Genomic DNA, 72,089 nt, shown 5'->3' with positions numbered 1-72,089 from the left:
AATAAATGGAGATCATGTCCACACACACAACATAAAATGGAAATTGAGATAATTCAGCTAATTGTGATCATTCTTGCTTCCACCATTCTTCTGTGAGAAGATCCAGATAACTGAGGGAAAAGCACGGCCTCCTGTTCTGGATCATTGCCTCAATTAATTGTTTCAGTTTTCACATGAGGGTTAAGAACGAAGTCAGTTAACAGCATACCTTTCAGGCCTTCACCTATTCTTTCTATATCCTTAAAGTATATCACAATGTCCACGTCTAGATTAAGTATTAACTTAGAGAGGGCAATGTTCTGTAAGAGCCCACTGCCCCTGCATAATAAATTCCTATTAAATGCAACCTATGGTTTTTAGTGGTACAATGCTGGAATAGTCTGGAAAAAGATTATATTTTACAAAATCTCGTAACAAGCTTCTGTATCAAGAAGTACAAATATGAGGGGTACCTGGGTGGTGCAGGTGGTTAAGCGTCCAACTCTTGGTTTCACCTCAGGTCATGATTTCAGGGTCGTGAGATTGAGCTGCACATCAGGCTTCCTGCTCGGTGGGGAGTCTGCTTGGGATTCTCTCTCCCTCTCCCTCTGCCCTTTCTGCTTGCTCTCTCTCTCTCTCAAATAAGTAAATAAATCTAAAAAAAAAAGTACAAATATGGTCTTGCCATTGCAATTTGTCACTCTCCTGTGTGATTCATAGTTAGTTGAAGTCAATTCTTCTCAGAACATGAGTGGCACTAAAGAAAAGACAACTTGCCTTAATAAAAAAATCAAGGAGTAGAAATGGGATTGCAATTCCCATAATTTTTGCAGTATAATCATCACATCAATACCAAAATAATTATAGTTCATTATTACATCTATAGCCCACATTGCATTATATATTGTTTTAAACATTAAAAGGCAAGAGAATTAAATGAAAACCTAAGTACATAAACATTTATTTAATGCTAACTATCCTCAAATTGAGTACTTAAATATAGCATTAACGATTAGGATATGGACCCTGATTTGTCGAGCTCATAGACAGGTGAAGAAGGCAGATACAGATGCGGCTAATGATCGTATGAGGCAAATCGTAAGGAGTGCCAAGCTCAAACCAGTGGCAGCCAGCTTTGGGGTGTAGATGAAAGATCAATCATCCAAATGGGGAATCATGGCTGGTAGTGCAGAAGAGGAGACATTGGAATTGGGTCTCACAGTATGGACATGAAACATAACTGAGTCATAATCTTTAATTGCTAGTGTCAGAAATACAAAAGTAGGGGTGCGTCTGGGTGGCTCAGTTGGTTACACGTCTGCCTTCAGCTCAGGTCATGATCTCAGGATCCTGGGATCGAGTCCCACATCAGGCTCCCTGCTCAACTGTGAGTCTGCTTCTCCCTCTCCCTCTGCAGCTGCACCTGTGCTCTCTCTCTTTTTCTCTCTCTCTCAAATAAATAAATAAATAAATAAAAGCTTTTAAAAAATACAGAATTAATTTTGGTAGGAAAACACAAATTTTTCACTTTGCAAATTTGGAATTTAAAGGGTGAATCTGGAGATTAATATTAAAGTGGAACTTTTTTTTTTTAAGATTTTATTTATTATTAGAGAGAGGGTGAGCAAGTGAGAGAGAACACAAGCAAGGGAGAGGGGCAGAGGGAGAAGCAGACTCCCTGCTGAGCAGGGAGCCCCATGTGGGGCTCGATCCCAGGACCCTGGGATCATGATCTGAGCTGAAGGCAGACACTTAACCAACTGAGCCACCCAGGTGCTCCTAAAGTGGGAGCTTAAACCCATTATGGATCTCTTTCCACTGCTCATTTTGCTTTTAATTGTGTATCAGTTTCATTCCACCAAAACACCTTCTCCTTGGGGTTGCAACCCAGCCAAGAACTGCTTAAACTCACAGTTACCACCTTAGGACTAGAGAAGAAAGTGGCTTCTCTATCCTTATTCCATTTTGAAAAATCTACCTTAACGCTCTTCCTGGCCCCACTTGCATCACCTGCCTAACTTTTAGACCAATTACCAGGGCAGGGTAGGAAGGGTTTTAGGAAAAACAAAGATAATAGTTTTCAACCACAAAGAATTTACAGAAAATGGGAACTAGATTGGTTAAAAACATTTATGGTATAAGTCTGTAGATGAAAAGGAAGAAAAACTGAAGGAAGTAATACAATGACAATACAATGACCCTGCAAAGCTATTTGGGGGGCAGGTTATATGGCACACTATGATTCATAATGCTTAAATATTTTTCTATAGGGCACAAGGAAACATAAAATGTCCGAGGACATGATTACTACTGTCATAGACTGTAGATTTGGGGGGGTCACAAAAAGAAGGGAAGATTGGGTAAAGAGAAGGAAGTCAGGGAGAATATCAGACCAAGGTCAAGAGAAATAGTTTCCAGTCCTGATCTGTCAAGATTCAGCTACAGGACTTTTGGCAAGTCACCTCTCTTGGCATCAGGCTCCACATTTATAAGAATGGAAATCAGAACATCTCTTCTATCTGTCCATTAATGTTACTAAGAAAGAAAGAATGAGCACGATTACTCTTGAATAAGTTAGAAGTACAAAATAAATGCACAGCGTTATTATTTGTAATACCCCTGACATTCAAAATTTCATTTCATTAAAGGATTCAAGATCTGGTTCTAAATTTGTCAGCATGGATCATCACTACTTGTCTAAATTTCAGACTCATCCAGGAAGTGCATGAAATGGAGGAAAATAAAGTCTCACTGCAAATTAAGCAAATCAATAATGTCAGATATTGATATCTCATTCTAATTGCTTAAGAAAACGAGCCATGAACAAGAAAAACAGTCAATATGATGTAATGGGAAGATCTTGGGCTTTGGCAAGAAACTTGCGTGGCATTTAGTACCTACTCTACACAACACCTGTAATTCCTTGGGAAATAATTTGATCTCTCTGAGCCAAAACAAATGGAAAATAAATGTATTTCCTTGGGTAATAAATTAACCTTTAAGCTTCATCTGCATAATAGCAATATCTCTCCAGGATTAAAAGTAACAGAAGTCTTAAGAAAGCATCTGTCATTCAATAAACATTAGGTCCTTCATACCCTTAGTTTATTACATTGACCTCAGTTTTGCTGTCCTAGTTCCTCGCCACAAATATTAATCAAATATAGTAAATAAAATCAGTATTGTACATAAAAGCTATCCATTAAATTGAGAGCCCTCCGAAGATCTCTCTACACCCTTTGAAGCAAATATTTATAATACACTACTATGCGAAGAGTGTTGTTCTCATTGATCTGGATATGCGTATCAATCGGATGTTAACAAACAAGTAGTAGTCATTTCAGGGGATAAGATAAATAAATATAACAATTTAAAGAAAAATATTTGGGGGGAACTCACTTATTCTTGCTTTCTTCTGGAAATAAAAAAGTTGCTTTATTTGAGGAAATTGTATAATTTTGAAGCTATAAGTAAAGGTTAGGGTTTGACTTAAACGTGTATTTTTCTTTCAAAAGAAAAATTGTTATTACAAGTCATTAAAATCTGATCATTTTGTTTTCAGGCATACATGAAATCTAAGGCACACTAATTTATTAGATGGTCTTAGATTGCGATGATAGGAAAGCTAAAAGCTGGGCAAGAAAGTCTGACCTTTTTCTTTCCACCTTTTAACTTCTTGATTCTCGCTTACCATTACATAGAAAATGATTTAAATTATAATATTTTCCATTGTGTAGGGCGCACTTAAATGCTTGTATAGATAGTACTTATCACAAACTCTATTGAACTTTTGAACTGTTTTTGTTGCCTGATCAAAGTTTGGTGATATTACAGTTTTCTGCTTTTGAGAAGAGCCAAAAGCTCTTAACCGACTGAGCCACCCAGGCACCCCTGATGCTGCTATTTTTATTTGGTATATAGCAAGATAAGGAAGAGGGAGAAAATATAAGGATAATTATTCCAGATTAACTTTTAATATACTTACATTGATGATGCTCTTTAATCATTCCATCTGATGTTGGGAAGATAGTATCATGGGCAAGGAAAAGAAAGTAAACAAAAAAATAGAAAAGAAAAAAAAAATAAGAGAAAAAGTAGAAATGGGTAGCCTCCCAGAAACATATCATGTGGTCTTCAGAAATTCAGTTGAAACTACTGAAGGAAGAAAAGAGACTTGACTCTTTGTCTCTAAGCTCCAAGTCTTAAATTTTGGTCACCCTTTAAATAATAAAAAGCCTTCGAACAGGTTAATTTGGGTGGAGGGCAGAGGAGAGACTCTAATACATGCTCTTTATCCCGAGAATCAATAAGAAGGGGGGAAAAAGTAACTTCACATGATCCTCAGTGTGCCAGAATACTGTGAAGCTCTTTGAACTCGTCATGCGTAAAGTGGGGCTACAAAAGGATATGAACTAGTAGAGTTTCTGGATGATCTATTAAGCAGTTGTGCTGAGATGGTCTGTGAGCAAATGCTGTTCTACTAGGTCTAAGATCTGCGTATTCTCACTTAGAACAAACATCTTTGAGGCTTGTCAATTAATAGCACAGTAGCTTAGTAGCTTGATGGAAAAGGCAAACTTCTGGGTGCAAGGCAGACATGGGTTCCAATTAATTGCCACCAATTATTACTCATTTAACATTTTGCAAATTATTAAAATTATCTGGATATGTTTCGCTATTGGCTAAATTGGGAGAAAAGTACTTACCTCACGTTTGGAGTATGAAGTAAGATAATGTGTATAAAGCAATAGTCGTGTAATAGGCTTTCAGTAATTATTCATGTAATTATTCTACCTCTGTTTTCCCACTCTTTTGGGTTGTACTCTACCTACCTGAGAGCCAGCAACAGCCTCTACAGGGATTATCTGAGTTCAAATCCTGACTCCACTTCGTTTACTCATCTTGAAAATGGGGACAATAAGAGTACTTTCTCCATAGAGACATCAGGAGAAATAAATTAGCTGATATGTGTAAAGCATTCAGAAGAGGGCCTGGGGCAGGGAAAAAAGCAGGACGTAAATGTTTGCTATTACAATTATTTAGTTGGGTTATTGGTACTCTGTTAATCCCCAAATATTGTCAGAACAGTGTGGCTCTGTGTTCCTTTCTTTCTTACTGAAATTTGAATCACTCTTATTTTTGTTTTTATTCACAGATATGGGTCTGTTTTCACATGCTTCCTTTTGTAGTTAATCTGTTTTTTGGAAAATGTTGTAGCAAAGGAAGAGCCATCCCACGAACAAAGAAGTATCCAGTAACACACTCTTCTGGATTGACAAATTCTGGGAAGGCCAGACCTGGTACCTGTTTTCTAAAGTGGCGCAGGTGCTAAAATAATGTGTGCATGTGATAGGAATCAAACTGAAAGTCAGAATGCTGGTATCTCTTTTCTTCAACTATTAGCCAAGGACAAGAACCAATCTCACGGTGTTGTTATTTTTAAAAAAAGAAATAAAAATTATTTTTTTTGTTAAATAAATGTAGTGTATTCAGCCTCTGTGTTCTGCTTAATATACAGATGTATTATTTATTATATATTATTTATATTATATGACATTATATGTTATATATCATATATCATATTTACTATGATAATTAATAATTCATGATTACTATAATTTAATTTAAGGAATTAACTTGTGGGGTTGGCAAGTCCAAAGTCTGTAACCTGGAACTCAGGCAGGAGTTAATACTATAAACTTGAGGCCGAATTTCTTCTTCTCTAGGAAACCTCAGTATTTACTCTTAAGGCCTTCATATGAATGGATGAGGTCACCCACATTATCAGGGGTAATCTTCACTCAAAGTCAACTGATTGTAAATGTTAACCACATCCACAAAACACCTTCACAGCAACACCTAAGGTAATGTTCGCTTGTATAATTAGGTACTATAGCCCAACCAAGTGATACATAAACTAACCATCGCAAGTACATCACAATGGACTCTTGCTAAATAATAATAATAATAATAATAATAATAATAATAATAATTTTCCAGGACAACTATGACTCATTTCCTTATATAATGTCCATTGCTACATATGAAAGGCATCATTATATGGTGATAAAGGCACGGCCCTGGGGCTGCACTGACTATCTAAATCCTAGCTTTACCACTTGTGGTGTGACCTTGGACAAGTTACTTAACTTCTCTGTGTCTCAGTTTCCCTCATCTGTAAAACAGGAGTTAATTGGAGTACCTACTGCATTACATTGTGAGTGTTAAATTAGCTAATACTTGAAAAGAACTTTGATTAGTGTCTGCCATATAATACTAAAGGCCCCTATAAAAATTGTGAAATAGTGCCTAGACTTTGAGGGCTCTGGGCCTCTAGAAACAAAACAATGACCAGTTGTAATACAAGTGCTGTAACACAGATGCCACTTCTATGGGATTAGAGGGAAAAACTATTAATTCTGCCTTGATACTAGTGATGGGGATTTTACCTATGAAAGTTTGATATGCATGCAAACAGAAGGAAGTATAGACATGGGAGACGGGGATAAAACTTGTATTTTGAGATTCTTAGGGGATTTCTAAAACTGAAGAAGCTTTCGAATATTTTGGAAAGATAGATACATGGACATAGTTAAAATGTTCTACCTATTAGAGCATATTAAAAGCAAAAATTAAGAGTTACTACTCTCAGGGGCGCCTGGGTGGCTCAGTTGGTTAAGCGTCTGCCTTCAGCTCAGGTCATGATCCCGGGGTCCTGGGATCCAGGCCTGCATCGGGCTCCCCGCTCAGTGGGGAGTCTGCTTCTTCCTCTGCCCCTCCTCCTGGCTCATGCACTCTCTCTCTCAAAAATAAAAAATAAAATCTTAAAAAAAGAAGAGTTATTACTCTCAGATCATATATTGATTAAAAATGATGATGCTCACATCTATTTACATAAAATATAACTTCATTCATGTTATACTAGGAAACAAACAATAGAGCAGTCCTGCCATCAATCATATGAGAGGGAATATCGGTGGGTTACATATGCACCCATGCCTGAGTACAGTAGCTCCCCCTTATCCACAGGGGATACGTTCCCAGACCCCTGGTGGATGCCTGAAACCACAGATAGTACTGAACCCCTGTATATATATATATATATATATATATATATATATATATATATATACTGTGTTTTTTTCCTATACATACATACATATGATAAAGTTTACTTTATAAATTAGACACAGCAAAGACGTTAAAAACAATAACTAATAATAAATCTAACACACTATAATGAAAGTTAAGTGAATATGGTCTTTCTCACAGTATCTTATGTGTACTATACTCACCCCTTCTTGAGATAATATGAGATGAAGGCTTACGTGATGAGATGAAGTGAGGTGGATGGCACAGGCATCGTGACGTAGCCTTAGGCTACTTTGACCTTCTGACGATAGGTCATAAGGAGGATCATCGGCTCCTGGATTGAGGTTGACAGTGGGTAACTGAAACCGCAGAAAGTAAAACCATGGATAAAGGGGGGACTGTTATATTGGAATTCCTAGATGGCCCAAGTTACTTAAGCCAGAGTTTCAAATCAAGCAAAGCAAACACCGGCCCTCAGGCACACATTCCCCTCACCCACTGAACTCACCAAAGTGGTCATGAGGTTGGTCTTAAAACTGCCTGTCACTTTTGCACATTGTCTTTGTCTATATGCACCACCAATTCAAAGAATCTATTTGTTGATTCATTAGTTTATTGTCATTTTTCCCTAGTCTATTGAAAACTCCATGATAACAGTGTCAATCTGAGTGTTGTGTGCTGAAATTTATCCACTTCTGTTATAGACTGGTGTTTCTCAGATTCAGGGAATGTATGAGCCACTTCTAGTGGGATAAATTATCTTGAATTTGTAAGATGATCTCTGCTAGATGCAGGAGGTTCAAAAATGGCCAGTTTAAATCCAAAGTCTTAGAGTAAGCAAATATCTTTCATTTTATTGTTTTGGCAAAACAGATATTTTCTGTTGATAACTACTTAAAAGTGTGTGTGTGTGTGTGAGAGTGTGTGCTTAAATTCTCGTAAGAATGAAAATACAACATTTAGAAAGTTTCATGGGCTGCCCAAGAATGCGTCCTTGGACTCCTGATGGCTGGGACATCGGTCTGGGGAACAGTAGTGTAGACATTTGTAAGTCCTTACCGGAAATGGTGCGAGGGGAGAACTATTTTATTCATATTCTGAAGCAGCAATGATAGGACCCAGAGTTAATCCAACTTTCTAATATTTTCCATAGTGACTGAGAGAAAGGAGTAAAGTGACTCTTCCTAAAGTTAGGTGGATTATATGATTTAAATAACTTGAGAAAAATGTGTTCAGTGAACAAGCTGTCATCATCTCCACATTATTATTATTTCATAAACATTATGGGAAAGCACATTTGACCAAATCATCACTGGTCCTTAAAAAATGCTTCCATTTCACTGATAGGAAATTTAACTTGATAGTTGCAATTCCATGTAGCAGAGAAACAACAAAAATTGGCCAATGCAACAAAGCAAAACAGAACAGGAAAACCTCTTAGATGAAGTTGAAACATAATTTCAGTAACTTCTAAAAGACCTGAGGAAAGCACTTTGATAATGACAAAATATACACCGAACTACAATTATGTATCTTAATTTTAAAGAATTTAAAGTTGCCTAATACCTTTTTTGTATTTGTAGATATATAAAAGACCTTGAAATAAATTTATATTTATATAAATTCAAAAACTTACTTCTTTAGACCAGAAACACAACGTATGAATGAAAAGGCAGAGGGGACAAGGTATCTGGATACTTCAAAAAAATAGCCTCTATTAGAATTAATAAATACAGAAAAGATACTTCTTCTTTAAAAATTTAACAAACCAAATAACCTTCATATTGTTTTTACTGCTATTATGCATTCAAAAAAGCTTAAAATATCCTGTTTTACAGAATATAAAAATTTTATAGGAAGAGGAAATGCATAGAAATAAAGCAAAAACATAATAGCAGTAATAATTAAGAGAATTAAACCTTTATATTTGTTTAAGTGCTCTGTGAAGAGCCTAACTACTCCTTATAAGACACCAAGAACATAGAGAGGAAGGCTGGGATCCAGAGTGGTTTCTTAGCCTGTTATATTATTCATTCAAATATCTGTTGATTGTTTAACAAGACACTAGGAGGTGATTTGAGGTTATAAAGATGGATAAGATACCATGTACGCCTTTTGGAGGGGGTGGAAAAATCACTCATATTAAAAACAAATACAAGGGAAAAGTGATATGTGACAGTATACAGATAAAACTAAAATTCCAGGAAATTCTGAGGCACAGGCTCTGGAAAACAGAGAAGGCTTCAGGGAGTAAGAACACATGACCTTTGCCTTGAAGGATGAGTCCAATCTGGCCTTTGGGAAGAGCTTTTCAGGCACAAAGCTAAGGAAATGAGGACAGTATATGAAGATTATAGAGTTTAGTATGGCTAGAATATTCGTTTTACATCAGAAGCTTAATGCTATTAAAACAAAAACTTTACCCTTATGTTTCTTAATTCAGTACCTCTTCAGTCTACCATGCTGAAATAGTTATCTAATATTGCATTAAAAAAACCACCTCCAAACATCCTGGGTTATAAGAATCACCATTTCTTTAGCTCACTATTCTGGAGATCGGCAATATAGGTTTAGATCAGAGGTGTGGTTCTTCTGGTTTGAATCAGACTCCAGTGATTTTGTCTGGGCTTGCTCAGGAATTTGTAATCAGTCAGCAAAGTCAACTAGAGGCTGGGTATTCTAGGAAGGTCCCATTGAGATAATTCATCTCTGTCCAATGTGTCTCTCATCCTTCAGTTGACTAGCCCAGGCTGTTCACATGGCAGCTGGGAGGGGTTCAAGAGAGCCAGTAGAAACCTAGGCAGACTATCACTTCCATCACATTCTATCAGCCAAAGTTCAGTCCTGAGTCCAGCCCTGATCCAAGAGGTGGGAAAATAGAATTAACCACTGATGGGAGGAGATGCGAAGTCACATCACAAAGGCTGTGGATACAGAAAAGGATGAAGAACTGGGGCCATTAGTAATCAATCTATCACACATGAAGTAAAAAAAGAAAAGTTATTCTAAAATATTTAGAAACAGTCCATTTTCTGAAGCTAAATACTAGATTTTAATCTTCAGCAAGTATATGCACTCATAAACATGTAAATGCAAACACAACCAGTCTTATGCCTAGAAAATTGGGCAGTGTTTCTGTTTGCTTTATTTTATAGCTATTTTTTTTCCAGTCACCGGCAGAAGCTGTTAAAGGACTGGTCAAAGCATTTTATTTTCCTTCTTCAATTCAGTGCCTTTTAACTTATCAACTGCCGTTACAATAAAGGAACATCAATTAATGCTAAATTACAAAGGGATTCTTGTGGGATTGCCTATTACAGCTGCCCTGATGCCAAAACCATTCAAAGTGATAAATGTTTTACACTGAATACCAAATACACTCATAATTATTTTGCCATTTACTAAAAGTGTTGCCAATCTACCTTTGATTCTAAAGAAACTGCACATCTTTATCCACTCAAATATAAAATCTTGTGCTCATGAGATCTACACAAAGACCCTTTTATTTGGGTCAAAAGGATGCTTCCCCCATGCCCATTTAATATGTTTTCTCTGAAGTTCTCGATGCTGCCCTTAGGGCCATCCACATACTGATGATAAGCATGTAACTTGCATAGCAAACTCCCTCCCTCCCCACCTCACATCACAATATCCAGAGTTCAGTATGTCCCATAATAAAATGATATATTTTTGTATGCCCTACACATACTGCTAAGGTATTGCTTTGTGAATAGAGCCCTACAATATAGATACAGTTTACCGGGAACTTAGCATTTAAACGACTTTCATCTTGACAATGACTGACATGCCTCGCTGAGAATATTATATATTTAGAAGATACTTTTTTTGAAGGCTCCGTACTTAAGAATCATGTCTCATCATATTCAGTGAACTTCTGAACTAAGTCTTAAATGTTTAAAGAAGGGTCACAAAGCCACTCTGCTACAAAAGTCTGCAACTTGCACCCAACTCATATCACAGAAGAAATTCATGCATAGAATAATTTTTCCTAAGTTTTCTTTCCATTTAAAGAAAAAAAAAAGCTCTTCTACTTTTAGCTTTGAATATTTATCACTGAGATGAGAACTTGAGCTGGAGTCAAACGAACTAAAAGACAAACTCTAGGGGGGAAAGTACATCACATTCTTCATAAACTTTGTAAGAATTTCTCCAACACATGCTTCTCCATTTATACAACAGATCAAGGAAGGCTAGAATCCAATTTCAAATCAAATAACCCCCATATCGATGTGCAGGATAGTTGACAGTGCACTCTCATCAACGCTGTGCTTTCTGGTGGGTAATGTGCACAGTGTAACTTAGAGTAGCCATTTGGCAGAAAACAGCTCTAGTCAAATTGAAATAGCCTTTGGAGCCTTGGTTAGAATGGAGACCATAATGTATGCTTGTCATTTGATGAAAAATAGTGCGTTTAAATTAAGTGGGGGGAAAGAATCCTGTCGTCCAGATCCGAGCTTGTACAATGACACAAATGTCAAGATCTTATTTAAAAGTGTTAAGGTACAGTACGGCTCGGCAGCACAATTTGTAAGGAAACACGGGATCATGTGCCGGGGACTGAAGATTTGCTGCCTGATACCAGCCATAGGGAGTGATAAAATATGTTTCTTCCAGATAATTACTTGCTGCTCAAGGAAAGTGGCATTTCTAAATTGATATTTCAGTGCAGCATAAACAGATTACGCTGCACAGGTAGACATGGGCTAGTTTTTGTCACGCGATTGGACTTGGAATCACTCAATGCCACATAAAACTAATTCTGTTTATGCTTACAAAGCAATACAACTTCTCCAGAGTTAAGAAAATGTCCACTTAGGTGAATATAATGAAAGATTTAAACCTCAGATGGCAAAAGAAAAAAGTTGTGGGTTTTTTTTTTTTTTTTTGACTGTTTAAAAGGATTCTAAGAATATTCATGCTAGAAAAAGCTCTATCAACATCTGGAAATGAAGCAATTCCATGGTATTTAGAATGTCTCAGTTTGATTAAGGAATAATTTATCTTCCAGGTACCATGCTAAGGGATTTATATGCATGTTGCTGAATTCTTAAAGCAGTCCTATGAATCGGGTAATAGTATTAGTCTCATCTTAGAAGTGAAATAACTAAGGTGAAAGAGGTTAAGTGACTTGTCTAAGGTCTCACGGTCATGAGGCCAGACACCAAACTCAGATGTCCGACTTGAAAACCTGTGTGATCTAATATTATATACTGCATATGTTCACAAAAAGAGTTATTAAGAAATAATCTTGTAAGCCTGTTAGCTGTGCATATAAGCAAACATGCTATAAGCAAAGAATACTAGAGAAGATAACAGCTTTTCCCACTCTCATCCTAATACCTTTGTGAAGTAAAAACTCACTACAGAACTGTGAGAAGTACTTTAAATTCCTAGTTCACAAACAGCCTGGGCCTTCACATTCTTGGACAACTGCTTGAATTTTTTCTTCTAATAAGTCGGTAAACGTTAGAAAGGTAGAGTAATATATATTGCAGCTTTACCAGCCTGGGGTACAAAGTCCGTATTCAAAGGAATACAATTCTGAGCCTTCGGCCATTCCTCTTTCCACAGGAGCGTCTTTTCTGAAGTCTCCATTAATGTAAGCTCCTTAGGATACAGGTACAATGTGAGGAGGAACTCCAGCAGCTGCCACAGACCAGGTTCCATCCTTTCAGTCTACTCCCCCCAAGCCCCAAACACACATAAGAGCAGACTCCACGACCCAGACGATGCACCCATCAGAGTCCATTGGACTTAATTACACAGAGCAACCTACACCCCATTCTGAATAGCTTCCTCGTGAAGTCTGCATTGGTTTGCTCAGGCTGACATAACAAAATGCCAGAAACTAGGTAGCTGAAACAACAGAAATTTATGTTTTCACAGTTCTAGAGGCTGGAAGTCCAAGATCAAGGTCTGGTTTCTTCTGAGGCCTCTCCTTGGCTTGTAGCTGGCCACCTTCTCACCACGTCCTCACATGGTCTTCTCCCCTGTGTGTGCACTTTGCTGCCATTTCTGTGTCCAAATTTTCTCTTTTTAAGGACAGCAGTCATATTGGATTAGGGCCCATCCTAATGGCTTCATTTTAACATAACTCTCTCTTTAATGGCCCCATCTCCAAATACAATAATGTTCTGAGGTACTGGGGGCTTTAACATATGAATTTTGTGGGGGGAAACAACTCAATGCATGACAAAGTCGATTTCTACCTTCTTTCGAGACTCGGTTTGACTCAGAGTAAGCCCATTTTAATTACCACACTTATCATCTGTAGTATCTACAAGATGATTTAAAATGATCACATTCTAAATGCATATTTGACTTATATGTGTGCAAATAATTTGTCTTGATGTAGTTCCTGAAACAAAGATAGTATGTCCAAATATAAGCATAGGTTATCTTTAGGTCGTCCAACAACCAACCACTTTCCATTTTCATTCTCTTGAGTGGAAATAGGATCCAGCTTCAGGTAGTACCATACTAAATGGATGAAATTCAGTTATGTGAGTTTGCCAGCTCCTGAGTGTTTTGTATACAATTTTACGCTGCTATAAATGAGTGAACTTGAACATATCGCTTAATGACTTGAGGTCTCAGTTTCCTCATCAAGGACCTAAACGTTTTGGATTATGATAAGACAGTTTCTAACTATAGAATTCTGTGGTTTGGGGCATGGCGCAAGTGATTTCTATCTCATTGTATGTATTTTCGAGGGTGAAGCTCAGTTGGCTTTCTGAATTGCTCCTCCAAATATAACCTGAAAAAATAAGCTTAGACATGAAGCTAACAATTCACAGAGATACAGAATTCCCCCCAAAATTAATAGTGACCATTATTTTGGCTAATTTTTAATTATTCTGTTAGTAAAAATAGGTTCCTCTCTAAGAAACGAGTAATTATTCTTATACTAGTTAATTCGTTCTCAAAAATTCCCAACTGCTTGTTTTCAGTTATGTATATATACCTTAGTGGAATTGATGCCTTTTTTCCTTTGATTATAAGAATCAAAACAGTGATAAGAATTCACAGAAAAAATGTTCTTAGCCAAATGCCCTACTCCTTACCTCTCTGCCAATCATTTCTGCTTCTCAGAGGCAAACATTTTCAGCAATCTTTGCTATTTACCTCAATATCTCATTTAGGAATGTTTAATACTTCTATTAATCTTATGTTTTTGTTAGATAAATTTTCAAGTGAAAAACTAGAGAGGAGTGTAATGAAGATACTTACACTTACCTACAGATTTAACTATTATAACACTTATCTTTTTTTTTTAAGATCTTATTTATTTATTTTTGTGAAAGAGAGAGCACAAGCGGAGGAAGCAGCAGAGGGAGAAGCAGGCTCCCCGCTGAGCAAGGGGCCCGACGCAGGACTCGATCCCAAGACCCCGGGATCACGAACTGAGCGGAAAGTAGATGCTTAACCAACTGAACCACCCAGGCGTCCTTCTAACACTTTTCAATTATGCTTCATTTTTTTTCCTGGTTTTTAAAAAATTATTTTGTCATTGCTTGATTTTTAAAAATGCCGACTTTCTACTTTAGATGATTTTAGCTCTAGTATATTCTCCACTGTGCCTACAATTATTAATTGGCTTATTTTTCCATTTGTTTATTTTTATATATCCCAATCACTCTTTCATCCCTAAATTCTCTAACAGAACTCAAAATATTGTTTTTGTATATTCAAACATATCAGATAATATATCAGTTTAATTATAACTTCAGTCTGGACTGGTTCTCTAGGACGTCAACATGGCTATTGACCTAGCACTTGCCAGTATTATTATTCTGGAAATATTTCTCTCTTTTTTTTCCTGGTGTTTAATTTATGCCTTTCTCTCTCTTTTTTTCTTTTTCCTGTTATTTTGGTGAAGCATGCAATTTGGAAACTTTCTAGAAAAATGGTACATAGGAGGTAAATATTTTGAAATTGTGCATGATTAATTAATGATAAAATGATTTTATAGTTGATTGATAATTTGGGTAGGTATAGAATCTTGGGACGGAAATAGTTTTCCCTTAGAATTTTAAAGGATTTGATCCATTGGTTTTAGCTTCTGGCAAGGCTGTTGACAAGTTTGATGCTATTCTGATTTCTCATCATTTGCATAGGTCTGTTTTATATTCTGTTAGCTTCTGTTAGGATCTTATCTTAATTGCTGGCATAGTGAAATATCACAATAATGTGCTTTGGTGTATCTCTTTTATCATTCATTATACTGAGTCTGTTTTATCTGTTTTTAACAGTTAAAATCTGTTTTTAACTGTTTTAACACTCTTGTCCTTTTAGTCTGGAAATTTGTCCCTGACTTTTTTATTGATAATTTTCTCCTTTCTGCATCTTTTGTTCTCTCCTGTTGAAGTTTCCATTATTCATAGGTTAGATCCTATGATCTGTTTCTCTCTTTTTGTTTTTCTCTGTCTGTCTCTGAGTTTTCCTTGACTTCAATTTTTAAACCTACATTAAAATATCTACTAACGTATTTTGAATTCCCAAGTTCTCCTTTTGCTGGAGGCTTTTTGCTCATCAGTATCTCAGATCTTTTATTCTAGATTACAAATTTTTTGACCTCTGACATTGGGTGAAGTGGGTGGAGGGTTGGAGTATGCTCAATATTGTCAATGTCCTTAGAGCCAAGCAGAGTAAGGAGGGTAGTGATCTCAACCATTCAATATATGTGGACAATAAATACCTTTTTTTGTTGTTTTTTTGTTAACCTTCTTGATTTCAGTTGTTTGCTTAGTCTCGCAAATCCAAGTTCAGCATGACCTGGGAGGAGTACTCACCTGGCTGAATGGGTAGAAGAGAATTGGGAGGTCACGTGTTGCTTGTAGACTTCATAAAACCCTCCTGTTTTCTTTAATTCTTATCTTCTGAGGTCCCTAGGATCTTCAGTTCCTCATCATATCCTGGGTTCTGCTTTGTAAATTTGCTTGCTTTTTGGCTTCTTGTTCTGCAAGCAGTTTTCACTTTTTTAAGCTGCCAAGTCCATAACAAGTAATTCACCACCATTCTCTTTTCCAAAGTTTGTCCATTATAGACAATAGAATATTCCATTGTCTTCTTACCAATTTTTAGCCTGATGGATTTTTTTCTTAATTTTTTTAAAAATGAGCAAGTAACCAAACTTTCCTGACATTTTAGTGAAGTTTTGGGGGGAGCAGTGGTAAAAAAATTCAATAAGTGATACTTAATATTAAGTATATACTTTTTTCCCTAAGGATTTCCTGGAAATGATATCAAAGATAATCTGTCATAGACAAAGATACCAAAATAAGAAAAAAGTTATGTATTTAACTTGAATCCACCCTTTGGCTATTAATGTCTCATTTAATGAGATACTAAATTGTTAATAAGACAGATTCTTTATTAACCTTTTCTAAATATTTAGAAATGTCTCTTCTTCCTCATATCTTACTTTGATCCCACTCCTTCAAAAGGTAGTTGATGCTCAGTGTCTAGCTGTCCTTTTGGTCATTAAAACCTGAAGTCAATCTCATATAATTTTTTTAAGCACTCGCCAATTGAAACTGCTCAAGCCACAAGCCTATTTTGAGCCATTATTTTATGCCTCCTCTGAAATATTTTTTTCCTCTGAACATTTGATACCTTTCTCCTCTGACTCTTCAGAAGTTATCTTCTTTCTTGCTTTCTGTGACATTCTAGTCCTAGTTCTCCTGACTGCCTTTCCTTTCCTCAAAGCTCTGTTATTTGCATTTATTTTTCCCCTGGAACAAACTAAGTGGAGGTCTTTGTTAGGGTTCTGCTTTAGGTCCTCTAAGATCAATTTTATACTCTTATTACATAGTCTAAACCGCAATCTCTGAGTAGGTAACTTCCAAACCTTTTTCTTTATGCCTTTGCTAACCATTTGCTTATGCTCTAGATCATCTTATCTATTATGGAATTTCTCATACATGTTCTACCAAAAGCTCAAATTCAACACATCTAGAGTTAAATCCAACCTTGTAAATTTAGCCCGTGTCATTATCTGTCGTAGAGCTAGTTGGTGTAAAATGGTCTCAGTATCAGGTCTGGTAACTGGTGCCAGTGATCAGGTAAATGCACTGAAATGATGGGCTTCATGTCACAAAGTTACCCGTGCTTCTTCACATGATGGTCACAGGCTTCGCCGGACCTGCAAAAAGAGTTATACTCCATCCCAAAACTCTTCTTAATCCTCTGCTTAGGTCACATTTACTATAGTCCAACTATGCCAAGCAAGTCACATGGCCAAACTTAGGGCTGATATGAGAGGGCATGGATAAAGGAAGACACAGCCAATTGGTACCATTAATGGCCACAGTCTATACCCGTGTGCAGACTACAGTGTTTCTTCTTATACTTAATATTCTCACCATCCTCCTAATCATCCAAATGTGAAACTTCCATATTTCACTCTCTCCTAAGCACACCATGAACTTTTCTACCTCCAGTTTTGATTCATGAGATTGGATTCCCAGCAGTTCTTTTTAAAGATGCAGCTTCATGAGCCTCACTCAGGTCTTTCAGTTCATAATCTCTGTGGGTAGAGCTCAGAAATATCCCATTTTGACTGAGTCCATAGGATATTTTTGTGCACAGTGAAGGTGGAATATTACTGCTCTAGTCTATTCATGAAAACTTTAAAAATATAACCCAAGCATGGGATTTTTATTTAGTTTGAGATTTAGAAGGTATGATGATGCTCATTAGGAAATATAGAAATCCCCAAAGATTATAAACAGTGTAAATGTGGGCTCGTATAATATTTTCAGTGTCCATAATTTACATTTGGCCTACTCTGCTTCATCTGTGCTCGAATTTCTTGATTGCTTCTCATGCTTAATCATCCACCAAATCTGATCTCTATACAAATTTTAAACAATGCTGTGGAGAACAGTTTCCTTGCATTTAAATTTCCTTCGTCATATCTTTCCCCTGTCCTCCCACTCCAGAGCTCAATAACAGAATTGTCCTACATTTGTAAAGCAACTGAAGTTGCAGAGTGCTTTCACAAGCATTAACTCATCTGGTCCTCACAAACCTCTCTGTAATGAATTAAAGCAATTATAAGTATTCCATTTTATAGAGCAAGAGCCTGGATTCATCAAGGGGTTGTTACTGGTTTTGGAATAAACTGAAACAGAATTCAGGTCTCCTGACTTTGTTAGCACATGACTGCTGAACCAAACGGTCTCACTTAAGTCTCCACAAATTTGGACTTATTACAAAAGTTCTGATATGAGGAAACACTAAGGGGAAAGCTAGAATTATAACATTAACACTTAGCTCTTTGATCCAAATTTGAAATAGTCCACGTTAAGGAACATACACTGCAATTGATCACTTACTGTGAAGGATAGAAGTTTCAAAGCAAAACAATTGCTACATAGGAAAACACATTAAAAATTTGGCCATTAGTCCATAATGTATGAAATGGCCGGATTTTTTTTTTTTTTACAGCCTGGCTGTTTTTGAGGTTTGAAAGTGCCTCTGTTCTTACACTACTAGTGTTGTATTTACAAAAGGAAGAAGATAATTTCCTATAGGTGGAACTTGCTGCACTGTATTCAAAAGTATATGAAACATTCTAGGAATTTAAACCAATATGCAAATAATTCAAAAGGATGATGTTAAACCCAAAGTGCCGTAGGTTGGGCTACAAGTAAATCTTGTAGCAGCAGGTAGGCTGGCATAGGTACACTCTCCTTCCTGTCTAGGGGAACCTAGAGATAAAATCCCACTGGAGACCATATTTTTCTAGGCTTTTTTCCCCCTAACTAGACAGATTGGCATTTCTTAAGCTCTTGACAGCTGGACATTACAAATTTGACAACTCAAAGATGTGAAATAAGTCATGGAGGAGAAAAGACACCTGGTGACTCTACTCAGATCACCTGAAAAGGAAAAAAATATACATTGGGGTGTGAGAATGGGGCTGAGTTTTAACACTTGCTCATTTGTCTACTGTACTGAGATGTTAACATTGTCATATGAGAAACACCACTTGGGTTTTACCATCAACAGATATTGCATAAATTGTTGAAAAAGAAATAAAGCAGAGATAAAATCTGTTTCTTACAGGAATTAGGTATTGGAAGAGCCCAGTATCTTGAACTCCACTGCACGGCAGGCCATTGCTAGTAACTCTTATGGGCAGAATACTCTGGCACATAGACCAGATTTGACCCAGAAAGGAGTTTTTACAGTGCAGGAGGTTTCCTTTTAAAAATAATTATATCTGTCAACATAGGGCCTACATTTCCTCTGTAGTGGAATATGAATGCTTCAGTTTGGCAGATTTCCCACCCAACCTGCCTCTCATTTATGTTTGCCAGGACCCTGTGGCTTATTCAACTTTTCTCATTCTCCACTGAAGGTGGCCAGAGACCCAAGTCTCCTAGCAATTTCTCTCCCGTCACTCATCTTGCCCAGTTGGCAAATGGTTGGTGTAGAGATTTTTTTGAGATGAGAATGTGTATAATGATTACACTCTGAGGTATTAATCACTGTGTTGTTAATAAAAGTAAAAATTAGACAAGAGCTAGCAGGGGATTGGTTAAATACATTAGGATATATCCATAAAATGGAATACAACATTGAAATGACTTTTAAGAGGAACATTTGTTGACAAGGACAGATGTTCATGAACATTGATGAGGGAAAGTCCACCATCGGTGTGCAGAGTTCAGTGATGTGCTGGAGTGGCTTGTAGCCACACTGAAGAACCAACTGGGCACATCCCTTTCCATCTTGTCCTTCAGTGACTTTACATAAGTAGCTTGAAATCAGCCGTAGTGAGAGTATTTCCACTACACAAATTGGCAAGTGCTACAAATCAGAGCTTTATTTCTTTTTCTGGAGAGTCAGTTGAGAAACATTTACCTGCACACTACTATTATCATATTTTTTTAATATAAAGTTGGGAAGGGGGTGCCTGGGTGGCTCAGGTCATGATCCCAGGGTTCTGGGATTGAGTCCTGCCTCAGGCTCCCTGCTCAACGGGGAGTCTGCTTCTCCCTCCCCACCCCGCCGACTTGTTCTCTCCCTTTCTCTCTCTCTCAAAAATAAATAAATAAAATCTTTAAAAAAATAAAGTTGGGAAGGTATAGATGAATACAAGAAAATGATGGGAGACCTCTTATGTGAAGCCCTAATACTGTTAATGTATTAACAGTGGAGTTATACTTTCTTTTTTCTTCTATTTGCTTGTCTTTTCTAGATTGTCTTCAACAGTAATGTCACTTTTGTATTTTCTTAAAGTAATGCAATTATGTTTAAATAAAAGTGTTCCCTATATAATGAACTTATTATTAAATGACAACACCTCACCCAGCTGCTATTTCTACATTTTACGAATGCCAAATCTCAAGATTCCCTTGAGAATGCCTGAGATTTAGCTAGGAGTTAAAAATTTCAAATCAATTCACATATACCCATAGCTCCCTAATTTTTTTCAATGATGTCTAAAGTACAGGAGATGAGCTATAATGACGACAAGACCATGGAGGATAAAGAAGAAAGCAAAGCACTCATCTTTCAACAGTGTTCAGGGCTTGAGAGAGTCTGGTTTTGAAAGAGTCCTGACCCCAATACCTAGGAGAGTTCTGGATATCCTAAGGGTGCTGGGATTGTCCTGGTTTAAAGGTTTCTGGTGTGTAGGCAGACCAGCAACACTGGCATTAGCTGGTGGGAAAAGGTAGCCAAAAGGGGCAGGCATGACCATGGGTCATTTAGTTCTGGTTATAACCACTTTGCATGAGATGACTCCTGACATCAGTGTCAAGTTGGAAGCTAGCTCATCCCCCACTAGACACAGCCTCAAACAACTCAAAGTGTGTAAGTGCACGGCCAAGTACCCAGACCTAAACGTAAATGTGTTAGTTTTCTTTATATAATTCCTAAACATAAATATACTGTGTCAAGGAAAAGTGATCACAGAGATCCTGAAAGGCCTTTCAAAATGCTGTTAAAGTAATATATTCTGTACATAATTCTCAAAATTTTGGGTGCCAAGGTGCATGCACGTGTGTGTGTGTGTGTGTGTGTGTGTGTGTAAACCTTTGTCCAGTGCTAGAAGTATGTAGAAGTGGAAGGAAATTGGCAGTATTTTAAGCAAGAAGAAACATGACAAATCTTTATTTAGAATCTGAAAACTTTAAGCCTTTTTTCCTGGCTGTGTAAGAACCTTAACCTTTTTTTTTTGAATTTGTACATTCACTAATCTAAATTCACCTTCGGAGAATTAGCCTTAAATTTGTTATCCCTGAAATGCTCTCTAGTGGCTGGCATGGGAGTTCACAGTCCTGTGCACTGGTGGTTATTAAATAACCTCGGGAAATTTGTGTGTGTTTGCTTGATTTTTACCTTTGGAGAAAATTTCTTTTGGAAATTATTTTATCTTTCTGTATTCCCTATTCGGTTTTCATGGACTGCGCTGCTTTTTGCCTCTTGTCATAATTATCTGTAATGTTGAGTCAATTTTGAAAGTAAGCCTAGATTTGCCCTAGAGGTGGCAGAATTTCTGTGGTGGGTAAGTGAAATGATTGCTCCATATAACTTTATAAAGTGTAAAGACCTCTGAGATGAAAGGAGCTATATAAATGTAAGGCTGTCATTTTAAATTGCCATTACCGTTTGAAATTCTCAAGAGAAGCATTACTGAAATCCGGCGTATGCACCATATTAGATTGCTTAATATCATTAAAGCATGTGCGGCAAATGAAAATACCAATTTCCTCTTATATGTAGTTCGTGTTTAAGGCAGCGTATCCAAAGCTAGCATGTTCACAGCTCATTCTGGCATATTAATACTCACCGAAGGAAGCAGAAGCTAACAAAGTATGAAGACAATGGTGTTTCTCTAGCCTGGTGATTGCTGTTTGTGTGTGTGTGTGCTGGTGAAGACAGACACAGATTGGAGAAACTAAATGAAATGAGGCGTAGGCCAGAGAAGGTTTGATAGGACCTGCAGAGAAGCCTGGGCAGAGACATACATGGCGTATCACTATGTGATTTATGTTTAGCTTTGGCAATAAGGAAACCGAGAAATAATGTATATTTACAACAGCAGAAAAGAATTGTAAGAACAGGAAAATTATCAAAACAGTGAAAATGGCCTGCCCTCCAACATGAGACTAGCTGTTTCTGTCGCCTCCCTGTTTGCAAGCTTGTTTTAGGAAAGGAGAATGCTCCGTATTATTGGAGCCCTGCACCACCTAGCAAATGCCAAGAAATACGCAAGTGAGAGCAAGGCATCAGTGGCAAATTGGAATCTAAGGCCTTTTGTGCTTGTTAAATGGTGGAGTGATTATAATTGGAAAAAGTGATGTGCATTAGTTCTGAGTGAATGTACAAGAAATGACAAGCGTGTAACTTAATGATTACTTCACAACACTCAGGACTGCCTTCTAGTCTCGCACCGAAGAGTTCAGCCCTACAGCAGAGAAAGCCACATGCTTTCTCCTCCTATTCATGAGTATTCTCCACAGGTCACATGGAAATAACCCTGAAGTGATAAGTCTCGGTTTAGGAAGTCTGCTGCTTAAGCTGGTGTAAGTCATTGTGACAAAGACTGGTGGGATGTATTTTTTTTTCTTTTCCTTGCCAACCATCACAATCATTGGCAAGTGAATGGACAGAATTTTGTTTTAAAGGAAATAGCATATGTTTACCCTCCTGGGGAAAGGGAGGATATGAGAAAGTTTCCTGAAAATCAAATCTAATATTCAAATGAGTGAAAGTGCGCCACCTTTCTCTTCACCGTTAAAGTAGATGTGTACACAGTACGGTGATTTTCTAATAACATTGAAAGTATATCCTTAGTCTTTCTGAACACAAAATTTACCGCATATAATTCTGCTGTATAGAAGTTAAAAAGTGAAAACAAAGGTAGTTTTCAAAAGGTTTCCATAGTGAGAAAAAAGTATTCTTGTGATTTTAGAACCTAAAGTATAAATAATAATAACAATTATAACAGAGTCAATAAATTAAATTATTAACTAGAGTCAATAAACACGTATAAAGTGTCAGGATGCAGCTTCGATTTCATTTTATCTTGGGGACCGGTTCTGAAACTACTGTGTAGACCAAGCTATGATGCAGGAAGGCTTGCATAGATGACATTTTCCTAAAACCCAAGCAAAGTCAAAACCGATTTATGATTGCTAGCTAGAACACAACTTAAAGACTGGCTCTAGAGTGAGGAAAACATTTAAGAGAGGACAAAACATTACAGAAGTGAGAGGAATGTATAAAATTCTCTCACATATTGTAATGTGAAAGGTGAGAGTTTACGCAGAGATGTATCCGGATTTGTGTACTTTAAGTTCCTCACAAGTGCTCCCACGGAGCTTCCACCAGCTGAGCTGTGACCGGGCAAACTCAGGAAAGCTTACTGAGGCCTTTTTTTTGTGCTAATGATGTAGTCTAGCGAAGAATACTAAAGAAAACCAGGAGAGCCATAGAAGAGCCATAGAAGTGTTCTACTCTCTGTAATTAAAGTTTTCCCTTTTTATTTAAATCCATATCCTCAACAGCATAGGATCCCTAAATGCTTTTGCCAACACTTTTGAAAGGATGTCCCTTCTATTACTCGGAAAGGCCCAATGATAGTCAGTGTAGGAAAATTTAACAAGCTTTTCTTGGCATAAAGGAAAGAAAGTTCTTTATTATCTCTCTCTTTTTTTTTTTTTTTGAAAAGTAATCTTCATTTAGAAATATGATTTACTGTGGAAGGGTTTAATAAGAGAGCTTTTTTTTCCCCTTTTTTAACATCTATTAGTAGGATGAAGTGAAGATAGTTACGATGTGAGAATGTATTATCAAGACCACCATGCAGGTAATATCCTGCATATTGAGTCTAATCACCCATTTAAGTTAAAGTAAGAGTTGTTAAGAATATGGAGACTCTCACTCTAATGATTAGTGATGAGAATCACCTAGATAATGAAATTAGTATTGAGAAACATATTTTTAGGCAGAATGATTATCCTGGGAGATTGATTAAAAGGATAATTGAAGAACAATGTAACCTTTTTCATAGTTATCAAGTTGAACTTGGTTAAGGTAATTTATCATAATAGTGTGGCTATGACAAATCATAAAAGGACCGGCCACTGTTTAAAAAGATGTTTATTATATATTAATTCAGACATGTTGTCATACCAGTGAAATATCTTCAATAAAAATGTGGAGGATGATAAGTGTAGTGGAACGATATCTCAAGCCATCTCAATAACTCTTGAGAAGCAGCTGAAAGGAGTTTGCAACGTATGAAAGAGGATTCCTAAAAAGGAGTCACAGTTTAACGGTTCTGTTAGCAACAACAGAAAAACTAACTGCTTCAGTCTTGAGATATTAACAAGGATTGCATGATAATAATTTTCTTCTTCGTAAATAAAACGAGAAGCAAATGCTTACTTACTTCAAATCAGTCATGAAAATGGACAGAGAGAGGAATTGATTAACTAATTGAAACGGAATATAAAAAATGGTAGGATGTCCCTTGCAAAAATCTGCATTGGCTTTGTGCTGTCTCTAACTGGGCCTTCTTGCCACTCACATTTTTGGATAATTGAATTACTATTCTTTTAATGTCTCTTTTTACATTTTTATTTCTTAATTATATTAAAATGAACTCTTTTAATGAATGGAATTTTAAAGTTTTTATTTAAATTCCAGTTAACATACAGTGTAATATTAGTTTCAGGTGTACAGTATAGTGATTTGATTCTTCCATATATCACCCAGTGCTCATCCAAGTGCCCTCCTTAATCCCCATCACCTTTTTCCTCCATTCCCCCCCCCCACTTTCCCTCTGGTAACCATCAGTGTGTGCTCTATAGTTAAGAGTCTGTTTCTTGGTCTGCCTCTCTCTCTCTTTTTTCCCCTTTGCTTTGTTTTGTTTCTTAAAATCCACGTGGAGTGAAATCATATGGTATTTGTCTTTCTCTGACTGACTTATCTCGCTTACCATAATACTCTCTAGCTCTATCCATGTCATTGCAAATGGCAAGATTTCATTCTTTTTGATGGCTAAATAATATTCCATCATATATATATATGTATATATATATGAATATATATATATATCAAGATGGTCACAATGGAGAATATATCTATCATCTACCTATCTATCTATCTATCCATATATATATGTATAAATGCCACATGTTCTTTACCCTTTCATCAGTTGATGAACACTTGGGCTGTTTCCATAATCTGGCTATTGTAGGTAATGCTGCTATAAATATTAGGGTACATGTATCCTTCGAAATCAAATTTTTTTGTCTTTGGGTAAATACCCAGTAGTGCAAATTGCCGGATCATAGGGTAGCTCTATTTTTAACTTTTTGAGGAATCTCCATAGTGTTTTCCAGAGTGGCTGCACCAGCTTGCACACCCACCAACAATGCATGAGGGTTAACTAATGGACTTTATTTTTTAAAACAGCTTTAGCTACGGAGCAGTTGGGCAGAGGGTAGAGAGAATTCCCATACACTTCCCTTCCTTCACCTCTACCCCCCACACACGGTTTCCTCTATTATTAACATCCTGCATTAGTGTGTTACATTTGTTACAGTTGATGAACTAGTATTTATACAATATTATTACAATTAAGGTTCCCTGTGTTGTACAGTTCTATGGGTTTTGCCAAATGCATAATGTCATGTAGCCAACATTACAGTATCATACACAATAGTTTCACTGCCCAAAAATCCCCATGTTCCACCACTGCCTTTTTTTTTTTTTTTTTTCTGTCTCTGTTGTTTTGCCTTTTCCAGAACATCATGTAGTTGGAACATACAGTATGTGGTCTTTCCAGCTTGCCTTCTTTCACTTAGCAGCCTGCATTTAAGTTTCCTCTATGTCTTTTGGTAGCTTGGGAGCTCTTTTTCTTATCATTGAATAACATTCCACTGTCTGGATGTATCACAATTTATTCACCTAATGAGGGATATCTTGATTGCTTCTAAGTTTTGTTGACTATGAATAAAGCTTCTATGAACATTCATATGCAGAATTTTGTGTGGACATGTTTTCAACTCATTTGGGGATCTAGGGGCACAATTACTGGACTGTATGGAAAGATCGTGTTTAGCTTTGTGAGAAACTGCCACACTGCCTTCCAAAGTGGCTGTACCATTTTGCATTCCCACCATCAGTGAATGAGTTTATTTTGTTCTGCATCCTCACCAGCATTTGTTCTATCTGCTTTGGATTTTGGCCATTCTGAGAGGCACATGGCGATATAAAAGTGGTACATATTGGTGTACTGTTCTGTGAATTTTAACACATGTATACATTTGTGTAACTACCATAATCAAGCCACAGAACAATTTCATCATCCCAAAAAACTCCCTAATACTTCCTTTTAAATCACACCCTCCTTTACTCCTAACCCTTGGTAAACTTCGATCCATTCTCCATCTCTATTCTTTTGTTATTTCACGAATGTCACATGAATGGAACCAGACTTTATGTAATCATTTAGGCTGGCTTCTTTCACTAAGAATGATGTCTTTGAGATGAATCCAAGTTGTTCCAAGTATCAAAAATGTGTTCCTTTTTATTTATAAGTAGTATTCCATTGTATGAATATATCACAGTTGAATTATCTATTCACCCATTGAAAGATATTTGGACTATGTCGGGCTTTTTGCTACAAAAAATAAATGTACTGTAAATATCTATGTATAGGGTTTTGTGTGAAAATGTTTTCATTTTTTCTAGGGTAAATATGGAATAGAGTAGAATTATTGGATCATATGATTAGTATATGATTAATATATGCTTAACTTTATAAGGAACTGTCGAACTATTTTCCAGAATGTCTTTACCACTTTGCACTCCCATCAGGCAATGAGTGACAGTCACAATTGCTCTATATCTTCTATAGCACTTGGTATGGTCATTATTTTTATTTTAGTCATTCCACTTGGAGTAGACTGATATTTTATCATGGCTTTATTTTTCATTCTCCTAGTGGTTAATGATGCAAAACGTCATTAACACGCTTATTTGCCTTTTCTGTATACTTTTTTGTGAAGTGTCTTTCGAGTCTTTTGCCCATTTTTAATTAGGTTGCTTTTTTTTTTTAAACTGTTGAATATATAGTTCTTATTGTTTTTTACATACTCTGGATACCAGTCTTATGTCAGGTATGTGACTTACAAATATTCTCTTTTATGGTCATGCTTTTAGTGCCATGTCTAAGAAATTTTTGCCTAACTCAAATCATAAGGATTTTCTCAGATGTTTTCTTCTAACAGTTTCATCGTTTTACATTTTACCTTTAAACCAATATTTATTTTGAATTAATTTTTGTTTAATGCTCATACATGTAGATCAAAGTTCATTTCTTTTGCATATGGATGTACAATTGCTCTAGCATTATTTGTTGAAAGATTGTACTTGCTCAATTAAATTATATTTGTATCTTTGTCAAAAGTCAACTGACCATATATGCATGGGTCTTTTTCTGGGTCTGTTCTATTGATCTATGTCAATAGCAGTCTGACTTTATTACTGTAGCTTTAGAATAAGTCTTAAAATCAGGTAGTGTGATTTATTCCTTTTTCAAAATCATAGTAGCTCTTCTAGTTCCTTTGCCTTTCCATATAAATTTTAGGTTCAAATTATCTATATCTACAAAGAAACGTGTTGGGATTTTTACAGGAATTGAGATAAATTTGTAGATTTATCTGGGAAAGAATTGACATTTTTACCATATCGAGTCTTCCAATCCATGAACTCAGTATGCCTCTCCCGTTATTTAGATATTTTTTTCGTTTCTTTTGTCAGCATTTAATAGTTTTCAGCATGCAGATTTTGTATGTGAAATAGATTTATGCCTGGGTTTCTCTTTTTTTAGAAATGTTAAAATGAGTATTTTAAAATTTAGGCTCTAAATTCCTTATTACTAGTATATAGCAATATAACTGATTGGGCGCCTGGGTGGCTCAGATGGTTAAGCGTCTGCCTTTGGCTCAGGTCATGATCCCAGGGTCCTGGGGTCGAGTCCCACATCGGGTTCCCTGCTCCTTGGGAGCCTGCTTCTCCCTCTGCCTCTCTCTCTCTCTGTCTCTCATGAATAAATAAATAAAATCTTTAAAAATATATATATATAACTGATTTTAGTGTGTTGACTTTCTTCCCGTCACTTTGCTAAACTCACTTATTATTTCTAGGAGCTTTTTTGGAAATTCCTTGGGAATATTTTACATAAACAATCATGTTATCTGTGAATAGAAATAGTTGTATATCTTGCTTTCTAATCATCTGCATATTTTATGATTGTTACTAATTATTTTGCCCTATTGCTCTGCCTGGGACTTCCAGTATGATGCTGGATTGAAATGATGAGAGCAGACATCCTTGTTCTGTGCATAATTTTATTATGTCACCATTAACTATGATGCTACCTTTTCGGCAGGGGGAGAGGAGTAGATACTTTTTATCCAATTGAAGAAGTTCCCTTCTATTCCTCATTTGCTGAGAAGTTTTTTTTATTATGTTTAATTTTGTCATGTGTTTTTTTGCATCAAATGATATGATCATGTGGCTTTTCTTCTTAGACTGCTAATATGGGGCATTATATTGATTGATTTTTGAATACTAGCTAGCCTTATAGTGCTGAGGAAAACCTCACTTAGTCATGATATATTATTTTTTTTATGTATTTCTGGATTTTATTTGCTGGCATTTTGTTAAGGATTTTTACATCAATATTTTAAGTGTTATTGATTTTACACTGCCTTTGCCTAGTGTTTTAATATCAGGATAATGCTGGCCAAGTTGTGAAGTGGTCTATCCTCTTGCAATTTTCTGTAAGAGATTGTAGAGCATCGGGCTACCTTGTTTTTAAATATTTGTTAGTGAAATCACCTGGCCCTGGAGGTTTCTTTTTTTTAGAAGATTTTAAAATATGAATATAATATGTTTAATGTTTGTAGAATTATTCAGGTTATCTATTACATCCTGAGTGAGTTTTAATTGTTTGTGGCTTCTGGGGAATGGATCCATGTCATCTATGCTGCTGAATTTATGGATGAAGATTCATTCATAGTATTTCCTTATTATTTTTAAATGCCTGCAGGGTTTGTAGTAGATACCCCATTTTTCCTTCCTGATACCTGTAATTTGTGTCCTTTCTCATTCATTTCTTCTTCTTTTTTTTAAAGACTTTATTTATTTATTTGACAGAGAGACACAGCAAGAGAGGGAACACAAGCAGGGGCAGTGGGAGAGGGAGAAGCAGGCTTCCCGCGGAACAGGGAACCTGATGCGGGGCTCGATCCCAGGACCCTGGGATCATGACCTGAGCCGAAGGCAGACGCTTAACGACTGAGCCACCCAGGCTCCCTTCATTCATTTCTTTATTAGCCTAACTAGAAGCTTATCGATTATATTGGGCTTTAAAAAGTCAGCTTTTGGTTTTATTGATTTTACCTATTGTTCTACTCTTTTAGATTTCATTGATTTATCTTTATTATGCACTTCCTTCTGCTTGCTTTGGGATCATTTTTACTCCTGTTTTTCTAGCTTCTTAAGATGGAAGCTTAGATCATTGGTTTGAGATCTTTTTTAAAAAAAAATAGAAGCCTGTATTACTAACAATGTCCCTCTAAGCAGGGCTTTAGCTATATCCATACAGTTAGATAAACCATGTTTTTATTTTCATTCAGTTAAAAATATCTTCAAATTTCCCTGTGGACTACTTTGTCTAATAGATTATTAAAACTATGTTTAATTTCCAAGTGTTTGGAGAATTTCTTGTTAAATATGCTATTAACTTCTCTTTTTATTCCATATGATCACAAAACTTTGTATCAGAAATAAGATTTTGTATCCTTTTAATTCCTTGAAATGTATTAAAATTTGTTTATGACCCAAGATATCTACTATCTTGGTGAATTTATTCCATGTGTCCTTGAAAAGAATATATATTTGTACCATTTTGAGGTTAGTATTCTATAAATGCCAGTTACATCCAATCTGTTGTTGATGGTGTTTAGTGGCTCTATATCCTTGCTGAGTCCCTGTCTGCTATTTCTGTCAGTTACTGAAAGAGGTATGTTTAAATATCCAACTACCAATTGTAGTATTTCCTATTTCTCCTTTCAATCCCATTAGTTTTTGCTTCACGTACTTTGAAGCTCTGCTGTTACATATTTAAGATCATTATGTCTTAGCAGGATCCCTCCTATCATTATAATGCACCTTTTTTTTTATCCTTAGTCATTCTTTGCTCTGAAGTCTACATTGTCTTCTATTAATACGGCCACTTCAGCTTCATTTTGATTAGTATTTGCATTATATCATTTCTTCCACGCTTTTACTTTTCATTTACCTTTACTATTACATTTGAAGCGAGTTTCTTGTAGCCAGCAAGTTGTTAGGCCATATCTTTAAATCTATTCTGGCAATCTCTCTCTCTGACTTGTATTTAGACCATGATGTAGCATCACTTTTGCCATGTTTAGGTTTAGGTCTATCATGCAGCTATTTGTTTTCTGTGTGGTTCCTCCATTTTTCTATCCCTATCTTTCTCCTTTCTTCTCCTTTCTGTTACTTGAACATTTTTAGTATTCCGTTTTAATTTACTTATTGTGGCTTTAACTATATATCTACAGATATTCTAGTGCATGATCTAAGCACTATATCTACTTAACATTTTACAATCTACATGGAATCAGAAATTTTATCACATCAGGTGGCATGTAGAAACTTCATCAAAATGTAAGTCGCTGTCCTCCCCCTTTTATGCTCTCACATATTACAGCACATGGATAGAAAATCCCATTAGCAGTGTTCTAATTTGTACTTTCAACCATTAAATATGAAGACGTAAGAGAAGAATAATTAATTATATTTACTCAGATATTTACCACTTTTGTTGATCTTTCTTCATTTCTGATGATCTAAATTTCTTTCTGGTATTATTTGTTTCCCATGACTTGAAGAACTTCCATGGTATTTCCATTAGAGGAACATACTGGTGACGAATTGTCTTAGTTTTCCTTTGTATGAAAATGTTTTTATTGCACTTTCATTTCTGAATCGTATTTCACTGTATATAGAATTCTGGGCCGATAGTTCTTTTTTTTTTTTTTTTTCCTTCCCTGAGTTGATAGTTCTGTACCTTCGACACTTTAAATATGTCATCATACTGTTTCCTGGTGAGAAATCTGTGACCCATCAGATTGTAAGTTCCTTAATAAAAGAGATACTTTCTTTGAATCCCTATATAAAACTTGGAAAATTTCTGGGTACATACTAGTTAATTACATATATACCTAGAATGTGATTGGCAGTGGTTTCTAGGTAAGGCAATCATACGTGTTATAGTGTTCAAGTCAAAACAATTCTGAGCATAGTGGGAGCATGTTAATAATTATTTCAGAAAAGCAGGTAAAAACTAGAATTAGGACTTATAGTCACCCTAATTTTAGGCACTAAGGTGCCTTGTAAGGAAGGAAAATACGAAAACCTAGTAGATATTTACTGTTTCCTCTTCTAAGAATAGAAACTCCCCATATGGGAAATCACCTTTCCCTCAACCCAAGTTTTCCAATCATATGATTTGAATTAGTATAGCTATAGGCCTACAGATTTTGCTGATCCCTTTAGAGATAACTTCTTATCCAGCTATGATCGATCAGAAAAGGTAGAGGCCCCAGACACAGGCTGGGCCATCATGTTACCTTACCATTTCATGGCAAAATTAATTGGCTCAAGGATAGAACTCTGATGAATGCTGGGTTATCATAACCTCTTACAGATTTGTTTTCTTTTTGTCTCTTCATTTTTGTTTTCTCCAAATAAGAGTCAGGGAAGGAGACTCAGTTCTTCTCTGGCAGTGAAACCATGTGGCTTTCGAGCTACTGGCCATGTCGTCTGTCATTTGGAAGAAGTCAGGCTACCGCAGGAGTAAAAGAAGCACAGAAGAAAGTCATAGGACATGTGCTGGGAGCCTTAAGTTCCTAATTCCAGTTGTCCCTCTGCGCTGGCTGCCTCCTACTGGTTTAAATGCAGGAACCAATAGGTCCCTCTTTTGCCTAGGTGAACTTCCTTTGGTTTTTCAGTCCCTTACAACCAAAAGAAACTCAAATAATACTTCTACTCTTGTGTTGCTTCTGAGACAGCAAGAAGCTCTTTATAAAATAATGAAGTGATGGAGTAATGAACTAGTAACAGGTATACGAGCACATGTATTGCAAATAGTGATCTTTTCTACTTTTGTATTATATCACTGTAGTATGTATTAAATCTCTCTTATATTATGCCTGTTCCTGTTACTGCTTAGATTTATATTCTCAATGATGTTTATCTAGCACATAAGCTCTAAGAAGGGAAAGCATGAAAATGTTAAAATTACTCTGGATAGTGGCCACTTCATGCTCTTGAGGATGCTTATTATTTGACAATAACCGTGTGGGGAAAAAACAGGAGAGTTTTGATTATTAATCCAATGAACATTTATTGTGCACCCACTCTGTGCTGGACGGGGATGAAACAAAATAGAAAAGGTCATGGCGCCAAGGGAACTGCATGCAAGTTTTATGAAACAAATAGTAAACAAGCAAACAAAGAAATAAACTAGATTATTTCAGGTAGTAGTAAATGCTATGAGGACCTAATAAAACAGGGTGATGTGACAGAGATTAAGTGGGTTGTAAGAATCACTTTAGAATGGGGAGTTAAGAAAGACTTCTCCAAGGAGATGAAAGGCAAGCAGACATGAGAATGGGAGGGTGAGGGGGTGGGGAAGGAGCTAGCCTTTGGAAAAGCAGTCTACATCCCGAGGCAGGAATGAACTTGGTGTTTCAGGAGGACAGAAAGCCAGAGAGACTGAATTCTAGTAGAGGAGAAGGAGTGTGATACAATTATTTTCTGCACTAATAGAGGAGAGAAACTAAGAATATTTAAGGAATTTTTTGAGAAATAAGACTGCTCCTAAGTGGACTCAGAAAGATTTTCTGATTAAACTAGTTTGGCATAGATAGAGAATAGGGGGAAAAAAAACATCTCTTGGCTATGTATTTAATGTCCCCTTGGTTGAGACTATTGTTCAATTGTAAACTCAGCCACTCTTTGTTAGAAGTCTTCATCTGCTTGAAAATCTGTTCTAAGAACCTCTCACAAGTCTTTTCACCAGCTAACTTACTTTCAAATATATTACATATCTGAAACATGGTATTGTTCTTTGGTTTGTTGGGGACAACTTGCTAGAATCCCATTCCTAAATGGATCCACAGACCCAAGGTGCTAAGGAAACGTGAAGATCAGCTGGGCTGGTGTCTGTCAGTAAGGGGCACACACTGGAATCCCCTATGGAACCTTTTCAAAATATCAACTGAGTTCCACTCTTCAGGACTCAGATTCAGAGGACCTAGCAGTGGGATCTAGTGGTATATCTGGCAATATGTAGTTATTAAGCTATTTTGACGTGCATCCCCCACTGAGCGGGGACCAGAGTTAGGACCAGAACCTTAATCTCCTGATTTATAAGTTTTTGCCACTCTCCAAACAAGTGTATACTCTATTCTTAATTAGATAAGCTGTTAAACATGTACAAAAATAGATTATGGACCAAAGACTCCTATTTTTTATTTTCTTTAGCATCTTTTGGTCAAGCAATTTTAGAATTAGAAATCTTTGCACCAGTGATCAGAAGCAGCAGCCGAAGAGAAGAAAGGAAGAAAGAGAATCTGAGTAGCCCAAACCGAGGATATAAATTCCTGGCATTAAGCTCATGCTGGTTTCCAGTAGGACCCCTCTAGGCTTTTGGTTATTTTAGTGACTTTTTATCTAGACCCAGTTTGGAGACAAACAAGACCCACACTTGACTTGGTCAGGGAATATTTGTTCGTGAATTGATGGAGTGGAGGACAAATGGTTATTCATAATTTCAACCAATCCTTCTTGTAATTATGCTTAGTAGTTAATGCTGATGATGCCATTCATATTTTCACTAGGGAAGGACAATATTAATTCTTCCTGAATGAAGAATTGTCACCTGTGACTGAGTATGTTAAGTGACTTAAGATATAAAAAACTTTCCATGCCAGACCAAATTCCCTAGTCTCTTTTTGGCTTTCCGTTGTCCCTGCCTCCAAGAAATGAGATACAAAAGGAGCTCAGAGTCTGCTCGCTCCTCTGAAGCCAGAGGTAGAAGCAGTTTGGAAGACATTTTGTTTCATCTCTTTTTTAACTTCTTTAAAAATATTTCTGGAAAGAGTAGCTAATAATAAGATAGGTAGGTGGATGGCAGGGAGTTAACTAAAGTGTTCAGAATAGCTCTGAGTACAATCACATTTAAAAATAGAGAGAACAGGCCGCACACAAAACCCCACTGACTCAGTGTATCTAGTTCAGATGTAGCTAATGTCCCTATTTAGCATCTTCAAGTTGCTTACACTTTCCTCACCAACTTAAGAATGTGCCTCTAGCACTGGAGACCTTTCCAAGTCCAAGGACGTGGGAATGTGAATTATCAAACAAGGTGGGGATGAATGGTGCTGAAATCAACTTTTTACAATATTGCCAAAAACAGCTTGAGTTTCTAGGCTGCTAATTGCTGAAATACGTTTTAGCTTCTGACTTCATTTTGAGCTTATGACCCACTCACCAAAAGGTAAGAAGGATGTTGTAAAAGAAAAAGAAGAAAGGCAGTAAGGGGGAATAGGGTAAGGGACTGTTTAGTCCAAGGCCTCCCGAAAAACCACACCACATTAAAGGAAGTGTATTTCTTGTGTGCCATCCAGCCACACAATTAGAGTTGACCACCAAAGGAACCCAGTCCTTTGCTGTCTTTTCCAAACGGGAGTGAGGTAGCCATGGTCTCAAAAGTGTGACAGTATAAATAGCTAATCTGAATGCACTGTCTTTCTTTTTACCGTATTTCTTATTTAACTTTCTGAAAAGTTATTTATGCCCGTTACCTCATTTCAGCCTCATGAAATGATGATTTGTTAGAGCAAGCAAAAGTCTCTGTGTTTTCTCTAGGGGAAACTGAGGCACAAAGAGCCAGTGGGGGTTGCCCTTAAAAATCTCTTCTATCAGGGGCAGAATTAGGGTTGGGCTGGCATCCCTGGCCCCTGCTGTGAGAATATCCCACTTCCCTCCACGGCCACTAGTCATAAAAGTTCCTGCAATATGTTACAAACACAACATGCAGAAGCTTATTTTGATATTTCTGAAAGAAAGCTTTAGCTAAATTATTTTTCTGAAGTAGTTTATTAGACAGCCCTGTAAGAAACCAGTTGTACCAGATAAGGGTCCCTTTCAACATTATGAATTTAGTACCACGGAGGGATTTGCAGACTGAATTATCCAGACTCATTGTGGACACATATAGGCAGTCACTAAATATATGAATTAATGTTCAGTTGTGGCTTTAGCAGATATAAATTTAAATGCTACCAATCAAATATACCCATATATGTGTGTGTGTGTTTATGTATGTGTATATATATATATATATATATATATCTTATTCTTATTGTTATTGGAGAAGCTACATTTTTATATGTGATATCTCTTCACGACACTTTTTAAATGACATTTGGAGAATTTTTCACACACAGGTGTGGTACTTCATCTTGTAAAATGCTCTCTTCTAAAACAAAACTTTTAGACCGAATTAGTTAAAATGATATATTAAAAGGATGGTACCAAAGTATTATTACCAACAATTATTACCTTTGTATTTTTTGTTTTAGGTCTGTGCTTGAATTGCATTCCAAAGAGAGAGACTCTGAACCAGCTAAAAAATGCAGGAAATGATATCTTGTTGAGACGTCTGTGTATGTTCACATTTTGATCCATCATCTCTGCTCAGATACATAACAATAAAAGGTAAAATTTGCAAAGAGAAAACCAAAATATGCATCTGTATTTGAAAAGAGGACAAACATTTCTGTGAAGACAATGGAACAGAAAAGCAAATTGGTGAGTAAAATTGAAGACAAGGCCTATTGAACCCATTAATTTGGCTACTTGGGAATAAAGTAGATTCCAAGTGTTCTGTGTAAGGCAGGGAGACAGGAAATGGGATCTGATCAAACTGCTTGAAGCCAGGGGCTTGGGGAGGAGCTCCACTGTTCCACTCATGAAATAAGGCTGGGGGTGAACAAAAGAACTGTTGCTACTAACCACTTGGGGAGGACAGACAAGGATATGGCCTCAAGACAGGGACTGAGCATACCTGTGTGCATGGCCTCCTTGAACATGTCTGACCTATCCCCGATATCTCCACATGGCAGAAGGATGAGTCATCCTTAAAAGACTTGATTCTGGGCTAGGAACCCAGGGAGTTGTGTGGGCTCAGTTAGAAACCCACTAGAAAGGGAGGCAGGCGAGGTGAGTACAAGTTGCTTGAGGAAGAAAACAAGTGGTCAAAATTAACTAGTTTCCATTCAAAAAACAAGTCTGAAGACAAACATCTCCAGAACATGAAGGCATCTGAGGCTAAAAAAGACAGTAAAAGATACAAACAATAGATCCTTGCACCAGAAACATCAGCATCACCTGGGAGCTTCTCAGAAATGCAGAGTCTCAGGCCTCACCTGAGACCTGCTAAATCAAAATCCACGTTTTAACAAAACTATCAGGCAACTCACATAGACATTAATGTTGGGAAAGCATTGCTGGAAAAGATAATATATTTATGGAATTGTCTGACAAGTAGTTTAACATAAATATGATTAATTTGCTCTGAGAGATGAAGGAAACAAGTTTCATTTTAAAAAGAGCAAGAAATTAAGTAACAGAAAAGGCAGACATGGTATAGTATCTGGTAAGAAAATGAACCAAATCAAAGTCTTGAAAGTAAGAATTATAGACACAGGGTGGGGATGGGGGGCAATCAATAGCAGGGATATGCTGTGACTGGACACACATGAAAAGAAAATTAGTGAATTAAAATATTACCCTAAGATATTTATGCAGAACCTAGCCTGAGAGAATGAGATGGAAAGAGCACTTATATGAAATATGAAGCATAAACTGAAAAGCTCCAACTGATACCCCATAATACCAATGGAGTTCTACATGAGAGTGAAAGAAACAATACAGTTGCATTTTTGAAGCTGTACTTATAATAATTTTCCAGCGTTGAAAAAATAATGCAACATTAGGAATATACCATGAATACCAAGCAGGCTAAATAATATGAATCTACATTTGGAAATGTTGTAGTTAATCTGCAGAACAATGATGGTAAAGAGAAAATCTTAAAAAGCATCAAGAAGAAAAGAGAGATAATCCAAACAGCAATAATAATTAGACTATAGTATGGGTGTCATCAGTAAAAGCAGAAGACAGAAGATGAAGGAGCAATAGGTTCCATGTGCTAAAATAAATAAATAAATCATTTTAAAAATAAAATAAATAAATAAAAGAGCTGATACCAGCTAGAGAGGATGGCATTATTGTTCTCTGTGCTTCAACTTTCCCTGTAACCATGTCCCATGCCATATAAGTTCACAGTTGATCTCAGGAAACAGAGACTCATAAAATATTGGTAAATTTAACATTGTGTACGTTTTAGAGATAAAATCAAATTTCGAAATATTAGACCAAGATTGGACTGTTGGGTGTTCGATGCATAAAGTATGTTGAGTTCTGTGTTGTATCCAGAAGAAGAATAGATATACTAAATAATTTTTACTTTCTCGAGAAAGGTTAAAGTTTATATGTATGTTAAAACTTAAGAAAAAAATAAATGAAATGTCATGTAGGGCTTCCGAATAAATAGGTGAATAAAAAAGAGAGGATTATGAAAATCTGTGAATTCCACAAAAGATGTAAAAAAAAAAAAGGAATCAAAGGAGTAGTAAACACAAAATTATATGGTAGAAATAAGTCTAAAATCTTGTAAAAACATTAAATTATCTTATTAAAAAATCAGATCATTGGATTGCTGATTAACAAGCTTAATCTCATTAGTTAACAAGGAAATGCACATAAATTCACACAGACAATAATATAATAAAACTAGAGTAACTACAATAAAAACACATTCATCACAGGCAAAAATATTTAAGTTCAATAATATCATATATCCAAAAGGATTTGGGGGGAAAAGACCTCCTTAAAGGGTTATTTTTTTTTTTTTTTAAGATTTTATTTATTTATTTGTCACAGAGAGAGAGAGAGCACAAGCAGGGAGAGGGAGAAGCAGGCTTCCCACCAAGCAGGGAGCCCGATGTGGGACTCGGTCCCAGGACACTGGGATCGCAACCCGAGCCGAAGGCAGATGCTTAACCATCTGAGCCACCCAGGCGTCCCAGGACCTCTTATTTATTTACTGCTTTTCAAAATATACTCTATATTTCCAGTGGAAACTAACCAGTAGGGTTGTTGATTCAGTGCTTTCACCTCTCAGCCGGTATGAAGAGAAGCTGCAGTACATATGGGAACATTTAATGCATGCTTGTTGCAGAATTTGTTAGTAACTTGAATATACATCAATAGGAAAACCAGTAAACATTTTTTCTCTTTTATTTATTCAATGGAATATTATATAGCTGTTGACATGGCCTAGATACCATATGTATCATTTTAATTAAAGCTCAAAAATGTAATGTTGCTCAAAAAAAGCAAGCTGCAGACATGCACCCATAACGAATACAATCATATAATACCTAAAAACATGAAGGGCACAATATATTGTTTATTAATTCATACACAATAAACAACTAACTCAAAACAATGATTTTTCTCTGGAAAAAGAAGAGAATGAATTTGAGGAGGCAGCCATAAGGATCTTCACTTGTATACATAGTTTTTAGTTTCATAAAATTTTAATATTTTAGTAGGTTTGATCATTTCACAATTCTTAAAAATAGTAGCAAGAACTGAAAGAACTTCTAATAACCATGATTCTAGTACTAACTTATTATTTTCTGCAAAATGACCAAATCTGATTTTAAATATGAAACGTCTAAAGATGTGTCCTATTTATTCAAAATGTTTATATATTGAGCATTAGTGCATGGAAGACCGTATGTCAGGCATGGGAATACAGCAATGAAGAAGAAAGATAATTCTCACCTCCACAAAGCACAATCTAGCAACATTTGAATAAAAACATGTCCTTTAGAATAGTTGTTTTGAACATTTGGGACAGCAATACTACTCTGCAAAGTCATTCATCCATTTATTCAACAACTATTATGTCCTTTCACACTTTGAACACTGTTCTGGATACTTGGGATACAAACGTGATGCACAGCAATAATGGCTTTAATAATGATAGTGGTAATAATTCCTAACATTTAATAGGTACTCACTACTTACGTGAGATACTATTTACATTCTGACAACTACCCTAAGAGGAAAATATTGTTACTACTATTCCAATTTTATAGATGTTTCATTGAATTTTTATTTCTTTTTTTTTTAAGAATTTATTTATTTATTTGACAGAGAGACACGGCGAGAGAGGGGACACAAGCAGGGGGAGTGGGAGAGGGAGAAGCAGGCTTCCTGTGGAGCAAGGAGCCCGATGTGGGGCTCGATCCCAGGACGCTGGGATCATGACCTGAGCTGAAGGCAGACGCTTAACGACTAAACCACCCAGGCGCCCCTGAATTTTTATTTCTGATAGCCATCTTTGTGTCTGAAATAACTTCTCCCAAAGAATGGGGGAGAAAAAAACCTCCAACTCCACCACATTCTGCCTTTCTCCCCACGCCAACTCTAACACTTCCTTTTTAAAAATTTTATTTAATTAATTAATTAATTAATTATTTTTATTATGTTATGTTAGTCACCAAACTGTGGAAAGAGCCGAGATGCCCTTCAACAGACGAATGGATAAAGATGTGGTCCATATATACAATGGAATACTATTCAGCCATCAGAAAGGATGAATACCCAACTTTTGTATCAACATGGATGGAACTGGAGGAGATTATGCTAAGTGAAATGAGTCAAGCAGAGAAAGTCAATTATGATATGGTTTCACTTATTTGTGGAACATAAGGAAAAGCATGGAGGACCTTAGGAGAAGGAAGGGAAAAATGAAGGGGGGTACGTTAGAGGGGGAGATGAACCACAAGAGACTATGGACTCTGGGAAACAAATTGAGGGTTTTACAGGGGAGGGGGGTCAACACTTACTTCCTTTTTTATTGAACAGTAAAACCAAAGGAGTTCAGAAAATATTTATACTTAAGCATATTTTATTCTCCATGTACACCAGAGGCCTCTGGAGATACCAGGAAACTAGCTGATTTTACTTACACCTTTAATCCAAGGGCAGTACATAGCATAATAACAATGTCTTTAGAAGAACCACCATTTATTACAGCTGAGAGGTTTTCTTTTTTTTATTTCAAAGTATGACTATAGCATCTTCTTAGGGAGTAAATGAGGTTTTGTTTTTCATGTAATAAGATGTAAATGAACAATATTGGTCTTACTTTTGGCTGAGGCCCAAGAACAGGTGGCCCCCAAACTTACATTTCAAAATGAGCATCTACATTCCTAGGCAGGGCCTCCAAAGGAGGTGGTTGTGAGCAAACACTGCCATGCTTTGCTGAACCCCTATCTCCAATCTTCAAATAATGTTGGACCAGTTGGAAGAATGAGACTGGAAATTGAAGGTGGGGGTTCTTTGAAGACAGTTGCCATGCATTCCTTCAACTTCTCTTATCATGATGAATAAGAGGGGACTTCCCCTTTACCCTAAGCTATGTGAGAAAGGTCTCAAGCTCACTCTTTAAGTAGCTTAACTGATGTTTCAGGACCTGCCTCTGAAAAACTTTCCTAAAGATGAGTGATTGTGGCTGGCTGGCTCCTGATGGTAGCAAGGAGACGCAGTTCTGTAAGGAACCTCTGAAATACATGGATGGTTGGGTGTTTCCCAGTGCTGCAAGTGAGCACCAGGGGTGACAGATATCTTAAGATCAACTTAAATGCACTTTTCCCAAGTGTGGCACTTTATGAGAGAGAGTCCATGGAGAATGGACCACAGGGAATTAGGGACCTGTAGGGAAATACTAAGGCAGATGAATTCTTCACCTGAATTAAAAGAAAGATATAGGTTAGAAGTCTCCACAACTAAAGGATCCTCCAAAGAACTCGTGAATACAACTCAAGAGAAAATAAATGGCTCAAATTTAAAACATGTGCTGTCCTAGATGAAACTAATACCAAATTATCTGGGTTCCAGTCAAGGCCAATTTCCCTGCCCTTTACCTCTCCTCTCTCTCTCCACTTGCAACACTGAAGGGACCAAAGCTCTTCACTGTGGAGGAGAAAGAGGAAGGCAGTGAGGTGTGAAGCCAAATAGAGATGATGCTTCAGGGGTTCTGCCCTCAGTAGACCCCCAACTGGGCCTGAGGGAGAAGCTTTAATTTAAAATGAGTTTCAAGGGGCGCCTGGGTGGCTCAGTTGTTAAGTGTCTGCCTTCGGCTCAGGTCATGATCCCAGGGTCCTGGGATCGAGCCCTGCATCAGGCTCCCTCCTCCGTGGGAAGCCTGCTTCTCCCTCTCCCACTCCCCCCTGCTTGTGTTCCCTCTCTCGCTGTGTCTCTCTCTGTCAAATAAATAAATAAAATCTTAAAAATAAAATAAAATAAAATGAGGTTCAAAGTATTGACTGTTAAGAGGACAGAGCATTCTAATTTCTGTTTTTTTGCAATTTAAAGATGTTTATGATAGAAAAGGGACCAGAAGTCATGGGATCTTTACCAGATTTTACTCAGGGAAGAGGGAAGAATAAGGACATAAAGAGGGCTTGAGTGAGCATTGGCGGTGAGGGGTGGGTGGCAATGGATGCAGAGAAAAAAATGTATTTCCTTATCTCTTCTTGAGTCTTGCTTGTTCTGTCAACTGACCAATATGTTTGGCAGGGTTGTTTAAAAGGACAGATGACCAAAGTAGTTGCAGGAGCTGTATAGGTGACTAAGGTTGTCTACAGAGAGAAAGCAGTTAACTCTGCAGGAAAATCTGAGGCATTTTTAAGAACAGGGGTGTCTAGAATTCAATGTCCAATCATTTCTGGTATTGTACTATGATGTAACCCCCTCCAATATACCGACATTGAGGAAAACTCTCACCCTTGTGTAGTCTCATTTTTCCTAACTGATTTAGGGAATTACAAGAGTCTGTGATATACCTTTGGATGAGCCCCTAATGGGGAGAAAAGCAGCTGCAGGAGGTGAGATCCAGGCAACATCAAGAATATGTGGATTTGGGCGCCTGGGTGGCTCAGTTGGTTAAGTAACTGCCTTCGGCTCAGGTCATGATCCTGGAGTCCCTGGATCGAGTCCCGCATCGGGCTCCCTGCTTGGCAGGGAGTCTGCTTCTCCCTCTGACCCTCCCCCCTCTCATGTGCTTGCTCTCTCTCATTCTCTCTCTCTCAAATAAATAAATAAAAAATCTTTAAAAAAAAAAAAAAAAAAGAATACGTGGATGTGAGAAATCAGAGCAAGAGGTGACTAGAAAACTAAGACTCAGAAAATCCCTGCTTTTAGAAATCATTAATGGGGGGGTGCCTGGGTGGCTCAGTCGTTAAGCGTCTGCCTTCGGCTCAGGTCATGATCCCAGGGTCCTGGGATCGAGCCCTGCATCGGGCTCCCTGCTCTGTGGGGAAGCCGGCCTCTCCCTCTCCCACTCCCCCGCATGTGTTCTTGCTCTCACTATCTCTCTCTCTCTGTCAAATATATAAAAAAATCTTAAAAAAAAAAAAGAAATAATTAATGGGAAGTAATGAGTAGGTTTTCTGTATGCATAAGATGAGAACTTAAGAATTTGTATTATAGGGGCACCTGGGTAGCTCAGTCAGTTAAGTGTCCAAATCTTGATTTTGGTCCAGGTCATGATCTAGGGGTTGTGAGCTCAAGCTCCGCGTTGGGCTCCACCCTCAGGGTGGAGTCGGCTTGAGATGCTTTCTCTCTCCCTCTCCCTCTGCCCTGCCCCCTGCCGCACACACTCTCTCTCTCAAATAAATAAATAAATCTTTAAAAAAGAAGAAGAAGAATTTGTATTATAAATGAAAGAAAGACATAACTCAGAAAGTTGGAAAATTTAGGCACATCCAAGTAACTGCCACCACCATTACACATACAGAAAGAATCTTAGAACAATTATTAGTAATTAGATTGATAGGGGCGTATTTTAACAAATCCCTTTCTAAATAAAATGTACATTAATTATCGCCTGGCACATATGCCCAACTGACACCCTATGTTATTTAACATTTATTCTATCAGTCAGAAGAAAATTAAGGTGAAATCACTGAGTGATAAGGTGCTTATTTATTTCTTCTTATGCCTCCGATAGTGTTTGGGCTGCCTTGTAATCTTCATGAGACTCAGACATGCTAAGTGAAGCTAGTTTTCAAGTGTCACTCTTGGCAAGTGAGATTCCTTTTATAAAAATATCTGCTGAGCTTTGACACTTAAACTGAAGTGTGTGTCCACATATCTGCTATAATGTGAATATGTCTTTGTTCATTCTGACTCACAGATCCTTCAGTCAACAAAAGTGCTTTACAGATGAGCAATTCAAGACTGTAAAATCAAAGGTGGTATGTAAAGCTGTCTTTCTCCAAGGACTACTGATCATCCTACCTTGAGAAACTAATAACTGGGGTGCCTGAGTGGCTCAGTCAGTTAAGTGACTGCCTTCAGCTCAGGCCATGATCTGAGGGTCCTGGGATCCAGCCCCGCATTGGGCTCTCTGCTCAGCGGGGAGTCTGCTTCTCCCTCTGTCCTTTCCCCCACTTGTTCTCTCTCTCTCCCAAATAAATAAATAAAATCTTTAAAAAGAGAGAGAGAGAAACTAGTAACCCAGATGTTGCTATTTCATTTCCAGATCTCCACACAATGTTTATGCATGGTCCTGTCATTGACATTCTCTGAGAAGAATGGTTACTGGAGACCAGAGATAGCACCGAGTTAGCTGAGAACTTGCTCGACTAGCCACTGATCTATAGGAGAACATCTCTTTTCTCCATCTAACATGGGTATCTACAAAATATCTGGAAACTTCATTTCTTTTGTGGGATTTTATGAAACTCTATATTTTGAGCTGCCCTTGACCACTTTGTTAATGATGATGACGTTTGTTAATATATTTTTTAAACCACAGTTTCTCCATTCGGGTTCTCACATGACACTATTTTCCATTTTTAGTAATAAAAGTAATTTCAAAGCAGAAGTCTGTAAGACAGTCCAAAACCTCAGCATTTATGATTATGGTCAAGCGGTCACATGAAGTCATCTCAGAATATTTTTAATGATTTTTTTTCATACTTGATCAGACCAAAATGATATCTGTGAGCCGATGGGATTTTACATTTTCTCCATGGCGTTTTTCTGGCAAGCCACAAATCTTAAAGACGTTCAGAAAGTTGGCAAATTGCTAAAACAATGATGACTAGTTAGAAGGCAGCATCCAGAAATATTTTTGTAAATATCAAGAAGTCTGCCAAACAAGTGTGAGCTCAGTATTTTGCCTCGCGTGTCTAATCTCCAAGCAGTAAAGCCTATTAAAGGAAAACAACCTGCATTTCCAGACATAATAGTAAAGAAGAAGTTATACCTATCACTGAGTACTTAGTTTCTTGCCTTGCATGTCGAAAACTACCTCTCTTCAATTTACAGGTGCCCTCGCCTAATTCAACAGGTCAAAGGTCCTAATTTCTAATTTGCTAAGCAATTTATCACATATTACCTACACCCTCTCAAGTCGGATCAAAAGCTACCACCAAATCATGGCAATGAATCCAGATGTGAGGAACTTTGTGATTAATTCACTGGGAGGGTTTGTTGTTAAATACTAGAAATATACCACCAATTTGAAACATAAGGTTTGTATTCTATTATGCAGTTATTTAAATAATATTTGTGTAAAACATATGTAAAAAGGAACGGGTAAAGCCTAATTCATCTTTCCTGAAGGAATTAAAATTAAGTTAAAAGTTATTTAGAATTCAACTTCAGATAAGAAACCTCTTGGGTTCTGCATAGATGTTTCTGGGAGTCCTTAGAAATGTTGCATGAATCTTCCCATTTGGGAGATGCTCTGAAATAACAGACCACATGTTTATATTTAACAAATAGAGATTTCCTCTCTATTTGACCCGCATAAGGGGACAGAAAGCAGACAGAGCAGGAATTCTGTTTTAGCTTTTTGCTCAGCAAGAAGCACTGACACCTAAAGATCGCTACCTCTGGAGTCAGACAGCTTGGATTCATGTTGCTGTTCTGCCACTTATTAGCACCTTCACTTGATAAGCCCTGCGTCCTTACCAATACCAGTGGGGCAATATAAAATGGTAATAATCATAGTCACTACCCCACAAAAATGGACATGGAATGATTACCCACAGTATTGGTTGTTATTTTTATCATGACACCCCGACAACAATATTTATGGTAAAGATGATGATATCCCAAAGCCCTGCAACAAAGTAATGATAGTCATCAAGTAGAAATGATGATAGATCCTGAAAAGCTGGAAATTGGATATTGTAATATGTGAGTAATTGAAGAAGGTCAAATATTAATTAAGACTCCTAACAGTTAGATATATATGTACATCTAAGGCTGTTTGTTAGGTACGGTTCTAAGCAGATGGTGTCAGAGAGAAAGAGTATTTTTTATTCAGTCACGTATTTAGTTAACTTTCTCTCATGTAATTATCTGTATCATACTTTACAAGTAAGGGGAAACTAAGCAAACGTTGGAAGTGTAAGTTTCTCCCTGAATCTCTCTGAATAAGCTATTTAGTTAGTGACATTAGGACAACCTTTGAAAGTAGATCTGGATTCAAATTCTGACTTTTCCTATTGTTACTTGCCATAAGTTACTTCTGAGTCTTAGTTTTCCCATCTGTAACATGGGAAATATAATACCCATTTTGTTGAGCTGTTATAAGGGTTGGATGGAAGAATGTAATAAAACTCTAAATACAGTACCTAGTCATGATTGAAACTCAACGAAGTTAGTAGTAGCTATTATCCCTGTTATTAATGTGATTATTTTCAATAAAAGGACACAAAAATCATGTCTTCCACCATCAAGTATAAAATCATGTCTTCCACCATCAAGTATAAAATCATGTCTTCCACCATCAAGTATAAAATCCTAAAAGTTGAAACTATTTTCACAAAGTCAGCTTATTTCAGTAAGTGCTATTCAGTTCTTTTAGTTACTGTCTAGCGGTAGCAGACATCCATGCATCCGCTAAATAAATTTTATTGAACACATACTATGTGCCAAGTGTGTGATGGCAAACAAAATAAAATTGGTCTTTGCTGTCATGGTGCTTTGAATCTTGTGAGAAGATTAAAGATATGCAAAAAGACAACTACAATAAAGGATGATTAGTGCTACCCTTGGAGAAGTACAAGTGAAATGTGAGCACCTAACCCAGACTTGTAAGGAAAAGCTGAGTTTGAAAATTGTAATGAGAATTATCTAAGGAAAGGGAAAATTACAGTTTTCCTAGGAACAACACTGAGAAGGTTCAGAAGCCAGATAGAATGCTATACATTCGAGTAACAGAAAACAAAACAAAACAAAACAAGAGTATTCAGATTTGTAGAGTGTGGAAGAATGAGGAATATAATAAATGATACTAGAGAGATCATTTTGAGCCCAATCTTTCAGGGCCTTGTGAATCTCAAGGAAGAGTAATGTATGGAGAACAATTAGAAATAGAAAAAGCAGGGGTACCTGGGTGGCTCAGTTGGTTAGGCGTCCGACTCTGGATCTCAGCTCAGGTCTTGATCTCAGGGTTGTGAGTTCAAGCCCCACACTGAAAAATACAACAACCATATTATCCAGCAATCCCATATCTGGGTGTTTACCCAAAAGAACTGAAGTCAGAATCTCAAAGAGACATTAGCACTTTCATGTTCATTGCAGCATTATTCACAATAGCCAAGATGTGGAAACAACCTAAATGTCCATTGACAGGTGAATGGAAAAAGAATATATGTTATATGCCTACAATGAAATATTATTCCGTATTGAAGAAAAAGGAAACTCTGCGATATACAATGACATGGATGAACCTTGAAGACATTATGCTAAGTGAAATAAGTAAGTCACAGAAAGACAAATACTGTGTGATTCCACTCACATGAGGTCCCTAAATAGTCAAATTAACAGAATCACACTGTGGAATGGTGGTTGCCAGGGACTGTGAGGAGGAGGAAATGTGGAGTCACTAAGTAACAGAAATAAAGTTTCAGTTAAGCAAGATGAATAAGCTCTAGAGGTCTGCTGGACAAAGACTGTACCTATAGTCAAAACTACTGCATTGTATAGTTAGCATTTTGTTAAGAGGGTAGATATCATGGTCAGTGTTCTTACCAAAATAAGTTTTTTTTAAAGAACAATCGGGGTTTAATGTTCAATTATGCTTTTGCCAAAACTTTTTCAAGAGAACATTTCACAAATCTAGAGATGCTTATATAAACTTAAGGTTTGGAATCTCCTCCTACCTGAGGGGCAGTAACACACAGGCCACCAGAACTTGACACTGCTAAGCCTTTCAGCTCTACACAAAACAATGTTTACGTTGGAATTTTTCTGTTCATACCAAGGTGTGCCAGCGGCTTTTCTAATGGGTTAATGGCAGCCTCTGTCTCCTCAGATGGGGAGTATCAGAAATAAGATGTTTTCTTTTGTGAGTTGGGCTATCAACTGAACAGGGATAGAACTATTCAATTGGAAGCCACTCGAATGGTGACACCAAGCTTAGGTACAAACAAATGCTGACCTCTGTGTTGGTTCTAAAATGCTGCTTCCTTTCTCCACAGCCAATAAGGCAATATTTTTATTTCTTTCAGTCACACATGATAGAGTTCAGTGAGAAAGAGTAATTCCTCAGCAAATTGTGCAGGCAAGGAATTGAAGTAAATGGGAGGTCCTGTCTATTAGCTCATTCCACGTCCAGGATAAAAGAAAACTGTGGCTTTAAGAAGAAATAGAAAAATTGGACCAAACTCTTTCTGGATTTTAAGTTTTAAGAAGTCCCACTTTCTGCTGATTCAGTTGAATAAAGCTTTTTGCCCTTTGCCTTTCCTTCTTTCCAATTCTTAATTTTTTTTCTGTCACTCTGTTCTACACAAACTGACCACTTACATTTCATATTTTGAAATAATCACTTATTTTTACAGGGGGGAAAAGACTATTAGATACCCCATTAACATTTTAAGTAATTGATAAAAGAGAGAGACTTGAAATTTTGCTTTTTGAGATTTTATCTATTTATCCACCTTAGAGAACTTATTAACATAAAATTTTTCAAGGAATACAATTCAAATCTTATAAACTTTGCTCTTTGGTATTCACACTAATCAGCTTATCTACCTTAACTTAAATTTTCTTTTATATCTATTAGCCCTTTCAGTCTCTTAAAGATTTCTCATAAATTGTTAATAATTCCCCTTAGGCTTTAGGTTCTGTTCCAGCAATCACAGATTCAAATTAAGTCATGAAAGCTTTTGTTAATTCAATAAGGGGTATTTTCAGTAGAAAATAATGAGAGATCCCTAAAGTACCATAAAATGTTACATTTAGATTTAATATCAATACCTGCACTGGCCGAACTGTACCTCCAAAGGTGAATCCTCCTAAGCAAAGATCCTGTTCCCTAACATATTAAGGATGATGCCTAGGGAAAGAGGGGTATGAGCAGGAGAAGAACAGAGTCGGCACATGGGAGATGTTTTTTCTCTTAGTAACTCCTGCTTTGTAGTGGGATTGGCTTTATATTCATCCTTAAAAAGATTCCCCAAGGTCCATGGTGCCTTATTTGGCCTACCTCAAAGCCCATGCTTTGCCTCTCTTGAGGGTTTTTCTCTTTGAGTCTATTCGCTTAAAAAAATTAAATCTTTTTTTAGTGAACTTAATGAATACAACAAATAATGATTGTATCACCCCTCAAAAATTCATGAGTTGACAGACCATAAATTATAGACCAACTAAGAAAAAAAAAATTAAACAAGAAACCACACTTCAGGCAGATTAGCCTAACAAATTCAAGAGTATGCTGACAAAACTGTAATGCTTGGATCATTAACTTGTGGGACTTGATTGAATTAAGAACTGCTCATAAATTAAACGTTTTCAATAATATTACACAACCAAAATAACACTTAAATATCATTTTAACTTTAAGAACATCTTTGCTCCCCACCCCTCATTGGTTCCTTGTGAAATACGGAAAACATGAGTGACTTTCTGTCTTTGAATTTATCAGATAGAAGCATTTTCACTTGAGTAAACCAACCTTGATGACGTTAAGTCTTCAAGACAAGTAGTGACCTAGACGCACAAAAATAAATAAAGGAAGAAAGGAAGAATTAAAAGACCCAGGTGCTCCCTTGCTCACACGTATAGAGGAGAAAGAGAAAGGGAGCACACAAATGGCAGAACGCACTGTTGCTATCAGCAACCGCCATTCAGTAATAGCCATAAAGATAGTTTGTAATGTATCACACTTCCGAATTATAGTCTGACATGGTGTGTATATAAATGACAAAATATTTTAAAATTACTTAGGTTGTGTTTCCTTTTTTGTTAAGCAGAGCCTCCATTGTTACCAAAAGGTGAATGGTTCGCAGCTGTATGAGCACACTTTTGTTTGAGTCCTTGTGTGTTCACTGAGAGTGCTGTCCTACTCACACCGTCGGAGAGAAATTGAAGTTGTTTGCCCCTAAGGCTGCTCAGGCAAGACCGAAGTGAAGAAGAGATGGATGAGAGGAAAAGGAAGAAGAAGAACCAGAACTTTTTTGTATTTATTTTCACTCAGAGTGCTCTAAGTTAGTAGCAATGACATGGGCTATAGTATAGTTCAGTTTACACTGAAGAACAGCTGCTGTTTCCAAAACATTAAAACTTCTCTATAGAAAGAGAAATAGCAGTGACTTATCAGACTTTGGGAATCACTTAACTCTTCATAGTCCAGAACATAAAATAACTCGGTGAGAAAAGACTGCGCCATGTCAAAAGCAGATGAGAAACCAGAATGAGGTATTCTGGGATCATGATGACAGTTTATAATCCAACAAGAACCTGATTATATTCTTTCTTCACGTTTTAGAAAGCTGTGTAGTCAGATGGATTTCTATTTGTAAAACATTCATTTCCCTTTTGGTTCTCTAGGCTGACCTCAGTATCTCCAAAACTGTTTGACACGATATTTCTAATCTTTTCTCACCCAAGTTGCTTACCACAAGACCATCTGCAGTATCCTCTACATGTGGAGTGTCAATGCCATCCTCATAGTATCTCAGTACCGGTAACAAGGTGCATAACTACCTGACTTTGTACTGTTCATTACACTTTTGAATTAACCATTAGGCAGAGTAGAGAAGAGTATATAATGAAATATTTAAAAATTAGTGAAACCAGGGGAATAGCTTAGAATTACTTAGGAGACCTCATTTCACTTTTCCAAACCAAATTCACAGCCCTTTGTCCAAAACTCTTGGACCAGATGTGTTTCAGAATAAAGGTTTTTGTTTTTTTTTTTCAATTTTGGAAAGTAATATGGTGCATTCACTACATATTAGGGAACACTCACAATGGATTCTAGGACAACACTCTGTAATCAAGCACATTAATATAACTGCAACAAAATAGTTGAATAATCACACTGAGTAGAATAAAGGCTATGAATAGCCACACAACAAGTTTTTCTGCCAAATGAGTTAATTTTTTGGCTTTCGGTGCTTTTGGATACAAGGTTATGGATAATGGATGGTAAACCCACAATTGTTTTTCCTCTAGATATTTTGAAGGTAATTCTTCCATGATAGCTGCAAATATTAATACATTACTAAAAAACCCAAAACTTGTTGGGCTTGATTTATTAACACTCATTTACTGAAATCTTGTATTTGGATTAAGGTCATTTACTGAGAAAGAGAAAAAAATTTTGATAGGTCTTTAAGTGGTTTAAAGATTACAATACAGGTATCAGAGTAGTGATTCTCTATTTCTGCTGAAGATAGGAGTAATGGAAATGACATAAGGCTTCAGGAGGTTGGCCGGAAAGAACATTGACTAACATGCTATGACTGTTGGACTTATAAGACATTAAAGGAAAATGGTCAGAAATGCTTAGAAAATAGTTTTTTGCATAGAAAGAGACCAAAAAATGCAGACAATTGTCTATCTGGAATGGTCATATTCTGTTTAAACTTAAGGGAATGAGCCCCTTAAATTTATGATACAATGAATAACATTCTAAACCACGAATCCCAGCAGTAAGAGACCCATCACTGTCACCTCATCAATACCACTGTTTTGCCTGTTTCTTTACATTATCCATGCCCATCATCCTGAATGGATCTACATCATACCTTAAATACAAAATGGTGGCTGGGTAGCTAGTCTACTTCCACTTCCAAGTTTCTGTATTTATCGACTTTACATGTGGTTAAAGTGTCTTATTTAAGAAAAATATATCATTGACAATAACAGAGTAATTACACAGTCATTGCTTCAATCTGGCTATATAAATCATTGTGATTTAACCTACAGTAGTAATAAAAATAAATGATATTGTTTTTGGTTCATTACTGCTGATCTAATAAAATGTAATGAATTAAGAAATTTCCTGAGTGAAACAGACTCATAAAAATAACAATTTACTAATGGTGCTGTAATACCCAATGTGAATGAATAAAGAAAAAAATAAGCATTTTAATAAAAAGCCATCTTTAAGAAAATGTCTTCCCCATTTCTTTCATCTTCCATCTTTGAGTGCAAGTGCATGTTTTGATGACATCCATGGAGATCATTACCAGGAACTAGAGTTTCAAAATGATTGCTTGTTTGTATGAAATTTTAATAAAAATTCCAGGAATTCATGAGTTTCTGGGTAGCCTACATGAATTTAAGGAGAAAGACATATTCCATCTTCTGGGAATGCGTATGTGCCAAGAACTAACTCTTATTAATGAGCCAACATTCAGAAATGGAAAAAGTAGCTCTTCTCCCTCTGTGTTGGAGGGCCACCCCAACTTTCTCTTCCTGGGCACTGATCTCTAGATTAGCTGTCTTCTTCTCCCTCCCCGCATCTCTCCTCCTTAACCTCTCCCCTCTGTGCCTTTTGCACATGTACCCACAAACAGTAGTGGCAGGAACACATGGCCCGTTCATTCTCATGTCAGAAATACAGAAATTATTAGACATTTACATTTCTATATGGCTTTAAAACTTTAACTTTAAAACACAATTACCTAAAATTCAGTCGGTACAGTTTAAGTTCCTAATCGAATTATTACATTCCTTGATAATACATTGTTTTTTTTTTCCTCTGTGTGTAAAAGTCATGCATGCTAATTGTAGAAGGAGAAAATAAACAGGGCTCAAAATCCCACTCCTTTATAATGCTCTTAATATCTGGCATACTTACATTCTTCCATGCCACACATTCAGATGTGCAAAAAATATTGCTCCTTCTTCTTTTTCTGTAACTATTCTCCCTTTTTGACTTTGAATCCCCGTTTCACCAGACTGTCAGACAGACAAACATGACTTTGGTTTTTCTTCAAACATCCTCTCTCGCCTAGGGTTCCATCATGGTTCCCTGGATATACACAGCATTAACACACCACTGTTACTAATTATATAGGACACTGCTGAAGAGTGATCAGGAAAAAATCAGGAAGAGTGAGAATCATAAAATGACACACACATAGCTAAAACTATTTTCACGGAAAACAAAGACAAAGGCATAAGCATTTGAAAATATATTGACGTGGGACCAAAATTTTTTCTATGCTTACCTTTGAAGGGATTTGCATATAATGTGTTCTACAATTTCAAGTATTGGTTTCTTCTTTTTTAAAGATTTATTTATTTATTTGAGAGAAAGAGAGGGAAAGGCGGAGGGGCAGAAGGAAAGGGAGAGAGAAAATCTTAAGCAGGCTCCACACTCAGTGCAGAGTCCCACATGGGGCTCGATCTCAGGACCCTGAGACCATGACCTGAGCCAAAATCAAGAGTCAGACGCTTAACCAACGGAGCCACCCAGGCGCCCCTCATGTATTGGCTTCTTAAAAGTGGTATGGAAACTTAAAGATGTGTGTAATCGGAGTGTGAATTATTTTAAATTTTTACATATTGTATCCCCTGTGTGTAACACAATAGCAGTCTGTTTGTAGAGACTCATATTCATTCCATTTTTCCAAGTAATCAGTTTTGTTTTTGCAGAATAGCACTGACTTTGCACACTCTAATTCTATCAGTTTATATAAAATTTAATCAAATTATTTAATTGCAACAATACGTTCAAACAGCATAAAGAGATCTTTGAACATTTATGTAACTCACTCTTGGTAAGCAAACAGTTCAAAAGGTGAGTGTGGAAGTCGTGAGTGACGCTGTGGCCAACATCAAGCATTCTGAGTGTGGTGCAATTCAGCGATTCATTTTTTGGAGGGAATAGTAGTATTGGGTTAATCTGGTGAGTCGGTTAAATAAAAGTTAGCTAAAAAAAATCCTACTGTCTATTTCTCATTGAGTCTGTAAAAATCAGTGTGTAAAAATCAGTGATTGCTAGCATATGCCCTCTGTATTGAGTTTTTAAAAACCTGCCCATGCTTTTTTTTAATTAAGATTTTATTTATTTATTTTGACAGAGAGAGAGAGAGAGACAGTGAGAGAGGGAACACAAGCAAGGGGAGTGGGAGAGGGAGAAGCAGGCTTCCCGCTGAGCAGTGAGCCCGATGCGGGGCTCGATTCCAGGACCCTGGGACCATGAACTGAGCCGAAGGCAGACGCTTAACGACTGAGCCACCCAGGCGCCTCCCCCCCCCTTTTTTTTTTTTTTTACAAACAATGATAATTTGTTATGCCTATGTATCTTACTTCTGTTTAAAATCTTATAATACAGATGAACATTTCTGGGACAAAGTTGGATAATTAGGACAAAAATATCTTTATTATAATTCTAATTATTTCAGTAATTTTGACTCTAGAGTCTCACATTCCTAAAAAACATTTTCTATCTGTTGTCATGTATAGTTTCTCATATTAAGAAGAGCCTTTATATTGCTTTGCTAAGACCTCTTTTGTCCCCAGAAGTGTGGCAATTTTGGTCAAATGTCATATTCAAATAATGCTTTGCTTTTTTCCCCTTTTACAATGTTAACATTAATTTGTCATATAATATTGATATATTATAAATATTAAGCAACTCTGCATTTCTGAAAAATACCTCCTTGTGTGGAGTATCCTTTCAATATAATGTTGAATTTCCTTTCTAATGTTTCTTTTATGATTTCAACACCTATTTTTATAACTAGTTTTCTTTATTTTTTTTATACATGGTAAGTATTTTTTTAAAAGATTTTATTTATTTTTTGAGACAGAGCATGCACACGAGCGGGGGTGAGGGCAGGGGTAGAGGGAGACGGAGAAGCAGACTCCCCATTGAGTAGGGAGCCTGGAGCAGGGCTGGATCCCAAAACCCCAAGATCATGACCTAAGCTGAAGGCAGACACTTAACAGACTCAGCCACCCAGGCACCCCTAAACATGGTTAAGTATTAGCACTTAAATTATATGGCACATAATGAGTTTGAAATATGTAAACATATTCCAACATATGGAACAATTTGTTATAGAATAGAGATGATCAAATCTCGAAAAGTTTGGAGAAAAACTGAGGTAAAATCAGTTATTTCTGATGCTTTGTTGTAACTTGCTTATTTTAGGATCAGCTTGCCAATTTGCATAAAAAAGAACCTGGGATTTTTGATAGGGATTGCATTTATAAATTCATAGATCAATTTGGGGAATATTGCCATCTTAATATTAAGTCCTCCAACCTATGAACATGGAATGTCTTTTCATTCATATAGGTCTTCTTTAATTTTTTCCACAAGGCTTCTGAGTACGAATTTTTCTGAGTACAAGTTTTGTCCTTCTTTTGTTAAACGCATATCTAATTATTTTATTTTTCAATGCTATTGTAACTGGAATTATCTTTAATTTTCAAAATGTAATTGCCTGTAGGTAGAAATACAATTGATTTTTGTACTTTTTCTTGTATCCTACAACTTGCTCAATTGATTTATCAATTCTAATAGCATTTTAGTGGTTTTAGTAGGATTTTATATATGCTAGTTTACTTCACATGCAAATAGAAATAGCTTTACATCTTCCTTTCTGATCTGGATGCATTTTCTGTTTCCTTTTCCTTTTCTTTGCTTGATTTGCTTTGCTTTTTTCCCCCTAAATGTCCTGGCTAGAATCTCCAGTACAATATCAAATAAAAGTAGCAAGAGCACACACCCTTATCTTTTTTCGATCTTTGGAAGAAACCTTTTACCAACAATATGATGAGACCCTCAGGTTTTTCACAGATATCATTTATCAGGTCGAAAATGTTCCCTTCTATTTTGATTATTTTATCATGAAAGACTATTAGATGTTGTCAAATGCTTTTTCAACATCTATTGTGATGATAATATGAATTTTATCCATTATTTTATTAATATGGTATATTATATTACTTGATTTTCAGCTATTAAATAATTCTATACTCCTGACATAAAACCCACTTGGTCATGGTATACTATCCTTTTTATATGTTGCTAAATTCAATTTGCTAGTATACTGCAAAAGTATTTTTGCATGTGCACTCATAAGAAATATTAGTCTGTAATTTTCTTGGGATGTTTTTTGTCGTTTTTGCTTCAGGGTAATATTGGCCTCATAAAATGAGTTGAGAAGTATTTCCTCCTCTTATAGAAAATATATTTTTTGTTTTAAAGTCTCTTTGATGTTAATGTAGACAATCTAGCTCATTTATAGTTATTTGCATAATGTAACTTTTTCTATCCCTTTGTATGTTTGAATCTAAAATGTGTCCCCCATAAACCAGATATAGTTGGATCTTTTTCTTATCCTGTCTCTCAAAATCCACATTTTGAGTGGACTGCTTAAACAATCTATTCAGATTTAATGTCATTATTTATATGGTTAGGTTTAAAGCTGTAATCTTGCTTTTGGTTTTCTATGTGTCCCATGACTTTTCTCATCTCTCTTTCTCCTTATTGTCTTGTTTGTACTAAGTGCATAGGTTTGTTGTATAACATTTTAATTTCTGTAATTTTTTTAAATTTTATTTTTGGGTTATTTACTTAGTGAGTGCTCTGTGGTTTACAATATACTTTCTAAATTATACCAGTCTATTTCAGTTTATACTGACTTCTGTTCAGTACAATATAGAAATTTTACTACTATATAGCTCCATCCCCACCGCAATATTTTTGTGCTATTACCATTATTTATGTCTATATGTTACACACTCAACAGCATATTCCCTTTGAAGGACACTGAGAGGAAATGAAAGCAAATGTATATTTATAGACTTTGGTATATTAAACTTCTTATGTATCCTTTCTGATTCTCTTCTTTTCTACCTGTGGATTTAAGTTACTGTGTGTTGTTATTTCTTTACTGCAATACAACCACCCATTTGAGTTGTTGTTGTCAAATATATTTCTGTAATGTCAAACAATACAGTTATGTACCTAATGTTTTATGCAATTGCTTTCTAAGTCAGTCCAGTAAAAATTAATCAAAAATATGCAATTATACCACCATTGTATATCTGCATAATTACTTTTATGTTACTCTTTTTTTCTTCTACTGTTCAAATTACTGTCAGATGTCACTTGCTTCATGCTTGCATAACTCTCTTGTAAGCCATTCTGCTAAAGACAAATCCTCTCTCTTTTTGTTCATCTGAGAATATCTTTTCATGAAGGAAAATAAATTTCTCCTTCATTTTGGAAAGATAGCTCTGCTGGCTATAAAATTCTTGGTTGACCATGTTTTACCTTCAGCTCTTTGAGTATGTCACCCTAATCCTAGTCTCTACTGTTTTTGATAAGAATTCAACGATTAATCTTATTGGGGTTCTGTTGTAGAGAACCTATGGTACAGATGACTCACTTTCCTCTTTTACCTTTTGATATTTTCTCTTTGTGTTTGGCTTCAACATTTTGACTGGGGTGTGACTATGTGTGGATATCTTTGTGTTCAGCCTACTTGGAAATTTTTTACTGAGTTGGTGTGTAGATTAATATTTTTCATCAAATTTGGGGTGTTTTTAGCCATCATGTCTTCAAATATTTTTTCTGCTCATGTCTGTCCTCTAATACTCACATTACAAATATGTTGGTCCCGTTAATGAAGTCTCACATTCCTCTGAGGCTCTGCTTTGTTTTACTTATTCTTTTTTTCTCTGAGTTCTTCCAATGCATAATCTCTATTGTTCTGTCTTCAATTTGGCCAACTCGTTTTTTTGTTGTTGTTGTTTTTGCCAGCTTAAACATACTTCTGAGAATCTACATTGTATTTTTCATTTTAATTATTGTATTTTTTGAATCCTGAATTTCTATTTGGTTCTTTTTAATAATTTCTATATTTTTACTGATATTTTTTATTTGATAAGACATTATCATCTTCTTTTCTATATTTCTTTAAGTGTGGTTTTCTTTAGTTCTTTGAATATATCTATAGATGCTGCTTTAATGTCCTTGTCTGCTAAGTCAAGGGCCTTCAAAAGCGGTTTATAGGGCGCCTGGGTGGCTCAGTTGGTTGAGCGACTGCCTTCGGCTCAGGTCATGATCCTGGAGTCCCGGGATCGAGTCCCACATTGGGCTCCCTGCTCAGCAGGGAGTCTGCTTCTCCCTCTGACCCTCCCCCCTCTCATGTGCTCTCTCTCTCTCTCTCTCTCATTCTCTCTCTCAAATAAATAAATAAAATCTTTAAAAAAAAAAAAAAAAGCAGTTTATATTGCTTGCTTTCTCCCCTATATAATGGGTCATGATTTCCTGTTTCTTTTCACATCTCATAATTTTTTTCTGGAAACTGTACATTTTGGGATAATATATTGTAGTGACTGGGTACTGATCCTCCCAGGAATTGCTCTTTGCTTGGTTGTTTTTATTTGTTTAGTAACTTGGCTGGACTAATTTTACAAAGTTTATTTCCCCTGCAAAATGTAGCCTATAATGTCCTTGTTCAGAATTTTTTTTTTTAATTTTTATTGTTTAGGCTGGCTACAGGTGAAGGGTTCAGTTCTACAAGATTACCTTTTGACTCCACAATCACTTCAGATGCCAGTGATAAGCCCAGATTGTTACCAGTACTTCTGACCAACCAGCTATAGATTGGATGCTTCCTTAACCTCTTCCTTGGACTGCAGACACCAGTTGAAAATCCAGGTTGTTACCTGTACTTCTGACCAACCAGCTCTAAATAAGATGTTTCTAAAACTTCTTCCTTGGCTTTGATTAACTTGCTAGAATAGCTCGCAGAACTCAGAGAAATGTTTTACTTACTAGGTTACCAGTTTATTATAAAAGGATATAACTGAAAAACAGCAAGCTGGAAGAGATGCATAGGGCAAGGTATGGGAAGAAAGCAAGGAGCTTCCAGGCCCTCTCCAGGCGTACCACTCTTCCTGAATCTCCTTATGTTCACCAACCCAGAAGCTCTCCAAACCCTGCTTCTGAAGGGTTTTTATGGAGGCTTCATTACATGGGCATAATAGATTAAATCATTGGACATTGGTGATTGATTCAACCTCCAGCCCCCCTTCCCTTCCCTAGAGCTCAGGAGTGGGACTGAAAGATCCAGGCCGCTAATCACACGGTTGCTTCACTGGCAACCAGTTCCCATCCTTAGAAACTTTGCAAAAGTCACCTCCTTTAGGAAATTCCAAGTGTTTGGGGGAGCTGTGAGATAGGAACTGTGGACTAAGACCAAATATATATGAGAAATGTATTTTGGTTATCTAAATACTGCAGATGGTAAACCAAATTCATGAGATGCTCATGAATCAAATTCATGAGCAAAAGCCAAAGACAGGGTCTTGTCAATTTTAATGTAGTTTTGGTTCTTTATTTGGGTTTTTTTGTTTGCCATGTTGTTGTTTATTTTTGTTTTAGAAGAACCAGATCTTGGATTTGAAAAGTTCTGATTTTCCACTTCCTCATTACTTAATTTCTTTTTTCAAACCATATTTTCTTTAGTGCTACTTTCCTGAGGGCTTTATTAATGGCTTCTTATGTTGAATAATTTAATTTTGTTCTTAAATAGAGACATCTACACTAGAAATTTTTTTATGTGCAGAGTTTTAGTTTTAGTTCACCTTATGCAAATATTAGTTTTATTTTCTTTATTTTTTAAATTGTTCTGTAATTGTGTTAGTAATTTCTTCTTAAACTAGCTTGTTATTTGCTGTCAATAGTTTTTTAAAATGTCCAAGTGGAGGGGCATCTTGGTGGCTCAGTCAGTGAAGCATCTGACTTCGGTTCAGGTCACAATCTCAGGGTCCTGGGATCGAGCCTCACGTCGAGCTCCGCATTCAGTGGGGAGTCTGCTTGGGATTCTCTCTCTCCCTCTCCCTCTGCCCCTCACCCCGCTCATGAATGTCCTTGCTCTCTCTCTCTTGCTCTCAAATAAATAAATAAAATCTTTTAAAAAATAAAAATTAAAAAATTAAAAAAAGAAAATGTCCAAGTGGCTGCATTGTACCTCGTTCTTTGAATTGCTCTCATGTTCCTCCTAGCTGCTCCCTGGGATCAAACTCTCCCAAAAAGCACCCACATTTAAACTTTGTCTCAGATTCTGCTTTCTGTGGAATTCAAGCAAACACCCAGATCAACTCACTCAATAAGCCCTCCAGTGTCTTCCAGCACATTTAGAATAGTATCCAGCTACTTTACCTGACTTAAAAAGCTCAGCATGTTCTGGCTTTAGCTCCAATTATATTTTAACACAGTCTCTTTGTCTACTAGGATTCAGCCATACTAGTCTTCTCTTCATTCCTTAAACACACCCAGCTTGTTCGTACCAAAAGTGTTCTGGCACTAAAGATTTTTCTCTTAGAATTTCCCCCTTCCCTCTTAAAGACCAGCTTTTTGTCATTTGTGTCTCAGTTTTACGTTATTTTCTCAGAGAGATCTCCCTTAGGCATTCAATGCTCAGAGTGGGTACTCATTTACTTTCTATTACACAATTTACTTGAATTCTTCTAGTACTTTTCATTATCAACTCTTTTTGAATTTTTGTCTGAATTGCTCACTGCCATGTAAGATTAGGGATTAATCTTAAAATTAACTTTAGGATTAGAGACCTAAACTCTGTTGTTTATTGTTATATCTTGCTCACTGCCTGCAAGTCTCGGGCAGAGTAAGCACTCAATAAATATTTGGTTAATGAATGAATGAATAAAACCACCACCTGAAAATTAATCATCTGTGTAGATTACAAAATGAATTTATATGGCCTAACTTAGCTAGGTATTTTCCAGCATTACTATACTTTCTATGATATCTGACTCCCTTTTTATTTCATTCCACTGTGATTTCATCTCATCCTCTCCTTTCCTTATAGATGTTGGTTCCTACTTCATAAAGGGGTTTTACAATTTTTGCTCAGTTAGTGAGTTTCTACCAATGGAGAGCTTTATTAACAATGGTATGGAGTTCATCTTTGATCCTGAGGGCAGTGGATGCTATCTGTGACCTTAATTAAAGATGTCAAACAGTTTTATAAAATTATCTTGTGGATATGGTTAAATTTTTTTTAGGATTTGCTCTGGATCTGCATGGCCTTGTGGATTTCCAACTCCTCTCCTCTTTCCCCCTTAAACTATTGTTTTCTCTTTATTCATCCTCAGTGGAACAGAGATCTATCCAAATCCGGTGTTTATCATGAGACATTGTGTTGTATGTATTACCTTTTTCCCCAAGTCTAACAAATTCAAATGCTCTCCCTTCCTCAGATTTGGACATGGTCAGTGCTTTGAAGTGCATGAAGTTCATCACAACTTCTACCGGCTGCAAGATACTCAGTTAGTGGAGGTTATAGTGACCGGACATAAATTCCTGAGCTCCTGTTGGCCAACGCTCCGTACAGATGGAGCACATATTAAGTTACAATCCTTAGTACATATTATGTTCCAAGGCCCATTCTAACTCTATATCCATTTTTTTTCTCTTCCTAACATTTTATTCTAGATCCTACAGCGGCCAGGATACAGTGCACCAGAACTCTAGCTGCTTTAAAAAAAATAGCACCTTTATAGTTGTTTTGATTGGCACTGACCTTGTATTTCTGAACCAGGAAATAGAGTCTAAGAAGAGAGATGAAAGGTATTCCTGACAAGTTCCAAGAAAACAGGACTGCTACTTTTCTAAATCATACTAAGAAAAGACTATCAATCGTTTGTTTTGGTACAGTTTCATCAGCCTTAATGTTATGGGACATTACTTTCAGATTCCAGCACCAAGAGGACAATCCACCATAGTTTTAAGGTTTGTTACGAGTTTTGTAATTTTCCTATATCTGCTTAGATATTTTAGGGGGCCACGTCAAGCAGTCAACCAGAAGATCCCATTTTAAATTAAAACTTCTGTTGGTTACCTTTTAAAGTGACTTATTTAATCACTCGTGAAGGTTTAATTTTATTTTTTCTGTATTTGTTTCCATTCTATTTTTCCAAACATTACCCTGCTCAGCAATATTCAAAAGTTATAAGTGTGGGAACACATGTAGAAACTGGAAGGACAGAGAAGGGAAAGAGCCACAGAGTATGATTTTTCAGTTCATACTATGTGCCAGACATAGTGCTGTATGATTTATTTTATCTTATTCTCATTCAATCATAGAGTTAAGTGATATTATCCTGTATTACACTGAAGAAACAAAGGCTCAGAGAGATTGGGTAATTGTTCAAGGTCACACAACTGTATATTTATTTAAGTTTGACTTGGAAGTACTCTAATAAGTGGAATCAGAAATTATTAAACATCTGTTTGTTCCTAACCCACAGCTCTCAGTTCCAGATTTTAAATGAATTGTTTAACAGAAAAACAAAACAGAATAATTTCCTCTTTCTAATTCATTTGCTTTTATTTAGAGAGATTTTTCTTCTTTATTTTGTGATAAGGACCCATGCATAATATGTGACTGGATATGTAAATACAATTCCACAATCCAAACTGAAAAAGGGTGTTCACAATATCTATGAAACTATATAAGGGCCCTGCTGTGTCCCCAGGTTGTGAAATCTAGTCTTCTCTCTTTTTTACTTTAGCCTATCAACACGTTTCCTGACCACAGACTGGACACCTAAATTATCAATTTAATAAAAGGACCCTAGAACTCAAGAAGCATACAAATCTAATAGAATCACTACCCCACCTCCACAATAAAGGAAAAGACATTTGCACTTTCAGGAGCCCTGGCTTCATTGTGGATTTTCCCAGAAGAACTGACGGTGGGGAGCTTTGGAGGAGGCAAGCCTTGTGCTTCGTGTGAAAGGAGGGAGAGAGGTGAACCTGCAAGATAGGAGGCAGGGTATGTGTCTGGAGAGTCTCAGGAAAAGGACTAGGGTGGCAGTGGAAGATCTCACTATGATTCCACTCTAGAGAGAATGTCATTGACAGGCTCCAGTTTAGAACAAATAAGTGGAGTGAGTCCTACTAATGGAGAGCTCTGAAGGCAACAATCAGGAGTTTATCTCTGATCCAGAGGGCAATGGATGCCATCCCGGAACTTAATGAATAGGCTCTTTCTCAGGCCGTGCAGTGGCCATGCAGGGCTGTTCCATGACACATTTACCCGTGGAATGCTGCAGCCAGCAAAGGGCAGAAGACACAAACAGGCAACTGCTGAATTCAATGAGGAGGAGAAAGCAGTCCATTTTCATGTCATTGATTTCTCCAGTTTGTTCACCTGTTTGTTGAGGGTCGTTTCATTTACTTGCTATTCTTTTTTTCCCACTGCTCAGCACTTCTCTCAAGTATAGCTTAGTTATTGACTGAGTGTGATACTTCCTGTGTAAGTCAGGCAACTGGGGGAGAAGGAGTGCGTAATGAAGGACAGTAGGTGCTGTTTAGTAAGTTATTCTACTCATGCATAAAAAATTCATTGACCAGAAAGGGTTAATGCCCCTCCAAATGGCTTAACTTAATCCCCAAGTGCAATTGGCTCATTTGAAGGATCTGGCCCATTGAGTGCATGTTAGCAGAGAAGCTGAAACACCTCTTCACTAAGTCCGGTGCAGTGAGGTTAAACCCAAGGGCATATAATAGGTCAGTAGCAGAGTCAGGAATGAAATCTCAGCCTTCTGAACCCCCTTAAAGCACTCTCTTCACTTGACTAAGTTTCTTTCTTTTATGAGAAGAAAATTTAAGAAAGAGAAAAATTAAGGCATCAAATTAAAAAGTATTTTATAGTAGATTTTTTTTCAGACCCATAGGAAGAAAAAAATTGGAAGTAGATGAAACATACTTCAAGTACAAGTTAAGCAAAAATTTTATAAATGCTTAAAATACAACAGAACAGCAGAAAGGCCAGCCAACTCTCTTTTGGGATTGTGCATCCCTGCCCTTATGCCCTGCGGTGTGAAATCAGCCATCTCTCCTTTGATCAACTCAAGAGATGTTAAAATTAACATCATTTCTAAATTACATATAGAACACACAAATTGGAAAGATGTATGGAAACGTATAGAAAAGGTCTGTTTGCATTCCTGCTCTGCTGCTTTTAGTAGTGATGATCAAAGTTATTTAACCTTTTAGGCCTCAGATTTTTTATTTGCGGGAATAGAGATAATAATTCATAGTATTCCTTGAGAATTAAATGAGATAATTCATACAAGGTACTTAGAACAGTGTCTGGCATGTAGTAGACACTCGAAATATGTTAACTCTTATTATAACTTGCCATAGGACTAAGTCGAGATTGTGTTGAACAGAGAACAATCATAGGTTTAGGGAGATAATTTATAGTTTCCTATATATTTTGCATTGACAGCACCAAAGGTAAAGAGTAACGTAATCAGGACATTTATATCCAGAACTACGGAAAATTGAAAAGAATTTTTAAAAATAAAAAGTCAAGGTAGAATGTCTAAAGTAACATAAATACACAAGTGTTACAACAAACAGGCAATATGAGTTATGTTCTAACAAAGGATATCTGTATTAAAAATATTTTTAAAGTCCTATGTTAAATTTCTATATGGCCTAGCAAATCTGTTCTCTCTTATATATCAGATTCTACAATTTTGTAATTAAGGTATCAGTGATGTGATATAAACTGGAAGAGGCTTTTAGGATATGTGCTTATTTAGATCAAAGCTATGTCCATGGGCAATATAAATTGAAGACACATGAGTCTGATCCTTAAAAATATATAATCAAAAGGCCAAGCATAATTTTTTTTCAAAAAAATTTCTGGTCTAAATTATCTATAGAACTTCCCACACAGTTTACTGTGATGATGTTTCATTTAAGACATTATTTCATGCTGCAATTGAGAAGAATTCTTTTGTCCAGTTAGTTACCCTGGCTACCCAGACTTTTGTCCAACAGCCTTACCTTATTCTAGATCAATAACCTGTTACCTACCAGAAATCGAGAAAAGTCTGGCTGTGCATTTGTGTGTGTACATATATGTGCATTTCTTTGGGAACGGAGTATATAGCATTTGTCAGATCCTGGAAGGAGTATATTACATCAAAAAGGTGGGAATCATTAACTATTTGGGTTTCCTTAATTTTTGCCCAAGCATTTTCTGACCAAGGTTTCATTTTGATCTTTAAATGACTTTTGCTTCTGGCCCCATGACCATGCCTAGCCTATACCCCCATCACTGAGCACACTTAATTGTCTTATTCCGAGTTTCTCATTTTGTCCCATAACCTTAGCTAGCCAAAGTCAAGTGCTGATGGGATTTTTTTCTTTTCTGATAGTTTACTACACGGCAGCTGGAGCTACATGGAAAATGGATTTATTTGGATGTAAGAAAGTCACCGACTCCAGACAAAAGACCTCTGATGGAGGGAGCATCAGGCTTGCCAACTGAGAACAGAAAAAAAACCCAGGGCTTTCTTCACTTCAAGGAACTAAAAGGTAGATTCTGAAAGGCAGTAGAAGGGGCTTGAATTGCACTGAATCACATGCTGCATGATATTGATGTTGAACTTTTTATGGGTGTGTGTCATAATGCCCATATTTTTCATGACAGGGAAGATAGACTTTAGATGACATATTTAGGTACATTTTATAACCTCCTCCAATATCTAGAAGACTGCTGTTTAAGTAGGGAACGTGTAAATTTTAGGGAGATTAATTTGGTCATATTCTTCCCTTCTGCCTTTTTTTTCCTTTTTGTCTTTATCTCCTGCTAATTCTTATTAATAACATTTATATGAATATTTGTGTTTTCTGATCAGCAGAAATGATGATAATTTTTCCTCTTCCCAGCAAGTAACATTGACTTCTCCTCTGATAATGCCTGAGTTATCATTAGTTAGAATTTGTTGTGTCATTGCCCATTTGAAAGGCACTTTCCTAGGCTTTCCTCTTCAAAGAAGTAGTCAGAGAATTCAAAATCTCGTGGTCTATTCCACTGAAGTGCTAGTTTTTAATGCGGAATACTTACTGCTTTTTCCTCACATTCCCAAGTCAAAGAAGTCCCTCGTGGTGGTTCTTAATCAGGAACAATTTTACACCCCCACCCTCACTGCAGACATTTGGTAATATTTGGATATATTCTGGGTTGTCACATCTGATGGGGGCCCTCTGCTACCTAGTGGGTAGATCCAACAATGTGTAGGACAGCCCCCTACAACAAAGAATGACTCAGTCCAAAATGTCAACAGAGCTGAGGTTGAGAAACTACCCCAGAGTAAGGTCCACTCACCACGCCTTACATTCCTCTTCCTCACTGAAGAAGAGTGACTTATTTGGTTTGCAAGTATGACCTGGGCATGCTTACTGTAATCTGTCCCTTTACTTTTCTCTCTGGAATCCGAGAGCCTCCAGAAGGTGGATTCGCACCTGCCGTCAGTCATGTGATGGAGTTGGTCCAGCGGGCTGTGCAGCTACCACTGCGCATGGCCGGGTTTTGTTTGTTGTCTGTTTGGTAGTCATGGGAAGAGGGGTGACTTCAATTCAGAGGAGCATGGACTTATCTAAGCCATGTCCTTCACTATTGCTTTTATCAGTAATAAAGCTGACATTTTGATCTCTAACTGTCTGACTCCTGTATCATTCTCGGTAAATTGGTTCTGATCTCAGGTTGGGAACGGTGGTGTTATTTTTTGACCCCTTAAAACCCAAAATCTGTTACTGTCTGATGGTTCAGGATCTTAATGGCTTACCTCCAGAATTCCTGGCCTTCTGTGTCAGAAGATCTCATTCAGCAAAGACAGCCAAAATATAATGCTAACTAATCGATTTAAGACTCACACGTTAGCACCAAAATGATAAAAATATGAACACTAAATGTCAGTCGCAAGCCTTCTTTTGGGAACATAGTGTTTTTGCTTTTTTATAGGTAATAGAAAGAAAAATTTATCATAAAAATGTGTTTATGAGATTTTTTCCCCCTGAAAATGTCAGTTAATTCCTCACTCAGAAAATGAAAATAAATCCTGATATAACTGTATGAATTTTATAACTGCCTCCATGAATTTTCATCCCTGGTGATAGATTGACCAGCAATACTGAACTCTGGGAATAAGAAGCAAAGTAAAAGAGAATTAGAGTTTGTGGCTAAAATAAGAGGGAGGAGTTAAAGTGGTTCAATAAAAACTATGGTCCTGACATGAAACAGATTGTGAGGTATTGTCATAAATAATGAGATTGATTGCCCAAATCCACACATAAGATCAAGCTCCCTGGTTTGTGTCATACCCATACGTGAGAAGAATGTACCATTCTCACGACACTGCAGAGGGTTGGCATTCCAAAGGATGCCAAAAGGAAGAACTTTCCACAGGGCAATGCCAAACACCCTACAGCCTTTCCAAAACCTGCCCCGTCAGTCGGATAGGCTTAGCACAACTGAGATGCAGTCTATAAGACTACACGTCCGGCCCACATCCAGTGTAAGTCTGCAGGGGTCCCTGCGGCCCCCTGTAGTCATGAAGGTACCCAGAATGACAGAGGGGTCACCTTCCACGATCTCTTCAACAGACAAAAGGGAAGATGGGAAATCACCTTTCAGTGTATAATCCTTCGTCCCAGAAGAGACATATGTCACTTCTGACCTAAGCAAATAAATGATTGCACCTACTTCAAAGGTGGCGAGTAGCGTAATGCTACCGTGTGCCTAGAAAGAGGGGAGAACTGCAATGTTGTGAAGAAATAGTTCTAATGACTATCCCGCATTTTTACCAAAATTCCAGAGCAAACCAATTATACTGCTTATCAAGTATTTAAATGTGTTTGCCATTGATGACCATAGTAATTTACGAAATGCCCTGAATTTCCAGGATAATTAGGATATCACAAAGTACTTGAGTCTAGGCAGAATGTCCTCATCATATTTTTGGATGGTGCAGTGTTTAATATTTAGGGTTGCAGAGTCTCTGTGGCCTGCACAGCCCAGTGATCCCCCTGCTCTGCTCAGGTCAGGCACGGCCATGTACTAACACAGTGTACAGTGTCATCTGGGAAGACCCGCAGCACCGTAACCCCATATTCTCACAGGTGCCCAGCCTGAGCTGCTGTGATATCCTTATGACATTTCCTAAGGAAGTCTTAAAGGCACATGCAGAAGTACTTCTTACTACTTTCTTTACTTATGTCTTTATTTGCCATGACATTGATTTAGAGTGAGTATTATGGGAAATGGTAGCTGCAGCACAAAGACTGCAGGGAAATGAGAGATTTTATCTAACTTGTTGGGAAAGGTCTCTTGTCCAAGTTCAATTACCAAGTCAATTTTAAGAAGAACACTGAATACAGAAAAGGAACACATAAGTGACTGGGGTTCTATTTTAGTCTGTGTGTCCTTTCGTCACATCGCTCAACTTTTCTCAACCTCGCTGAGTTTCCCGTCAAATAGCAGGGAGGACTCAGGCATGTTGTTCTTGTTTACATTGTTCTTACAAATCTAAAATGTGATTGTTCCTGTGGTGGTGTGTTGGGTATGTAAAGGTATAGAGGAAAGACGGTTGACAGATAAGGGGAGGGAGAGGAGGTGCAGGTGGAAAGAGGAAGAAGGGGGAAAAGAAGGAGAAAGGTGAAGGAAAGGAGAAGAAAATGAGGTCATATTTGCCAATGGAAGTTTATGACACAGCACGAAAGCAAATATGGACTCTGAACTAGGAGACAATAAGCTTTCACGAACACCCTCCAATCCTAACAGCAAGGAAAGGCACACAATTTCCCAAACACCCTTTGAGAAGGGAAAGTTTATGATGGTTTTAATGTGGTGTTCTAAATCATAACTTTTTGCCATTAAGCAAATGTTCCATGATAATGTGGTGACTTTATACCTTTCTTGTCTAATCACCTAAATCTGGGCATTCTTGGATATCTCTATGTACATGAGGTGCATTACTCTACGAAGTCTTTAGAGATGCCGGACACTGAACAGACAAATCCTTGCTTTGTTCTTAAATAGTGATAATAGAAGCATTGGAAGCAATGGGATCAGGGGAATTAGAGGAAATGCTCATTAAAACAAATTTAAAAGGTCTAATGATTAAAATATTGATTAATTAGCCAAACATTGATTAGCAGTCACACTTTATCAACTACAAAGTTTCTAATTACTGCTCCATTATTCCATAGATTGACCTGTTCTCTCCTGTCACTTATGATGAAGAACAATTTTTATTAAGTGGGTTTTGGATTTTTGACCTGTAAAATTTTAATAAGGAGTGCAAAGTGGGTGTCGTGTGTGGTTTGGCATTTTATTCACCAAGGGACTAATAGTTACTGTCTCTACTTAACCAGAAGTACAAGAGTGCAGGAAGGACAAGAACTCTTAGGGATTAAAATCTTACCATCTTCCCAATCGAGGAAAAAAAAAAAGTCACATGTTCATCCATTGGATGGGGAAAGAGGAAAATGTTTGCCCTCCTGGTTCTTAGGCATAGAATGGATGACAAAGGAGCTCTTAACCATAGTGCATCAGTTATAGACTGTCCAGAAACATGGAAACACTATGAGTAATACAGAATAAAGGATTTGTTATAGAGATGGAATTTTATGCACTTTGGAAGCACATTAAGCCATCTATGGAAGGCTGTTGCTTCTGCATCTGGTGCTGGGCATGATATCAGAGGGGCAGACAAGTGGGAATTAATGATGGACAGGAAGTGGCAGAGAGCAAGGACAAATTGGAACTCACATCTGTCTCTCACTGCCTCCAACTTGGATGATGCGGGTGACCTGCCGGGGAAGCTGGCGCTCTGCACCTTGGAGCTGCCCACCCACAAGGTCCAGGACTCAGAGAAGCTAAAAGACCAGGAGCTGAAGGAGCGGCCAGCCCAGCTACTGCTCCATGCCACGAAGGGCATCGGCACATCGGGACAATATGTGTGAGCTGCCACGGTATCTGCTCACGTGTTCAGAGTGCAGCCACGGTCATGCCCTTCCTTCTAGCTTCCAGATCCTGCACACAGATTTCTCTTGTGACTATCCGCAGACACCATCAGCAGGAAAGGCAGTTCTGGGAAACAAAGTTGCAGTACAACTAAGTTGACACAGTCCAAAGCCATTCCATAAAGCAAGAGATTCTCATCCTCGGTACCAGGGATCCTGATGTCGGAACTTCGGTGGACACATCATACGAGAGCAGACATCAGGGCCCAGGCACCACTTTGAAGGTTTGTCCCTAAACTAACAATATTTTCCCTTTCAATGAAAATCCTTTTTTTTTTTTTTTTTTTTTTACAGATACCAAGAAGGAAAAGAGAAACAAACAAACAAAAATGAAATATCCCATTTTTAATATTTCAACTAGGCAATTTCTGGACATCTTGCAAAAGGAGATCTTATCGATCTCAATAACTGTCCATTTAAATCTGCTGAGGCAGTGCTGATGGCCTGGTCCACCAAAAGAAAAGGCCACTACATACAGGGTTACCATCTCAATATAACTTGTCTGAAAGTGCTGCTCCAGGTTTACGCCTGATGAGATCAGCTCGAAGGCCAGAAAGCAGATTTACAGCATGAACGTAAATGAGCAGGGGGCACACCTTTTTGATCATGCACATGCTTGACAGGCAAAATGTGTTTCCGACCTTATTGCCAAATAAGTAACAGCACATAAGCTCCTTGCAGTCAGTGGAAAATGACATCCTGAAGACAATTCAGAGCAGAATGTTGGGCTGATAAGATCAACGACCACAGTCTGCAAAGAGCCTGGATGGAGAAGCTCATGCTCCGTGCCCTGTAGGAGAGGGACTCCTATAGGCTTAGCTTCTGGGTCCCACCGAGGGGCCATGTTTTAGAAACCACCAGCTTATTCTGAAGCGCTTGAAAGGAGAGCTGGCATTATGCCCAGATAAAAAGTGCCTTACCTGCTTCTGTGTGTGAGGAGACAAGAAATACAGGGAACACACAGCAAGACTTAGAAGCCAAGTGAACAAGCCTGAGGTCTGAAGAGTTCCTCTCATGTATGTATCTGAATGTACAATAGCGCATAGAAAGGGAGGTCCTTTGGCTACCAGTGGCTTTATTGTTCTCCCGTAATTTAGATGATAAATTTTGTTCCGGGGGGGGGGGGGGGCCTGGGTGGCTCAGTCAGTTAAGCGTCTGCCTTTGGCTCAGGTCATGATCCCAGGGTCCTGGGATCAAGCGCCGCATCAGGCTCCCTGCTCCGCGGGGAGCCTGCTTCTCCCTCTGCCTGTCGCTCCCCCCTGCTTGTGCTCTCTCTCTTTTTCTGTTAAGTAAATATATAAAATATTTTTTTTAATTTTGTTCACTAGGAATCCAAAGCTAAAATTACAAAGTGAAAGGCAGTACTTAAGAAATAAACTGGATAACTCAAAGTTATCTGGGCACGTCAGACAAAATGCTTTCTGATCCTGAATGAAGAGTTTCTGTTCATGACCATTTAGATTTGTATATGTTGCCGTAATTATATGGAGCAAGACATGTAGGTACAATTCTAGTCTGACATGGTACTATTATATGCTGCAGATCTAAATATTAATTCAAATGTAAACATTAATAGATGAGCCAGTCACAATACTACCTTAGAGTGAAAGGTCTTAACAGTTTTTCACTTTTCTGGTGAAAATATGGAAACAATGTCAGAGAAGTTACACAGAATGCAAAATTTGAGGCTACTTGTGGTATAATATTTAGCCTAAGAGAGAGACAAACAAAATCTACTGGTAACAATAAAAGAAGGAAAATAAAATATTTTATTATTAACTGAATGTCTTCTTCCCATTTTAAAATTGGGTTTTATTATTGCTTATGAATTTGGAAGAGCTACTTGCATATTAAGACAATTAAAACTTGCTTTGTCACCTTTGTCGTAACCATCTCTGGTTTCTCCCACAATTTGGTGACGACTTCAAATATACTGATGTTTCCTTTCTGGTTCTTTTTTTAACTTTCATGTTTAGAAACTAGTCTTGTTCAGATAAAAGTCTAACTACTTATAGAAGAAAGAGAGGAAGGGGGAGAGGGAGAAGAAAGAGCAGGGAAAGAGAGAGAGGAGAAAAGAAGCAGAGAGAGAAAGAGAATGAATTACCATCTTCATGGCAGTATATCCTCTGGTTTCCCAAAAAAAGCATTCAAGATATTCTCCTCAAGTGCTTGCTGACTTTGAAAATCATGTCAGTTTTTCCTCATTTTAAAACTTTTAAAAACATATTCAGTAGTTATGAAGTCAACAGTGAAATACACGAGTCTCAATATAGGATGTCTTGAATTTCATAATTTCTTATATTAATATCTAGGAATTGTTTTATTTTTATTTCATTTCTGAATTCTTAATTTTTTAATATAGGGAGTTATAATTATATTAAGTTAGTAGTGTAGTTAAATGTTTATTCCAACACATATTAGATGCTGCAAATCTATTCCAAAAACAGTTATGTATTAAAATATACTTTATTTCAGGCGCCTGGGTGGCTCAGTTGGTTAAGCAACTGCCTTCGGCTCAGGTCATGATCCTGGAGTCCCGGGATCGAGTCCCACATCGGGCTCCCTGCTCAGCAGGGGGTCTGCT

Source organism: Phoca vitulina, unplaced genomic scaffold, assembly GCF_004348235.1.
Source record: "Phoca vitulina isolate PV1807 unplaced genomic scaffold, GSC_HSeal_1.0 scaffold1, whole genome shotgun sequence".
Classification (NCBI taxonomy): Eukaryota; Metazoa; Chordata; class Mammalia; order Carnivora; family Phocidae; genus Phoca; species Phoca vitulina.
The sequence above is the reverse complement of the archived record's forward strand: the minus strand, read 5'-3'. Positions refer to the sequence as shown.